Source organism: Chenopodium album, chromosome 11, assembly GCF_948465745.1.
Source record: "Chenopodium album chromosome 11, dcCheAlbu1.1, whole genome shotgun sequence".
Classification (NCBI taxonomy): Eukaryota; Viridiplantae; Streptophyta; class Magnoliopsida; order Caryophyllales; family Amaranthaceae; genus Chenopodium; species Chenopodium album.
The window spans coordinates 11,252,443-11,324,531 of record NC_137844.1 but is presented as its reverse complement, the minus strand read 5'-3'; the positions used below and the strand labels follow the sequence as shown (position 1 = coordinate 11,324,531).

Sequence of the window (72,089 nt, the reverse complement as noted above, 5' to 3'; positions counted from 1 at the left end):
GCTTGACATATCAACCACTCTATTTGAGCTTGACATCCATCCATCCATATTACACAAAACTAGAAATTATATTATGGGAATTGCCGTCATACACTATATCCCAATGCAAATTATATAAATTCTTGTACTAACACCCATATTTTTTTTATAAGTGGTGAACTAATTATGTTGAACAAGACTAATTCTTAGAGAGAAAAATTTGCATGAATTTCCATTATTTTAAGATGGCCCCTCCATCACTTCAGGCACTTGTGCTTCCCAAAACCACCCCCTTTTCACATCTTTTTCCGTGGTCAACCCTTTATATAATTCTTTCTTTGACAATCTGCTCTTTTTATTTATTTAATTTTATTAATTAAAATAATTAATTAATTACTAATTTTTAACTTAGTATTTGTTGCCATTCCTTTCTTTTCCTTGAACGTAAAGGCAGCTTCTTTGTACCCTTTTTGTCATCAACCCTCCCTCGTATTTTTCCTTCCTCTCTTTCACACTATCATCTCATATGCTCTATATGCTTCAAACTTTCCTCGTCCTCTTATTAGTTTGATCGCGACTATTAGAAAAAGGGTCTTTAATATCACAAAATTTCGAAAAATATATATATATTTAAACCCCAAAAATCCGATACTTTAGTATCATCAATCATCCTCATTGAATACAATAAAAAACAACAAAAAATATATACTCCCTAGCTCAATGCTTTCTTTTTCTCTCTCTAAATTTTTTCATATCCATGACATTCAAAAAGTCTCTTCCATTACTAGTCTTATTACTATTACTTTCTCTATTGTTTATACTATATCATAATGATCATAGTAACAATAGTTTTAGCAATAACAAAAATAAAAATTATTATGCCCATAATTTGAGAGTTGATCATAGGAAACTGCTTGAGAGTAATACTAATACACAATTGTTTGATTTTACTCCGTTCAAGAGGCACCACCGCAAGCACGTCCCCGTTCGATCCGAACCCGAGATCGACCCGCTTTTTGGCGCGCAGAAACGGCTCGTACCTACCGGTCCAAACCCTTTGCACCATTGATATATTCATTTTAAGGTTCTTACTTTTTACTTAGCTTTTGTAGAGTTTTTTTTTTTTTTTTTTCTTTCTTTTTGTATTGATACATGATATATGTTGTTAATTACTTTTATTTAGAATCTAAATTTTGTTCTCATCTATAGTTAGTACTTGTCAATTTCTTCCCAATTAATTTTCTTTTGGGTCTTTTAATTCAATAATGTATGATCCTATTCCTTTACATAAGTTAAAAACAATAAGATCTTAATTAGTACTCGTATAGTCTTTACATTTACCTTTTTATTTTTTAATTTTATAGTTGTAAGAATCATATCATCATTGCTAGATTCGATCATTTTATGTTAATTTTATTTTGTTAATACCATTGAACTATTCCAAATTTGTATATTTTCCTATTTTTCTTTGGATCTTATTTAGAATTTTTTTTTATTATTATTTGGGGCCAATCATTCATTAGATTATCAATGCAATTATTGCTTCCTACGCAAGTTGTTTTAATTTTTTTTTTAATTTTTTTTTTTTTTTTTTTTTTTTGGGTTGAAAACGATCACTAAGTTATATGCATATGGGGATTACAAATATGAGCACGCACACCCAACGTTTAATACAATTACAAGTACCAATGCATGAAATTTATACTTATATTCCTTAATTATTCCTTCATTTTTATATCAAGGTATTTATTTACCACTATTTTAATATAATTATATTTAACTTTAACTCAATTAAGAGAAGATAATTTTTTAATTTCACTCTTAAATAATAGTACCAATATATTATTATAAATTATATTCAGCAATATATTACGCAGGCGATACGGCAGGATCGGAGTATATAAACATAGAAGTATAACATCAAAGTGCTAATAATAAGAAAGTAAATAATAATCTAATTAATTAAGTACATTATTATATTTTTGATATGATAAAAATTTACTATATAGTTTGAAAAGAAGCAAAAGAGTGGTTGGGACGGCACGTCAAAATGGGGGAAAATGAGGTTATAGCTGAAATTTGTTATATCTAACATAAAATTAATTTAACATTAAATTAACAATGTGAACCAATAGTTGTCTATTTGGTTAGTGAAAAGGGTTGACTTTTTGTATTGCGCAGATAAAGAAATTAAGATCATGATGTCATGTGACTGAATAGGACCTTTATGGACCTTTTTATTAGTAACGATATCTCTTTTATATAGTGGATTTATGTGTATATATAACATGCACATTCGTTATGGACTTATCCTTATAATTATTATCTTAAATCACATAAAAGAGATTCCGTTACAAAATTGATCTTTGTATAAATTAAAGTCGCTTTTATTATAGTTATATGTGTAGAAGATATTTATAGATACTTGTGTTTTATTACACTTTTGTACAGCTCAGCTTTCCCTTTTCTCTATTTATATATACAGAGGGCTTTGTAATCAGTGGACAACAATATCAGAAATAAAAAGATTTCCCCTCTTACTTTCTTCTCTCTGAATTTTCTCTGTTTTACCTCAGATTCTTCTGGAAATCTTGAAGAGAACTTCAAGATTTTACATGGTATCAGAGCTATAGTGCTCGATTCTTGATTTCCGCTGCTAGATTCTTGTGATACTTCTCTTCTTTGATCGATTTCACGACGAAATTGATTGATATTTTCTTGATTTTCTTTCGAAATTCGATTTTAATCGATTTTTTGTTGATTTTGAGTCTGAAATCTTCATCGATTGCGATTACTATGGCTTCCGAACAATCTGTGACTTCTAATCATAATTCTGGAGTAAATTTCAACGATCCTTACTACCTCTCTAATGGCGATCATCCTGGCATGCAATTAGGTACGCATATTTTGACTGGACCTAATTACATCAATTGGAGTAGAACTGTTAGAATGGCGTTGATTGCGAGGAACAAATTAGGTTTTGTTGATGGAACAATTTCTGCACCTGCAACTGATTCTGATGATTATCAGAAATGGTTGAGGAATGATTACATGATCATGAGTTGGATCCTGAACTCAATGGATAAGATGTTGGCGGAGAGTTTTCTGTTTGTGAATTCTTCAGCTCAATTATGGAAGGAATTGCAGGAACGTTTTGGTCATACGAATTTACCTCAATTGTTTGAGTTACACAGGAGTTTAACTCACATTCAACAGAATGATTCTTCGATTGCTGTGTATTTTGGCAATTTGAAGAAAATTTGGGATCAATTGCAGATTCTTGAAGGTTTTCCAGATTGTTCATGTGGAGCAATTAAGACATGTTCATGTGGTATAATGAAGAAGATATTTGAGAATGATCAAAAGCAGAAGCTGATGCAATTGCTTGGAGGATTGAACAAAAATTATGATGCTGTGAAGACTAATTTGTTGAGTGCGGACTCAATTCCTACTATTAACAAGGTTTATCATACCTTACAGCAGATTGAACAGCAGCAGAAGCTTAATTCTATTGTTACACCTGAAATGAGTGCCTTGAATGCTTCAAGAGCACCTCAGAGGTTTGGTGTGCAGAATCAGCTTTCTCTTCAGAAGAGAGATTTCAAGAGATCTAAGAATGACTTGTTTTGTGAAAATTGCAAGAAGAAAGGTCATACTATTAATCAATGCTTCAAGATTCATGGCTTTCCAGACTGGTGGTTAGCTTTGAAAGGCAAATCTGGTGGTAAAATAGCTGCTACTGCTGATTCTTCTCCTGGTATTCTTGGTTCTGCTCCTGTGCAAGGTGGTTCTGGTGGTGCTGTTGGTGCGGATCCTGTCATGGTTTCCAATGTCTATAATGAAGTGATGAAGATGATGAAAGCTCAGAACAATGGGGAATCAATTGTTCTGGATAATCCTTTATATGGCACAGTCAATTTTGCAGGTACAACACATCTTTCTAATGGATTTTCTTATAATAGCATGAATTGGATAATAGATACTGGAGCTACTGATCATATGGCATGTTGCTTAGCTTTATTTTCTAATTTGAAACCTATTCAAATTCCTCTCAAAGTAGGATTACCTAATGGTAATTTTGTTCTTGTCAATCATGTTGGTGATGTGGCACTAAATTCTCACATTACTTTGCATGATGTCCTATACATTCCCACTTTTAAGCATAATTTGTTGTCTGTAAGCAAATTATTGCATCACAGTCCTCTGGTAGCTCATTTTGAGAAGGACTTTTGTGTTTTTCAGGACCTTACAACTAAAGAAACTTTGGCTTCTGGTAGAAGACAGTCTGGTTTATACACTTTTGAGAATTCTAAGGTTGTAGTTAATCATTTTTCTACAACAAATAATATTGTATCTAGCTGTGAGCTTGTTCATGCTAGATTAGGTCATGCTTCTTTAGGCAAATTGAAGCATTTGAAATTTCTGTTTTCTGATAATAATACAGATACTTTTCATTGTGAGGCATGTGTTTTTGCTAAGAATCATAAATTGCCATTCCAGTTATCCAATTCACATGCTAAAAATCCATTTGATTTGTTGCATATTGACTTGTGGGGTAAATACAGAACACCCTCTTTGAATGGTGCTACATATTTCTTGACCATTCTTGATGATAACACCAGAACAACATGGGCTTATTTGTTGCATAATAAGACTCAAGTTTTTCAAATCATTACTTCTTTTCTTGCTTATGTTGAGACACAATTTGGTACTAAGGTGAAGCAGATTAGAAGTGATAATGGTACTGAAATAATACAAGAATCTTGTTCTGTATTATTTGCTGGAAAAGGAATAGTTCATCAAAAGACTATTCCAGGGAATCCTCAACAAAATGGGAGGGTAGAAAGGAAGCATAGGCATATGCTTGAGACAGCAAGGGCTTTGAGGTTTCATGCTAATTTGCCTTTCAAATTTTGGGGTGAGTGTTTATTGGCAGCTACTCATCTCATAAACCTTTTGCCTAGTGCTGTGCTTGATTGGAAAACACCTTATGAGTTACTATTTGGGAAGTTACCTGCTTATGATCATTTGAAGGTGATTGGGTGTTTGTGTTATCCTGCTCAAAAACTATCTGATAAGTTTGCTCCTAGGGCTAAAAAGTGTGTTTTGATTGGATACCCTTATGCTCAAAAGGGATATAAACTGTTTGATTTGGTTGACAAGAAGGTTATACTCAGCAGAGATGTTCAATTTTTTGAGGATCAATTTCCTTTTAGGAATTCTGGTGACACAAATGTTCTAGTTTCTCCTCCTTCTCATTCTTCCATAATGAATCCTGCTCTTGTTCCTACTTTTACTTCTATTCCTGTTCCTGGTCTTGACTCAGCTTCTGGCTCGAATTTTCATACTCAACATATTCCTTTTTCTAATGATGTTTCTCACTCTCAATCTCCTATCTCCCATGTTCTTGTATCTGATGATGATGATGTTGTTCATCAGAATTCTGAACAGTTTAGTTCAGAATAAATTGAGAATGCTTCTGTTATGGATCATTCTGTTCCCTTTGTTGAGAATGATCACTCTCAAAGACCTTCTAGACCTCATATTTTCCCATCCAAGTTTAAGGATTTTGTTATTCCTAAACTTTTACAACAAAAACAATCTAGCCAATCTGTTTCTTTTAACACTATGACTCAGTTCACTAGTTTGGTGAATATGCTTAAAACTTCTCCTGAACCAGTTTTCTATAATCATGCTAAAAATTTTCCTGAGTGGATGGATGCTATGAAGCTTGAATTAAGTGCTCTTGAAAATAACAACACCTGGGAGGTTACTGAACTTCCTCTAGGGAAACAGGCTATTGGTTCAAAATGAGTCTATAAGACAAAATATAGGCCTGATGGTACAATTGAGAGGTGTAAGGCTAGATTGGTTGCTCGGGGTGATAAACAAATTGAAGGCAAAGATTTCAAGCATACATTCAGTCCTGTGGCAAAATTTACAACTGTCAGGTTGTTGATTGCTCTAGCTGCAGCAAGACAATGGGATATTCAGCAATTGGATATCAATAATGCCTTTCTTCATAGCTATATTGATGAAGATCTCTACATGAAGCCACCTCAAGGATATTCAGTTCCTGCTGGTAAAGTTCTCAAGCTTAACAGATCATTATATGGTCTAAGACAGGCTTCAAGGTGCTGGAATATTGAGTTGAGTAAATTTCTGATTCAACAAGGATATGTGCAGTCAAAGCAGGATTATTCTATGTTTTTTAGAATTATTGAAGGGTCTTTCACTGTTGTCTTGGCTTATGTGGATGATCTCTTAATCACTGGTAATGATTCTGCTGAGATAAGCTCTTTGAAGACCAGGCTGCATGATATTTTTACTATTAAGGATCTTGGTTCTCTTAAGTATTTTCTTGGCATTGAAGTTTCAAGGTCTGATGCTGGTATTTCTCTTAATCAGAGGAAATACATTCTTGATTTGTTAACTGATATGAATCTTCTTGACTGCAAGGAAGCTTCTTTTCCTTTTCCTAAGGGTTTGAAGCTCAGTAAGTTTGATGGTTTGTCTTTGGAAGATCCTGAGGTTTATTACAGGAAGATTGTTGGCAAGCTTTTGTACTTAAACCTTACAAGACCCGATATTTCTTATGTGGTGCAGCAATTGAGTCAATTCTTAAGTGATCCTAAGGATACACATATGAATGCTGCTATGCATGTTTTGAAGTATCTTAAGGGTACTTTGAATACTGGTTTATTTTATCCTGCAACTCCAAGTTCTATGCTCAAGGCTTACAGTGATGCTGACTGGGGTAACTGTTTGGATAGTGGGAGATCTTTGACAGGTTACTGTGTTTTTCTTGGTGATTCTCTCATTTCTTGGAAAACCAAGAAACAGAAAATTGTTTCTAAAAGCTCAACTGAGGCAGAATACAGATCCATGAGCCACACAGCTGATGAGATTATATGGGTTGAAAGATTATTAGCTGAGCTTGATATAGAGGTTCCTACTCCTATTACTCTTTATTGTGATAACATGTCTGCTCAGCACATTGCTGAGAATCCATGTTTTCATGAACGGACCAAGCATTTGCGTTCCAAACATCAGAAATTGGATGTTCATTTCATCAGAGAATGTGTACAGGCTGGTCTAATCAAGTGTGTTCATGTCAAATCTGCTCTTCAGTTTGCAGATATTATGACTAAAGCTCTCGGGGCAGATCAGCACAAGTTTCTTTCTCTCAAGATTGGCTTGGTTTCTCACCCAGCTCAATCTTGAAGGGGGGGGGGGTGTAGAAGATATTTATAGATACTTGTGTTTTATTACACTTTTGTACAACTCAGCTTTCCCTTTTCTCTATTTATATATACAGAGGGCTTTGTAATCAGTGGACAACAATATCAGAAATAAAAAGATTTTCCCTCTTACTTTCTTCTCTCTGAATTTTCTCTGTTTTACCTCAGATTCTTCCAGATTTTTCTGGAAATCTTGAAGAGAACTTCAAGATTTTACAATATGTGACTTGGGCGGCATATATAAAGTTTGAGGATGCTAAATACTCCGTTTATATATGGTATTAAGGGTCTGTTCTGATTTACTGAATTGAGTTCAATTGAACTGATTGATTGGAGCTAAACTGAACTTAAACTGAAGAAAACATGCCCTAAATACATGATTTTTTGTGTTTTTAAGTAAGAAAACTATTTGCTAATATTATTATCATACTTTATTATTAGTACGAAGATCATTATTTTATTTTGATTAGTATAAGTTGGGGCAGTAATTTTCTAATGATTGTATATATAGCTAGATGGCAAATAATATTGCCAGGCTAGAGACAGCCAAGTGGAAAACTTATTTACCCAACATCAGACGACAAACATTAAGAGGGTCAAAATATATACTATTAATCTTGCTTAGCCAAAACATGTGGAGTTCTGTAGAAGAAAAGAAAATTGTTATTTGATTTAGTTTGATACACAAAATTAACGATCCATTGAACTAGGTTATCTTTAGCACTTGATCAAGCTAATTCACGAGTTTAGTCTAACTACTAGTTTATCTCAATGTATTGACTATTGAGTATTTGCTACTTAATTATATGAACTTATTTTATCTCGACATATTTAGAATATGATGTTTATAAACTTAATACTCGTAAGTTTATCTGATTTATGCTATCTAAATTTAATTTATTTTGTCAAAAAGGTCAAAGTTAAGAAAAACACGTCACTAAAGCAAACATGAGTTGTATTTAAAAGTTTAAGGGTGTATTCGGCAAAATATAGCTGTGAAGATAGCTGTAGTTGTGGAGGTAACTGTTAGCTGTGTAGGTAGTTGTTGGCTGTTAACAAGCTGTTAGATGTGAAGATAAATAATTTAGATATGAGTGTTCGGTAAACTAGCGGTTGACTAGCTGTTACATATAAAAATCATTATTTTATTTTTAAAATTATAGATTAAATTTTCAACAGGTACCTGAAAAGTTAACTCTAATTTTAAAAGCTAATCTTTCTAACTTTTCATAAAAGCTACCTCCACCACAAAAGCTACCCTAACCACTACTTTGCCAAACACTCACATTTTTTTGTTAAGTGTGATTTGACTTTGGTCAAACCACTAAAAGTTACCTAAAAGCTACTTAAAAGCTAGCGCCGAACACGCCCTAAGTCCCATGGGATCGATGAACCCCAAACTATTGTGCTTGGTCGTTCCATTTGCATTGGTTCGTAAAATAGTTTTTTTTTTTTCATTACTAAGCTAGTTAAGACGTAAAGTCTTGAGAAGGCTAAAAGTTGAAATGTCATTAGTTAAGAGTTGATAAGCTAATAGATTATATTGCCCCTCAAGAAAAAGCTACTTCAATGTGTACGTATTACAAACTACAACAAAACTTGTGATACTTGTTAAAATCGGTAACGTAGTTATAAGATCTAAATATAATTCAATCAAAATCACTAATTTGAAATAAGTATATTGAAGAACAAAAACAATTTTATTAAGCAACTTGAAGTATACTATTTTAATACAATTTCAACTACCACAAATGTATCATTATTAATTATACCAGTATATCAAATATCATATTCACAGTGGATTCAGTTCCAATAAGCAAATGTTCTTCACATTATCTAAATTTCAACTTATATTATTAACAAATTATACCAATAACTTAAAACAAATTATACCAATTGTTTGTTAAAAAAAAAAAATACAATAAAAAGAACATAGTCGTCTTGGTTTAAAAAAGGTTTTATTAACAACATCTAGACTTCAGTATCTTACAAGTTACATATTGAATATTGCTCAATTTTTTACCATAATTTATTTTAAAAAAAGTTATTGACTAATTACACGTCTTTGAATACACCGTTACAATAATACTTTGTATGTATGATTTTGTTTCTCTTTGAATACACCCTTACAATATTATACACAAATTTACACTTTTTTTTTGACGCAATTTACACATCTTGAATAGAGTATTTTTATAAAAAAAAACTCTGCAACAACTAATTGATTTGACGAATGAAAAAGCTAATTGTTGAGCTAATACCCCTTTGTATAATCAGCTTATACAGTTAGCAAGTTTGTTATGGCTCTAACAGAAAGTTGTTAGAGTTTGTTATGTATTGCTACTTGTTTATATAGCAGTAATTGTAAGATTATTACACAAGTTTTCTCATAATAAAATTTTCCTTAATTTTCTCCCAATTTTCTCTCTGTTCCTTATCTTCTTCCGCAAGTTTTTCCTCAGTTTTTGAGGTTTTTTCCCATGGTATCAGAGCCCAGACGTTATTTTATGAGATTTTCTTCTCTTCTTCTTTCTTAATTCTTATTCGTCTTCTTCGATTATCTTCGTCTCTATGTTTTTTCTCTCGTTTTTTCTCCTAATTTATGTAGTAATGGCGGCTGATTCTTCAAATTCAACTTCGAATGCTATCAATTTCAACGATCCTTATTATCTCAGTAATGGCGATCATCCTAGTATGCAATTAGGCAGCCATATTTTGACTGGTTCGAATTTCTTGAACTAGAGTAGAACTATGAGAATGGCGTTGATTACGCGAAACAAATTGCAGTTTGTTGATGGAACACTTCCTATGCCCGCTGATGATTCTTCTGATCGTCAGAAATGGATCAGGAATGATTACATGGTCATGTCCTGGCTCTTAAATTCAATGGAGAAGGTTTTGGCATAATCTTTCATGTTTGTGAATTCGTCTCATAAACTTTGGCAGGAGTTGAATGAGAGGTTTGGTCGTACTACTGCGCCAAGAATTTTTGAATTGCATAGGAATTTGACTTCGATCCAGCAGAATAATGCTTCTATTGCTGAGTATTTTGGCCAATTGAAGGCTGTTTGGGATCAGCTGCAGATTCTTGAAGGATTTCCATATTGTACATGTGGTGTTCTTAAGCTATGTAGCTGTGGTATACTCAAGAAGATTTTGGAGAATGATCAACGCAATAAGTTGATGCAGTTGCTTTCTGGTTTGAACAGAGATTATGATCAAGTCAAGACTAATCTCTTAGGTTCTGATCCTTTACCACATGTTCATAAGGCTAACTATACTTTGCAGCAAGTTGAACAGCAAAATAAGCTGAACAATGCTGTTGTTGAGTCTGCTGAGGTTAATGCTTTGCATGTTGCTAAGATGTACCCTAAGCCTGCTTATCAGAATTTCAAAAGAGGTTTTAAGAGGCCGAAAACTGATATGATTTGTGAGCATTGCAAGAAGAGAGGTCATGCTATTGATAGCTGCTTCAAGTTACATGGTTTTCTTGATTCTTAGAACAAGGATAAACCTAAGTTTTCACCAAGATTTGCTAATAATGTGTATTCTGATGAGAGTAGTACACAAGCTGCTGGTATTCTTGGCAAATCACCTCAAGACAATGATGTTGGTGATGCTGGGAAAGGTGCAACTGCCTCAAACACAGCAGATCCTATCATGGTTTCAGCCGTAACAAATAAGGTTCTGAAGATGATGCAGCAGAATAATTCAAGTGTTTCTGAAGATAATCCTCTTTCTGCCAATGTCAATTTTGCTGGTACAATTTCTATCTCTAATGTGGATAGTTTACAGCATTGTTTTGGACATGATAGTTGGATAATTGATACTGGTGCTTCTAATCATATGGCATCTAATCTAGCATTGTTTGCTTCATTAAAACAGCTTATAAAATCAATTAGATTGTCTTTGCCTGATGGAACTGTGAAATTGGTGGAATATGTTGGTACTGTTAGGTTGAATTCTGAAGTTCTTTTGGATAATGTGTTTTATATACCAGAATTTAGACATAATTTGTTGTCTGTTGGGAAGTTGTTGGATCATAATCAGCTTGTTGCTGTTTTTTATCATAGTTCTTGTTATTTTCAGGACCTTGCTTCTAAAAGTGTATTGGCTGCTGGTTCAAGAAATTTTGCATTGTATAAGTTTTCTAAGTCTTTAGATTCTGTTGACAGAAATTCCATTGTTAAGAATTATGTTCAGGTTGTAAATAATGCTATTACAGCAAATAATTCTAGTGCTAGCTTAGATGTTGTTCATGCTAGACTAGGTCATCATGCAATAGGTTGTATGAAGCATATTCCAGTTCCATCATTTGGCAAATTGAATAAAACTCTTGATTTAGCCGTGAAGCTTGTGTGTTAGGGAAACATCACAAAATGCCTTTTCCTCTTTCTGATTCTCATGCTCTTGCTGCTTTTGATTTAATTCACATCGACCTTTGGGGGAAGTACAAAAGACCATCATTGACTGGAGCTACTTATTTCCTTACTATTGTTGATGATCATACAAGGATTAAAAACTCAAGTGTTTTCTGTTATAAAGCATTTTTTGCAATATGTGTCTACTCAGTTTGGTACCAAAGCGAAAGTAGTAAGGAGTTATAATGGTACTGAAGTAATCCAAGATGCTTGTTCTAGCTTGTTCCTTGATTGTGGCATTGTTCATTAGAGGAGTATTCCTGGTAATCCTCAGCAAAATGGGAGGGTAGAAAGAAAACATAGACATCTTTTGGAAACTGCAAGGACTCTTAGGTTACATGATGGTTTACCCTTCAAATTTTAGGGTGATTGTTTACTGACTACCACCTATTTGATCAATATGATTCCCAGTTCTGTTTTGAAGTGGAAAACACCATATGAAATGTTGTTTCATAAGGTTCCAGATTACTCACATCTCAAGGTCCTTGGGTGTTTATGTTATCCTGCTGTGAAAACCTCAAATAATTTTGAAGCTAGAGCTTCTAGGTGTGTGTTCATTGGGTATCCTTTTAGTCAAAAGGGATACAAGTTATATGACCTTGACACTCACAAGGTTGTTAAGCAGAGATGTTATGTTTGTATAGTGTGAGTTTCCTTTCAAAGCTTAGATTCAGAATTCTAATTCTTATCCTTCACATATTCCTCCTATTAAACCTATGGTGAATCTTGCTCTAGATTTTTCTCAGAATTCAGACCAAAATTCTTCTATATCATCTCCTCTCATATCTTTTTCTTCTCCTTCTAATTCTCATATCTCTTCACCTGTTCATGATCTTCAAATTCATTCTTCTTGAAATTTTGAATCTAATTCATCTTCATTTTCTATTCCTATTTCTCATTCTGATGATGTTATTCAATCTGATCTTGTTGATAATCTCATTGTGCCAGTCAGAGATTCTAACAGACAGTGAAAAACTCCATCTAATTATAAGAATTTTATTTTGGCTAAACCTTCTCATAGGATTATTTCTCAGTCAGATTCAGATCTTTCTTCTTCATTTAATGTGTTTGCAGAACCATCTCTTGCTTCTCTGCTTCCTGATTCTATACATAGCTTGAATATGGTTATGTCTGCCTATGAACCATCTTCTTACAAGCAAGCTAAAGATCATCCTGAATTCATTGAGGCTATGAACAAAGAAATTCAAGCCTTGGAAGACAATGATACCTGAGATTTGACATTTCTTCTTGAAGGCAAGAGAGCTATAGGCTGTAAATGGGTTTACAAAACCAAATTCAAGCCAAATGGTGATATTGAAAGGTGTAAGGCTCGATTGGTGGCTAGAGGTGATAGATAGGTAGAAGGCAAGGATTACAAGCACACTTTTAGTCCAGTGGCTAAATTGACAACTGTGAGAGTTGTCATGGCTTTGGCTGCTGTGAAAAACTAGGACATTCAGCAGTTAGACATCAATAATGCTTTTTACATGGCTATATTGATGAAGAAGTGTATATGCATCCTCCACAAGGTTATTCTAAGGCAGTTCTAGGGCAAGTATGCAAGTTGAAGAGGTCACTTTATGGTCTCAAGCAGGCATCTAGATGCTGGAATCAAGAATTAAGCAGATTTTTGATTAATTGGGGCTTCACTCAGTCTAAACAGGATTCTTCCTTGTTTTTTTTGAAAACTGATCATTCCTTTACTCTGGTGGTGGCTTATGTTGATGATCTACTGGTGAATGGTAGTGATGGATCTGTTATTACTTTCTTGAAGATAGACTTGCATAGTGCTTTCACTATCAAGGATCTTGGTGCTCTAAAGTACTTCCTTGGCATAGAGGTTACAAGGTTGATTCTGGTATTCTTTTGAATCAGAGAAAGTATATTCTGTATTTGCTCAGAGATCATAATATGGAAAATTGCAATGCTACTACAATTCCTATGCCTAAAGGCTTGAAGTTGAGCAAGGTTGATGGTGAATTGTTATTGGACCCTGAAGTTTATAGAAGATTGGTTGGAAAATTGTTGTACTTAAATCTTTCCAGGCCTAATATTTCCTATTCAGTTCAGCAGCTGAGTCAATGCTTAAGTGAGCCAAGGGATCCACATTGGTCTGCAGCAGTTCATGTTCTTAGATATCTCAAGGGCACTATCAATTTGGGCTTATTCTACCCTGCCAATTCTGATCTTTCTTTGGTAGCCTACAGTGATGCTGATTGGGGCACATGTACAGACTCAGCAAGGTCACTGACTGGTTACTGTGTGTTTCTAGGAAATTCTCTTATTTCCTGGAAAACGAAGAAACAGAAGATAGTGTCTAAAAGTTCTATTGAAGCAAAATATAGGAGCATGAGTCACACAGTTGATGAAATTGTGTGGCTTGAAGGTTTATTGAATGGGATGAAGATTAGTGTACCTACACCAATAACCTTGCACTGTGATAACATTTCAGCTATCTATATAGCTGAAAATCCTTATTTTCATGAGAAGACCAAGCACATGAGGAGTAAGAGTCAGAAGATTGATGTTCATTACATCAGGAAGAAGGTGCAGTCTAGTCTAATCAAGCTCAAGTATGTCAAGTCTGCTTTACAATTAGCAGATATTATGACCAAGCCTCTGGAAACTGATCAACACAGATTTCTGGCGTCTAGAGTTGGTTTGGTTCAGAATGCCAGTTCCCAAGAATGGACTGGCTTACGTTCAGCCTGTACTGTCATTCTTGAGGGGGGGTGTTGAGCTAATACCCCTTTGTATAGTCAGCTTGTACAGTCAGCAAGTTTGTTATGGATCTAACAGAAAGTTGTTAGAGTTTGTTATGTATTCCTACTTGTTCATATAGCTGTAATTGTAAGATTATTACACAAGTTTTCTCATAATAAAATTTTCCTTAATTTTCTCCCAATTTTCTCTCTGTTTCTTATCTTCTTCTGCAAGTTTTCCCTTAGTTTTTGAGGTTTCTTCACACTAATTAAAGCATGAATAAGGTAAATATACAAAACTTTATTTCTATATTATTGTGATTGTACTCGTATGTAGCTAATTTAACACGATAGTGCCCATAAACATAGAAAACATCATATTATAATAAGATGATATTACCATAACGAACATATGAATCTAGAACAAAATTCCAATTAATTAACAATGAGGTAGATGTTGTAAATTAAGTAGAAATAAATCCAATAACAATATGATATTACCATAAAATATACTCGTACGAAATTAGAACAAAATTCCAATTAATTAACGATGATGTATTGATGTGGTAGATGTTGTAAATTAAGTAGAAATAAATCCAAGTATTATATTTATGCGTATAAATCTGGTAATGATGTATTTGGTTTGAAATGTGCCCCTTAAGACCGGATCTATGGGGTCCAATCTACAAAAGGTGTAGACTGAGCAAAAAAATTAGTTAAACAATTAATGAAATAGCATGAAACATGCAAAATATGCCAATGGAAGAGTGTTCCTTCTGTCATTCACATGATCTCCGCGGGTTTTCTGACAACTCTACGCTGTTTCCTTATTCTCATTCAACACTATTGCATGGAATTAGTAAAACCATGCACGTCACGTCTTTGGCGAAATCGCGAGTGGTAAGATTAGAGAAGGATCGCGGATGGGCATGGGTGGTGACACCACGAAGACCAGTTAGGCATGACACAAATTCGGTCTGACCCGTTAGTCTGGAACAAGCCCGATACAACATGAGAGACACGTCGTTGGGTTATGAGCCATTCGGCTGTACATGAACATTATTTTAAAAATTTTACACGAATTTGACATGAATACGACAGGATGGCCCGATGTCAACCCTCTTATTTTTGACCAATTCAACTAATATTTAAAAATTATTAAGAGGCTCGTTGGCATAGTACGACACAACTACTATTTTTGGCCAGTCTAGGCACGATATGTTGAGAGCGAGACACGTTGGCATGACATGTGTACCCAGCTTTAAGTAAGATTGTTTCATGTTATAAGAGTGTGGGATAACTCAAGTTGTTAGAACTTTCTTTTCGATTCCAGAAGATCTTGGAATCGATTCTCATCCCGCCTTTGCAGCTCTCTATACACACACACACAAACAAACAAACAAAAAAAAAAAAATCCTGCTATTGATACTAATTTAACGTGACATTTTAAAACTAAGGTATACAAAGTAATAATATAATTAGTAACCCTATCCCGATTTCATAAAAATTAAAAGTTGTATTAAACCAAGTAAACATTGATTTTCTACAATGCATTTTCTAACAAGTAATAATGTGAAGAGTAATTGATAGAAGGAAGGAAAATTTATCAAAAATAAGCAAACCTTTGCTCGATCTCCCCAAAATAAGCAAATTTTTTGATTAACCCAGAGTAAGTTGACCTTTATGGGGTATTTTCTCAAAATAAGTCATGACCGGTTTCTTTTAAGTGTAACCGGTTGTTTGGGTTGCTTATGCCACATGTCATTGTGTGGTTGGCCAATTTTTAAAAAATTAATTAAAATGTATTATTTAAATTAATTTTGTAAATTTTTTTTAAAAAAAAACACTTTTTCAAGATTTTAAAAAAAAAACCCTTTAATTTTTTAGATACCTCCGGGGGATGTGGTTTGTGCAGTGGCTGGCGGGGATGAGGGTGGAGCGCTGGCATGCGGTGGTTTTTTTTTTTTTTAATACAATTTAATTAATCATCAAAATATAAAATAAGAAAAAAATTAATTAGAATTAGGAAAAAAGTGACCTATTTGGTAGGTTGTAGGTCATCTGACTTATTTTAAAAAAAATACCCAATAAAGGCCAACTTACTCTGGGTTAATCAAAAGATTTGCTTATTTTGGAAAGACCGAGCAAAAATTTGCTTATTTTTAACAAATTTTCCTAAAAGGAATATAAATAAGCAATAGATCCAGTGAGGGGGGGGGGGGGATCAAATACATAATAAAGTATAATTTTTTTCATATTAATCACAGTTATATTCTTAAAATCTTAATTAGATTGATCATATCAAACAACTAGCACAGCTAATGTGCCAGTTTGATTTGTACTACAAGTATTTTCTCATGTGAAAATGTTGTATCTGATGGGAAGTTCGGAAATGGATGATTTAAAATAAATTGTGATTTTGTTTGCTTCACTTAACTTGAAAATCTAGATTTGGCCCAAGTTAGATTTTTATTTAAGAACCCAAATATTGTGATATGGGCCATTCTCCATGACAATTACTCAATGTCAAATTGAAAGAATTGGAAATCCTGCCAAAGCCCTCTTTGTCTCTTTGATATTATACTCTTTTGAACATTTTTATTAACAACCAACAATCAGTTGCTTGTTGGTAATAAACTATGACAATAGTAATGATTTTAATAGCAATTTTGTGAACAAGATTTCATGTCAATATCCACGATAATGTTAGTATAATATTAGTAGCAGTTTAAATCATGGATATTATATCTTTTTTTGAAGGAAGGTGTGTAAAAAACCTTTTAAGTGGTTGATTTTTTTTTTTAAAAAAACCTTTTAAGTAAAAAGTTGTAAAAAAAGGACCTTTTAAGTTGTATTATATTGTGAGGGGGTACTAGGCTGGGTTTTCCGGGTGGTCAACGGCGGAGCTTCGGTGTTGACTCTTACATGGGGGTCATGTGACTTCTTGAAAAAGCCCACACGTTCCCCTTTCTCCCCAAACTTCCCTCCTTTTCGAACTACCCCTTTCCTTTTCCCCCCTTTCATACTTCAAAAAAAAAAATGTGTGAACTTTTTTAAAAAAAGTCACGTGACTCACGTAAGAGTCGCCGGAGCTCCGCCGTTGACCACCTTGAAAACTTAGCCTAATACTCCCCTCACAACATAATACAACTTAAAAGACCCTTTTTCACAACTTTTCACTTAAAAGGTCCCTCTAAACAAAATCGACCACTTAAAATGTCATTTTTTCATAAATTTTCCTCTTTTAATTTAAAAGACAATGGCATAATAATCAATAGCACAACTTTAATAATGGTTTTAATATGCTATATACAAGAAATTTGAACTAAATTCTAGAAGCACATTGGAATCGATCTTAAAATCCTCTAAAACCGGAAGGGAAGCTCTAACCACCTGAGTGACCCCCCCAATGTTAGGCTGGGTCCTAATTTAATATTAAGGGTCTGTTCACTTCACCTTAAAAAAAAATAATATTTAGTAAAAATAATTTTAGTTCAGTAAAAATAAATTCTGCTCAGTAAAAATCAGTAAATTTAAAGAAGAAATATAACAGAAATTCAGCAAAATTAATTTAAGTACAGCAAAAATAATTTCAGTTTAGTAAAAATAATTTCAATTCAGCAAAAATAAGGTGAAGTGAACGGGACATAAGTGAACCAATTTTGTAAATAGTTTGGATCTGGATCAAGGCTTTGGCTCGAGTCAATTTTAGTAGGTTTACAAAACAACCATTATATTCATTCCTTTAATCTTCCCATCTTTCTCTTTCTCTACGGTTTGGATTTTGAGGACATAGTCATGATATTTACTTTTTAATGGTTTGCTCACTTCTCATCATCACTATTCCTCAATTTGCGTAGATTTTTACCAATTCTTATTGATTTTTTTAGATACATTTATTGAAGTTTTTACTTATATTTTTGACCAAAAGAAAAAAAAATATAACTAGGGAAACTAAGGTCCAACTCATCTACTTCTGAATATCAGTTTGTCTTGTCTGTGGCCACTTATTAAAGACCAAAGTAGTTATTATTTGATTATTTCAGACTTATGAAACACTTTTTTTTTTTGAAGAATCCTATAGAGAAAAAATAGAGAGGATACAACTAGGGTTTAGAAAATGAAAATTTAAATCATAATTTATATTAAAAAAAAATAGAAAATATTTATATAAGAATATGGAAATTTGAGATATATTTTTTGTTGGGAATTTTTTTCTTAAGATATTTGCTATATAAATGACGTGAATATATTTTTATTATTTTATGTTAAAAAATATGGTGGTAAAATAGGAAGGTTATATGGTATTATTATGCTAAATAAAATTTTAAAAAGATTTGACAAAAAAAAAGGTTTGGAGGGATGAAACAACACCAGAAAGTGACACATGTCATTAATAGGTCAATTGAGCCTAATAATTTTAAAAAAAGAAACTTATTACAAAAAAAATAGTGATATATTGAACATTGAATTATTTAATATGACTATAATAATATAAAATCTATAATTAATCTATCAATACACATAATTATATGGGTCAACAATCTTTAATATAATATTTATGTAGTTTTACGTAATTTTTTAATTTATAAACTATTTAATATAATTTTTCTTGTTGATTAAACTGATTTATATATATAAAAAAAAAGTTAGATTTGTCACAATTTATCATCTGTTTAAATTTTCTGGTCGAAGTACTCATTAAAATTTCAATTTGAATTCTATCGTGTCCGTGATGTATTAAATGTATAACAAAAATGTTCATTCTATAATTTTTTTAAATTTTGAGATAAATACTATGCATTTTAATTCTTTAAAATTTTAAATTATTAGTGATACAATATATGAATTACAACATTTATATTTAAGGGTGTTTGTTACGTTTATTTATCAGAATTTTTTTAAGTCACCAATAATGCTCGTAGAAAGATTCTACTTTTTTTAATGAATACAAGTTGAATTTTGCATGATAAACTTTTTTTTTTTTTTTGGAAAATTTGTTAAAAACCATCTTATAAAAACCTAATTTTGTTGAAAACCATCTTATAATTTTTTTTTTTTTTTTGTCAAAACACACCTGTTTTAAAAAAAATTTTGTCAAGGCACACCTGTTTAAATTTTTTTTTTGTTAAGTCCCACCATTTCTTCGGGTTCCGACTAATTACTAACATTTCCGGCGTTAACTAACATATGCACCTCACGTGACCCACTTAACTCTACTTTTATTTTATTTTCCCCCCTTTCTCTCCATTCATTCCCCTCTTCGTCAATCCTTTTCATCATACGTTGGTTTTTATAGCCTTTTATATAATTGCATGGAAACGTAAGTAACGAAGGGAGAATGAATGAAGGAAAAAGGGGGGAAAAATAATAGAAAAGTGGGGTTAAATAGGTCACGTGAGGTGCACATGCTAATCAACACCGGAAATGTCAATCGATAGTCAAAATCCGAAAAGTGGTGTGATTAAACAAAAAAAAATTTAAAACAGGTGTGCTTTGTCAAAAAAAATTTTATAAAATGGTTTTCAACAAAATTTGATTTTTATAAGATGGTTTTCAACAAATTTTCCTAGAAATTTGTTTTTATAAGATGGTTTTCAACTTTTTCACCAGAGAATAATTGTATGTTTTTAATACATAGTCTTCATTTGATTTGAATGCTTCTAAATGTAATTTTACCTCTAAATTACCTTTATATACTTTTTTTATAGAACACATGTTTCACTTTGGTTTTAAAAAAATTTGAAGAAAAGGTAATTCAGAACTTTGTTTAAAATCCTCCATAAATGTGAAACCTAATTAAAAAATAGGGATGAGTTAGAGTGTTTCCTTACCAATTGAAAAGCCTAATTCAAAAGCTTCATACATATATATATGATTTTATATACTTTGTTAATTTACGAATAATTTATTTTATATTAATTGATTAAACCCATCATAAAAAATTATTATCAAATTCGCCAATATTAGAAGGTTTGTAAAAGCCTGAACAATTACAGGATGACACAACATATTTAAAATGATTCAATATATAATTAATTGTATTAAAAAAAATTTCAAATTAAAATATACTGATGGGCGTTAGAACGGTCGCACATTCCACACTCAATCAAACACATTTATTAACAAACACCTTACAAACCAAGCATAATGACAAGTAAGAGTTCGGTCCACAAGGAACGGGATATGGTTGCCAAAGATCTTAACACTTAAGCTAATTCGAAGTCAATGGTGAACTGGGGTTCGTCAAGAAGACAAACAAACTATGGTTCTAAATCAATGGATTAAGGACACTAGGGAATGGGATCCACTCGACCAAGGCAAATAGACGTATTAACAAACGCCCGCTCCGAACTCTTCTTCACCCTTCTGTTTTTTTTTTGGAATTTGGTTCACCCTGTGAGGAGCAGGCGTACAAAATTTGGAGCGCCCGCTCCTGGCTTTGGAGCGGGCGTGCAGGTCATTGGAGCGCCCGCTCCAATTCTTTGGAGAACCTTCTGTTTTTTTGTTAATTTGGGACACCCTGTGAGGAGCGGGCGTGCAATTTTTGGAGCGCCTGCTCCTGGGGGTGGAGCGCCCGCTCCTTATTCCGGAGTGCCCGCTCCGAACTTACTGGAACTTCCTGTTTTTCTTCTGTTTTGGCTGAAATTAATTTCCTGTGACGAGCTGGCGCGCAAGGCTGAGGAGCGCCCGCTCCTCACTGCTTAAAGCTTTGATTAAATCCTTCCTTGCTTTTTTTTTTTTGCTTCCTTCTCCTACATTAAAACCACAAGGACATAATTCAACAAAATTAGCCAAAATCAGATATTTTCAACACTCTTATTCTTTTCTTCTCTCACTCATTGTTTTATTTCTCACTGCTTTTATTTTCTTGACTCTCTTTTCTCTTTTTTTTTCCCTTTTTTTTTACTCGGGTTGCCTCCCGGAAGCGCTTCTTTAACATCAATAGCTTGACGACCTCCACACTCAGGAGGTAAGATTACATTGAGTTGATTCTAAAACACCTACATGAGCACCCTCGTAGTAAAGCTTGAGGCGATGCCCATTCACCTTAAAAGATCTCTTGCCGTCCATATCCCAAACTTCCACGACTCCATGAGGAAACACTTCCTTAACAACAAAAGGTCCACTCCACCTTGATAAAAGTTTCCCGGGAAACAATTTCATCCTAGAGTTGTAGAGGAGTACCTTATCGCCTTTTAGAAATGATTTCTTTTCAATGTTCCGGTCGTGGAAAACCTTAGTGCGATTCTTATAGTTGCTAGCACACTCATAGGCTTCCAATCTTAGCTCTTCAAGCTCATGCAAATCAAGCCATCTTTGCTCTCCCGCGCTAGCCAAGTCAAAGTTAATCTTCTTGATTGCCTATTGAGTTCGGTGTTCAAGCTCCACCGGTAGATGACAAGATTTTCCATACACAAGACGATATGGAGTTGTGCCTATTGGGGTTTTGTATGCCGTTCTATATGCCCATAGAGCATCATCAAGCTTTTCCGACCAATCCTTCCTATTACTTGCAACCGTCTTCTCAAGGATTAATTTAATTTGACGGTTGGACACTTCCACTTGCCCACTAGTTTGTGGATGATAGGTAAGGCCGAATCTTTGGTGAACCCCGTGCTTTCTTAGCATCTTTTGAAAAGCACTATGAACGAAATGTGAACCGTTGTCACTTACCACTGCTCTAGGAATTCCGAATCTTGGAAATATGACTTTCTTGAACATCTTCATGACTACCTTGTGGTCATTAGTTGGGGAGGCAATGGCTTCAACCCATTTTGATACGTAATCGACCGCCACAAGGATGTATTGATTTCCATAAGAAGTAGGGAATGGCCCCATGAAATCAACACCCCACACATCAAATACCTCTAGCTCAAGAATCGATTGTTGAGGCATCTCGTTTCGCTTGGATATATTGCCGGTTCGTTGACACCGGTCACAAGTCTTCACAAACCCCCAAGCATCCTTAAAGATGTGAGGCCACCACAACCCGCTATGAAAAACCTTCAATGCTGTTTTGTTTGCTCCCATATGCCCTCCAAAAGGATCGGAATGACACATCTTGAGCACATTTTGCACTTCTTCATCCGGAACACACCTATGGAGCAAACCATCTACTCCTCTCTTGTAGAGAATGGGGTCATCCCACACATAGTGTCTTGCTTCCCTTTTTACCTTCTTCCTTTGATTTTTTGAGAAATTGGGAGGGAATTCTCCACAAGCCAAATAGTTCACCAAGTCAGCGGACCATGGAAGCTCCTTCTCATTCAAGATATAGAGCACATCATCTCTCAATTCATCGCAAATGGGAATTTCATCATCACTAGATTTCACATTCTCTAATCGGGAAAGATGGTCCGCAACCACATTTTCGGCCCCTTTCTTATCCCGGATTTCAACATGAAATTGTTAGAGAGACAAGACCCATCGAAGAAGACGAGGTTTGGACTCTTTCTTTGACACAAGGTACCTAATAGCCGCATGATCGGTATAAACAATAGTTTTGGAACCAATTAGGTAGTTCCAAAACTTCTCAAAAGCATGCACCACGGCAAGAAACTCCTTCTCCGTTGTGGTGTAGTTCCGTTGAGCTTCATTCAAGGTCTTGGACATGTAGCAAATGACGTGAAGTTTCTTCTCAATTCTTTCTCCCAACACCCCTCCAATTGCAACATCACTAGCATCGCACATAAGTTCAAACGGCAAATCCCATCTTGGCCCTTGCACGATTGGAATAGAGATCAAAGCCTCCTTTAATTTGTTGAAAGCTTGAAGACACTTTTCATCAAAAATAAAGATAGCATCCTTTTGAAGAAGAGCATTTAAGGGTCTAGCAATTTGTGAGAAATTCTTGATAAATCTCCTATAGAACCCGGCATGCCCTAAAAAGGATCTTACTCCTCTCACATTAATTGGAGGTGGCAATTTTTCAATCACTTCAACTTTGGCCTTGTCGACCTCAATCCCCTTGCCTGATATCTTGTGACCAAGGACGATTCCCTCTTCAACCATGAAGTGACATTTTTCCCAATTTAGGACCAAGTTGACCTTCTCACATCTTGCTAAGCATTTGCCCAAATTGGACAAACAATCTTCAAATGAAAGGCCCCCAACCGAGAAATCATCCATGAACACTTCCATTTCGGCTTCAAGCATGTCTCCAAATATACTCATCATGCACCTTTGAAAGGTTGCCGGAGCATTGCAAAGTCCAAACGGCATTCTCCTATATGCAAAAGTACCATACGGACAAGTAAAAGTTGTCTTCTCTTGATCATCCGGGTTTATGGGGATTTGAAAGAAACCCGAATAACCATCAAGAAAGCAATAATACTTGTGCTTTGTTAGTCTTTCAAGCATTTGGTCGATAAAAGGAAGAAGAAAATGATCCTTATTAGTGGATGCATTTAGACGCCTATAGTCTATGCACATCCTCCAACCGGTCACTGTTCTAGTTGAAATGAGATCACCATTCTCATTTTCAACTACGGTCATTCCTCCCTTTTTAGGGACCACATGAACGGGGGAAACCCATCTAGAACTCGAAATGGGGAAGATGATGCCGACATCAAGGAGTTTGGTGATTTCTTTCTTCACCACCTCCCCCATTTGAGGATTGAGTTTCCTTTGCCTCTCAATGGAAGGCTTAGCACCCTCCTCAAGTGTTATGTGGTGCATACATAAAGCGGGACTAATACCTTTGAGATTATCAATGGTATAGCCCAAAGCACCTTGTGGTTTCTTAAAATACCACATAACATTTGAGTTTGGCACTCGTTCAAAGAAGAATTCACTATTACCGGAAAAGTTGAATTAGGACCCAAAAACTCATACCTTAGGTGTGATGGTAGAGGTTTTAACTCTACCATTGGAACACCCTTACCTTCTCTTGAGGTGGCTATTTTCAAAGCATCAATGCTTGTGATTCCCATGCATACTTGCTCAATGCTTTCTTCCGTACTTCCTTCAAGCATTTCTTCATACAATGTCACCTCCTTGCCTTGCTCACCTATCTTTTCCTTATTCAAAAGGACATTCTCAAGGGCATCGTTAGTAGTGAGCAAGTGCTCATGCATAGAAGTCACAATAGAATCAATAGTATCAATTATCATACAATTATCAAGACTAGAGCTTGGATATTTCATGCTCTCATTCAAATCAAATTCTATTACCTCATCTCCTACTTTTAGTGAAATTTTAGCACTTTTAACATTTATTAAAGCACCCGAAGTAGCAAGAAAAGGTCTTCTAAGAATTATTGGAATGTTAACATCTTCATCCATCTCTAACACAACAAAATCCACCAGGATTACAAACTTCCCCACCCTTAGAGGAACATCCTCTACCTTACCCTTTGGGAATTTAATAGAGCAATCGGCCAATTGTAGGGTGATGTTGGTGGGTAGAAGTTCCCCTATCCCAAGTCTTTGGTATACCGAGTATGGCATTAGGCTAACACTAGCCCCTAGGTCACACAAAGAATTATAAATAAGCATCTTGTATATTGCACATGGGATAGAAAAGTTACCGGGGTCTTTCAATTTGGGTGGCATCTTGTTCATGATAATTGCACTACAATTCTTGGTGAGACTCACCGTTTCAACCAATTCACACTTTCTCCTTCCACTCAAAGTATCTTTCGAAAACCTAGCATAGTTAGGCATTTGCTTGATAGCATCGGTAAAAGGAATTGAAAGGTGAATTTGTTTCAATGTTTCAAGAAATTTTCCAAATTGCACATCTAATTTGTTTCTAACAAATTTGTGAGGATATGGTAGCTTTTGCAATTGTTTTGTTTCTCTATCTTTTTCTCTTCTCTCTTCACTCTCTTTTTCAAAATCTTTCTCTTTCTCACATTCTTTCTCTTTTTCATTCTCATGGTTTTGCTCTCTCTCTTGTTCAAAATCACTTTTAAGGGGAGGCTCACTCATGTTCATTCTCTCATTGCTTTTTTTAGGAACACTTTCTTCCAACACTTTACCACTCCTTGTTGATATAACATTTACGGGCCTCTTAGGATCTAGTCCTTGGCGTGGTAGTTTAGAAGTGCTAGTCCCTTCCTTCAAAGCATTGGCCAATTGAGAAATTTGTGTCTCTAGCATTTTATTATGGGTCATCACTTCACTAAATTTCTTTTCACTAGAGGCCATGAAAGTATTGAATATTTTAGTTTGATTTTCCATCATTTCCTCCAAGCTAGACCTACTATGTGGTGCTTGTGCATAGTAGTTGTCTTGGGATTACCTCTAACATTCGAATTGGACGCATTTTGATTAGAAGAAGCTCTATTATTATTGTTGTTCCAATTGTTCCGATTATTAGAGTTTCCCCCTTGATGAAATTGCCCTTGATTCCCATAGTTTCCTTGATTATTATGATTATGGTTACCATAACCACCTTGTTGGTTGTAGTTACCTTGGGGATTTTGGTCCCTTTGGTTCCTATTTCCCCATTGATTTTGGTTATGGTAATCGTAATCATTTCCTCTTTGGTTATAGGAATTCCCCCCTTGTTCTCTTCTATTTGGTGGTAAGTATCTTTGATTGTCATTCCTATGTCTATTATCATAAGATAAGGCATTGACTTGTTCATTTTCATTTTCATTACCATCTTCGTATTGGGGTTGGGGTTAGGAATCATAATTACAAGAAGAGGTATCATGGTCATATGACCCACAATTTTCACAAAACAAACATCCATGAGGCATGTTATTAGAAGTAGAGGGAGAAGAGTTAGAATTCATACCTCTCCCCTTAGATTGGGAGGGATGCTCTTGTGTTGAACTAGAGGTCTCTAGTTTTGCCTTAATGGACGTCATCTCCTTTCCAAGGTTGGCGATTTGGGAAGTCAAATTGTTGATGGCATTAAGGTGATCGACGGAGTAAACCGCATTTCCTCCCTTGTTTAGAGAATCTCTCTCTCCTTCTTGCCAATCCATGTGGTGCCTCACCATATCCTCAATTATCTCTATGACTTGCTCCTCCGTCTTGTTCATAACCGGGCCACCCGCTCCCGCATCCAAGCTAGTCTTTCCTTGTGGGCTCAAGCCCCCATAGAAAATTTGAAGCACTTGATATGACGGAATTCCATGATGAGGGCACTCCCTTTGATATTCCTTGTATCGTTCCCATGCTTCATATATGGTTTCACTAGCTTTTTGACGGAAACCTTGGATCAAAGCCCTTGCCTCGGCCGTCTTCTTTTGAGAATAGAATCTTCCTAACAAAGTCGTGGTGACCTCGTCCCAAGTTCTCAAGGAGTTAGGCCTCACCTCCTTCTCAAGCCATTCAAGAGCCCTTCCTATCAAAGAAAAAGGAAATAGCTTTAGTCTCACAAACTCTTGAGTTACCCCATTTACCTTGATCGTGTTGCAATATTTTTCGAACTCGTTCAAGTGTGCAAGAGGGCTCTCATGTTTTGCTCCACTATATTGCCTCATTTCAATCAAATTAATCATTGCGGGCCGAATCTCGAAGTCATTGGCTTGAGTAACGGGTGGAGCAATGCCGCTTGAAGCTCTATAAGCTCCCGGAGTTCCCAACTCCTTTAAAGGTCTTTGAGGTGGTGGTTCCGCGTCACCCATTTGATCTCGATCCTCCTCGAAATTGGTCTCTCTAGTTGGGGGAGTAGTAAACGGCCTAGAACCGGCTCTCTTTCTCCTTCTATAAGTTTGCTCAATCTCGGGATCGTAAGGTACCAAGATCCTATTATGAGTTCTACGCATACACTCTCAACAAACGCAATTAGTAACAAGGCTACAAGTGTAGCCAAAAAGAAACAATCTTTTTGAATTTTTTTTTTTGTTTTTTTTTTGTTTTAGGGTGAACTAGACTCAAGTAATCAATTAGCAATCAACAACACCGTTCCCCGGCAATGGCGCCATTTTGATGGGCGTTAGAATGATCGCAAATTCCACACTCAATCAAACACATTTATTAACAAACACCTTACAAACCAAGCATAATGACAAGTAAGAGTTCGGTCTAAAAGGAACGGGATATGGTTGCCAAAGATCTTAACACTTAAGCTAATTCGAAGTCAATGGTGAATTGGGGTTCGTCAAGAAGACAAACAAACTATGGTTCTAAATCAATGGATTAAGGACACTAGGGAATGGGATCCACTCGACTAAGGCAAATAGACAAACGGGGAGTGAAATTGATAAGATATAGCAAGGACTATATGTAAGATCAACCTCATGCAATCAGGAAACAACTCACACTACTAAACTTAGATTCCTCATTAGTTTAGAAATAGAAGATACATAATCAAATTGCAATAAGTAATGCCATGCTTCATTCACATTTCCATGTCAAACTAAGCATATCATGCTATCAAGCTCCTAAATCAAGGGTAGCTAATCCTATCATTGAAGAACTAACAAGCAATCTCATATAATCAATTTAATTGCAATACAAGCATCAATGATTCTCCCACATTTGCATAATTAACCCAAAAGGTTGAGCTTCACCCAACCCCTAGCAAGTAGACTACTCACAACTCATATTTATCAACATGCAAGAAAGTATTAGGGTTCTAACTTCTTCAATAATCGGGGAAAAATGATTAGCAATTGAAATAACTATCATCCAATAACAAATTATCAAGAACTAAGAAGATTTAAATATCATGCAACAACAAATAAAATCGGAAATTAAATGAAGAAAAGTAGAAGGAAGTTACTAATTGAGGCTTGAAATTGTTGAATACAAAGTGCCAATCTTGAGAAACAAACTTGAAACCAACAATTACAATGATTGAATTGATGAAAATTAAGCTAAATTAATTAAAAGGAATGTTTCAAACTAAGAGGAGTCTCTAAAAACTAGGCTATATATGTCTAGGTTACAAATGAATAAAGGAGGAAGTATTTATACTCCCCGTAACACATAGGGAAATCCGTCAAAGAAAACGGATTTCCCAGCGAGGAGTGCCCGCTCCACATCCAGGAGCGCCCGCTCCTCAAGGCTGCACGCCCGCTCCTCACAGGGTGTGCAATTCTTGAAGCTTTGGCAGAAAGTTGGCAGAAAGATCGGAGCGCCCGCTCCTGAGGGGTGCACGCCCGCTCCTGCTGGAGCGCCCTCTCCATTCTTTAATTCTCTTGCCTTAAACACAAACCATGCACCGAAAGCTTGCCAAATTGAGTCCATAGACCTGCAAAATATAGACAAACACAAACCAAGAGGGGGAAAGCCGAGACAAAACATTTTCATTCAAAATTGGGTTAGAAAGAGGGGAAATGATCGCAAAACCGGGTTTAAATTAACACAATAAGTGGTCAAATAAACCACTTATCATATACCCATCAAATATAGAGCGTGAACAAACTTGAAATTGTTGTAATGTTGCAATATAACATTGGATTTTTTTTTTTAACTAACGTTGTGTTTTTTTTTTACTAACGTTGTATTATTGTTATTATTAAAATAAGTATATCATGAATATTGGAAAAAAATCATTTAAAAATTAAATTAAAAAACTAACAAAAGGAGAAAGAATAATATTGAATTGCATATGTGTTCTTATTTTCTTTGCTTTTTTTTCTTTCTTTTCTCTTAGTTGTTGTAAAAACCTGAACAATTATTGTTTAATTGAAGAAGATATCAATTGAATGAGAGGGTCCTTCTACATATGATCATTGCATACAAGGGTAAGGATTAGTATTTTATATATAAAATTACATAATAAAAAATTTATAGATTGTACCATTGAGATATATATTAAAAAAATATTTACGTGAATTTATGTGAAAATTATATAGTGTGTGTAATAAAATAAAGAAAAAATATATTAAGTTAAGGAAACAAATTCTCATACAATATATGTAGAATATACATAGAATAAATGATTGATATAGAGATTTTTACATTATTATTTGTGTAAATATTTAATTTTCTTAAATTATATTTAGGAATGATTTTTATACTAATTTTGCATAGCATGATAATTTACCTAATTGGGGCATGCTTACATATTAGTGCATATGATGATTATGATACTTATTTAAGAGAATATATATCAAATTATGATTATGTAACATAGTATATAATTAAGTACTAATTACCCTTCATTTAGATTTTCGAAGGATCATGTTGTGCATGACTTTCTCACATTACAATGGGAGATTGACTATATTATTGTATAATAATTTATTCATATTTAAGTTGACTTTAAAAAACATATACAGAAATAAACAAATTAAACTATAAAGTTATAAATTACCTCATTATGCAAATTTTTAGCTTGGTACACCTCCTTTTTAAGTTACACAATTTTACCATAAATTTTAGGTATCAACTTCTTTTCTATGGAGATAGTGTGAACGATGATGCGCCGGATTTCATTGGAGAATTAGATTATGAGGGGAACAAAGGGAAGGGGAAATTAAAGGAAAAGAGAAAAGGGTAACAAAGGATTTTTCATAGTAAAATAAAATTTATAGTTTAGTCAATGGATGAACAATGTAGAATTAACACTAAAAAATCGATGATTATGATCAAAGGGTTATAATTGTGGTCATTGCAAAATTGTCCATAATATCATTTCTCAATATGAAGGTTTAACCATTATTTTCAAAAGTTAGTACTAATGTAATAAATCAATAAATCTACAAAACAGGCGCAATAGAGTTAGGTTGCCACGTCTTTCACCATCTCCTACCCACTTCCTGATTCACCACAAGCACCCTTTTGCATATTCTGAATGCATGTTTCATTTTAAAACCTAAAAATACAAATCTATGGCTATTGATAAAACTATAACATGATAATGCTAGGAAGTTGCAAAAAATAGTGATTAAAAAGAGGCTTTGGGCCAACCCACGCATAATATAACACAACACAACACGAAAAAAAAAAGGAAAAATTGAAATCAATAATCCCACCTTTGTCTCATCTTCTCAAAACAATCCCGCCTTTGAATAATGTGGAAATAATCCCACCCAGGGGCGAAGCCAGGATTCTTAAGTCCTGGGTGCCGGACTTGTTAAACGACATTTCGGTTCAAAAATTTTAAATGTACTAAGCGTGTATTTTATTCACCTAATTTTTACCTATTTGAACTTATTTAAACCTATCTAAACCTATTTGAACTTTTCAAAATTTATTTTAGTTGTAAATATACTTGGGTAGTTGGTGACCCTTATCAAAACCTATTTTAGTTATAATTTATACGTAAATTGGGTGATCCTTAACAAAACTTATTTTTTTATGAACTTAACTTATCTAAATTTATTAGACCTTACAAAAGTGAAAATAAGGTGAACAAAAATTAGTTTAATCTTATTTTACGAATTGAAGTAGTAGATTTTTTTGCCCCATCAAAATTTGTGTTTTGCTCATTATCATCATTCAAATTACTTTTCGGAACCAAATTTTTCTAACTATAGAAGATTATATAATAAAATAGACAAGTAAAACTACAAATCATAATAATCATATAAATCCCATTAAAGAATCTATAAATTTAATGAAATTACAAATTTTTTTTTTAAAAAAAAAAAAAAGCTGGACGAAGAACTCTGTACTTTTTTTTTTTTTTTTTTTGAAGGAAAGAGCTCTGTACTTTGTTGAACTTGAACTCCCACTTTTATTTAAAAAAATAGTTGTTTTTAGGTTTATTTGGGCCATACCATCAGGCTAAGAACGACCCACATTAATAATCATGCGGTTGTAAATTGTAAGAATACATGTTAAGGATTTGTCAAAAAAAAAAAAAAAGAATACATGTTAAGGAAGGATTTGATCTTGGGTCTCTTGGGTAAGAGGTTTTAGTTTTAACCAATGTGACAGAAATTGGAACATCAAATTTATTCTATTTTAATGTTATATACTTCCTCCGTTCTTTTATTATTGCACCACTTGCCTGTTTAGGAAGTTTCACAAATGTTGCACCATTTCCTCTTTAGAAAAAAAATTATTTGTGTTCACACTACAAATACCCAACATACCCTTGTTTTTTCACACTTACTTTATAGTTTATCAATATGTCACATGGGCAATTTTGTATTTTTACCTTTCTCTCTCTTACTTTTTTCCACTACCAAAATATTTGTACCCAACCCCTATGGTGCAATAATAAAAAAACGGAGAAAGTATAATATTTTTATGGGGGCCAGTCTATAAAAATTATAAGTCGCAGATTTGGGCTGTGGAGGCCGGGCCTCCACCACCCCCCCCCCCCCCCCGCGTCCCTTCGCCCCTGATCCCACCTTTAAGCTCTATCTTCTCAAAACGATCATTTTTACCTTCAACATGTTTTACAGGTTTAAATTTTTATTTATTTTATTTTTTCTTTGATTCCTCTTCTCCCATCTCAACCCATTCTTCCATGTTAACCACAATAACCACCAACCACCCATCCATCACCACCACCACATCACCAGGGCCGTCTTAAACATTTTCGGGGCCCTGTTCTAGTCTTAAAAATAAGGCCCTTAAATTGTATAAAAAAAAGTACAATTATAATAATGAAAAAATAAACTCAATTTTTTTTTCAGCTTTTTATTTTTTAATTACTCTGTCAAGGAACATATTAATCTGGCAATCCAATCATTCAATTACAAATTGTTGAAAATGAAAACATTTTACATTTGTGCTTGAGAATTAAGATTAAAAAAAAAAACACAAATCTTCATAACAATTAAACATTTAACTTAGGGTTCGTTTGGCATCACTGTGGTTTTTGGATTTTTGTATTTTAAAATCGATATATATCATATAATGAATCAAAAATTAGTCAAACTTTTTAAAATCATGATAATTTGAAAACTGAAAACAGAAAAGTAGAAACACCTTTTTTTTGTTTCCCGTTTTTGGTATTTTTTGTTTTCAAAAAAACTGAAAATTGAAAACAAAAAACAATGCCAAACAAGTCCTTAACTTTTAAAAAAATCTAAAATCAACTACTAAAAGTCTAAAATTCTATAAAAAAGAAAAATCAGAACAAAAAAAATATAATTACACATAGAATTACTAGATAGTTTGAATTTAGCATACCTCATGAGCAATCCACAAAGCAATGCAAGAGGTTAATTAATCATAATCTTTTACCTTTCTAGATCAAATTTTTGAATGATATTATTGGTTTTGCAGAATTATAATGATTTGATTGGAAAATGTTAGGTACTAATAATTTTACCAGTGATTAATTTGGGGAGAAAATTAATTATTAAACATTTCTCAAATCGTTTGATAGACTGATTAAATGGCAGAGAAGGGTAAGAGTCTTAAAAGGTTTTATGGAGTTTCTGGGTATAAGATGATAATCAACGAAAAGTTAGCAATAAATGAAATGTTGAAGTTTTGACAACTTTATGGGAATTGCAATGTATTGATGGGGGTAATTAAGTTCTAGGAATCTGGTATAATTGTGTTTATTTAGCTCTAATGCGTGTGAATACAAGAAGTTAGAAGAAATGGATTTTTTTTTTAACAATTGGGCTTCGAAAATGTTGGGCCCTCAATATTACGGGGCCTCGTGCTAAGGGTCTGTTTGCACAGGCCCTTAGCCGGCCCTACACATCACCACCGAACAGAGCCCCACCTTGAAACCCAAAAGGGCTTCAATTCCATGTTCAAAGGTCACAACCCGAAACTCCCACCTAACCCTAAACCCGAAGCCCCATTTGAATTGGAAGGGGATGGAAGCCGACCGACGTCTGGGATTGGCAACGAAAAAATTAACTCCCTCCAGAAGGCCCCCGATTTAGGCAGATTTGTGAGCTGAGTTGCGAATTCTCGGCGTTATTTTTGTTCGAATTGGTGGGTGTCGTGATTGTTGTTTGGCTGATTGGTGGAGCGGGGTAGCTAGTGCGTTGTCGATTTTTGTGATTGCATGTTGGCGTGTGGTTGAGTTGGGTGTTATATGGCGGTGAGGTATGGGGTTTGTGGGTTGTTTGCGAGTTGGTGGGATCGAAGGTGAATGGTGGCGTGTGGTTGAGTTGGGTGTTATCTGACAGGTGAGAGGCGAATGGTGATTGGTGGCGTGTGATTGAGCCGGTGTTATCTGACGGGTGATAGAGTTCGGCTACTCAGGCTGGTGACTGGGTCCGGCCGGCGGTCGGGTTGCTAGTCCGACAGGGAAGAGGATCAGGCAGCGGAGGAAAGGGGAAGCTAAGGGTTGTCCTTTTTTATTTTTATTATTATTATTTCCTTTTTTTTTTTAATTTTAGCCAATTAGGAGGTTACACGTGGAAAATGACCTATTACAATAGGTTATCTATTTCATAAATCAGTTAAAGGCTTATTTTGAGGAGATGGGGGTTAAAGGTGAGATTATTTCTAGATTATTCAAAGGTAGGATTATTTTGAAAAGATTAGACAAAGGTGAGATTATTAATTTCAACTTTTACCAAAAAAAAAAAAAAAAAAAAAAAAAATACAAGTAGTCAAGAGCACAAAATAGGCACGACACAACCACATTGTTGTACTTGAAAGGTCTTGGGTCATTCTTAGGCCACATATTTTTGTAAGGCACAAAAAGGCACAACACAATATAGCGGTACGATGGGTGATTAATATGTGCTCCATAATTCATTTAATCTTTTACCTACGCCGATAATTGCTAACATTGTGATCATACAACTGTTTAATTACTTTAATTTTTCCGCTCACCAACAATATCATAACAAATATATTAAAACCAATATATATAACAAGTCACAAATCACATTTAAAATTATTGATAGGCGTGTCGCGTGCCTAACAAAAATAAACCAAACTAGACCACTACTATGTAGACGGGCAAGCAAGGGTCGGATCCCAAGAGACTATGGTGTAACTAATCAAATAGACTCAAGCAATTACTTAGCAAGTAACCAAATAAAATAAGTGAGAATCAATAACTAAGAACTCATTAAAACGATTAAATCTAAACAATATGACAATTCAATGCTAAAAACATCCAAGATCAAGCATCACCACGAATACAATTAATGCAATAGTCGTTCTACCCCTAACACATAATTCAAATTGATTAAAGAGGAAAAGTAATCCCTGAATAATACCAATGGTCTCTCCCGAGTTATCAATGGCTTCTCTAATCACAATCAAGCCTACTTCCGTGGAATCATGTAAATTAAAGACTTTAAGCACATTACTCTAACTTCCTAATCATCCATTCAACTACTCCCGTGATGAACTTCAAACCCTTAATTGATTTATTCAAATCCGTTAAAACCCAACTCCCGTTGCGATTAAAACAAAGGATTAATAACAATACCAATTATCCCTAATCTAGTATTGGCATAAGCATAATCAATTAAGCATATCAGTTACAATTATTATTAGAGAATTTAAAGAAGTAAATCATGCATCAATTATATTCAGGTTCCGCTAGATCTTGGAATGAGAAAACTACTCAAACATATTAATCGAAGCAAAAACAATATTAAATGAAGAAAACATGATTAATAAGTAATTAAAAGTAAAAGAAGAAATAAAGATGAATACCAATTGCTTGAATGAAGAAAAGTACCAATTGTTGATGAACAAAGATCAAAACTTGAAAGTGCAAATTAATCTAGATCTAGAGAGAATATTAGGGTTCTCATAATGTTTAAAAGTGCAAAAAAATAACTGAGTGTTTTCTTCGGGTTTTACCAAGGGTATTTATATCCCTTAATTAAGAAATCCCGAAAAATAGGAAAATGGGCTTCGCGAAACCGTGCCCGGTCAGACTGGGCAAAGCCGCCCGGTCGGGCGCGACAGACAAACTCACCCAATGCTTCTTAACGTAGCCTCCTCGCACAATACTCTGTCCGCCTCGTCTGCCAGGGCAATGCTGCCCGGTCCGGGCGGATGGAAGTTGAATATTCACACTCTCCGCACAATGCTCTTCTCTTCCTTCCTTCGCCCTGGCTGCCAGGGCAATGTTGCCCTCCAGGGCGGACACGGGAAAATTCTCTACCATCTTCGTAAGCTCTCATGGCTATCTAAAACAAGTCCAAATCATCCGAAAATCTTCATGTGCCTACAAAATCAATTAAATAGACCAAGCCACACTAGAGAAGAGCATATTAGCGAGAAATAGCTCCGTAGAGCTCTAAAACCATACAAAAATAGCTATAAATGAGGGTAAAACATGGTATAGAACGTGTACATCAAATTTCCCCAAGCTAATTTCTTGCTTGCCCTCAAGCAAGACAATCAATGACTATCAACAACCAGATAAACATACTTCACCCCATAATACATTTGAAAATACCATACTCAAAATTGAAATTGGACACACAAGCATCTTAGCAAACCAATCACCTCATTCAGACTATCAATCAACCTAAATGGCCATCAAACAGAGTCAACCATGTACACATAAGGAATCGATGACTAGAATATCTCACTTAGTGGTCACTCCGCACAATTTTATGTGGTGAGCTAAAAATGAGCCCGATCTCTCTCCATCCCCACTAATAATGATAACCCCCCCTTCTCACAACACTCGCGTGTTTAAAGGGTGATAATGCCGCTCAACCTAGTCAAAAGTCGACTCGAAATGTGACACATACTCCAGCATTTTGACAAAAGACTCGTTTCACATGAACACAATACTATGCACGAAGGTCAGAAGGTCTTTTTTCAAGCTTGTAATGTAGGTCGGGTGAGAATGGGTAGGAAAAATTTGGAAAATGTAGGTAAATATAGTCCCTCAGGGAAGCCATCAAAAATGAACAATACACACCAAAATCCCATCGAACTAATTCACAAGAATACACACTCCAAACATAACTTGAATTAAGAGCAACTACCACCTTATTCACCCTACATAACAATTCATCGCACTATTCTTTTTTTTTTTGAAGCTATTTTATTTATCCATCAAGAAGCTGAAATTTTTTCTTTTTTTTTCTTAAATTTTTTTTTTTTGATTTTTTTTTAATAACAAAGTATAAGAGCTTCAAAAATAGATCATATAGCAAAAATTCAAAAACCTTCAAGCTTCAGATTAATTTTCTCCAAAGCATCATCACAAACCATAAGAGAACACCAAGATAGATGGCACCCCCAAGCTAGACTTGGGATAAGTTACTAATTGGGGCCGATAGGTTACTTTTGTGACTTAGATGAAGAACATGGACAAGGCTACAACATGGGTAAGCAAGAAGGGAACAGACGTTTCTAAATTCATCTGGAGGCTACCTAACAAATATGGCCTTCATCCTCCTCATCGTGCATGTGCAACATAGCATGACACACTACTAAAAGTCTCAAGACAAAACTAAGATCAATGTCACACCAGGAACTAACACACATGAATAAGTAATAAAGGCTCAAGCCTCACAGTTAACATAGTCAAGCTCCAGATTCAGACATAGTTGAGCAAAGTTAACTTCCATTAGGCCAAGACAATCCAAAATCAGGTCATGATCATTTAATCCGCATTGCAAGTCTTTCAATTAAAATCAAGCGAAAAACCTTTTAATCATCAAAGATAGGGGCACAGGGAAGTATACTAGTTATTCATCGCCATGATTCACACGTATTTTTTTTTAAAGCAATAAACTAAACTACCCAAAGCAATTAAATCTATCTAGCAAGACATAAGAGAAAAAAGAGAACATACCAAAGCAGAAGCTATATACATCCTCCCCCAAGCTACACTCGGCAATGACCTCATTGCAACGAGGGGTAGGTAGTGCACTACTCAAGAACCTCAGTGAAGGTCATCATCGCTAACATCATCATCAGCTGCTCCATTTCCACCCGCAGAGTTCCCGTCATCGGGGAGGACATACCAAGACGGGTGCTGATCGTCCCTGGGAATGTGACCTTGCTTGTAGAAAAAGTCATAAATAAGATACATTCATAGGCGAAGATCAGTCTCCACGGTCTGAAGACGAGAGGATAGGCCCTACTGGGATAACTCAAGACCACGGATACCGGCCATGATGGCGTCATGATCGGAGGGGGCAGAAGAAGAAGAAGCTCCCGCATCCGATCACCTAGAGTAAGTCAAGTTGGTCATGACTGGGGCAATAGGAGGTATTGGCTGTCTCGGGGTCTCCAAGAGATAGGAAGGTTGGTTAGGGTGAATCCTAGTGAGCTCGGGTGCAGGTAAAAAGATAGAACGAGAGGTTTTACCTATGAGCCATTGAATACTATTCGATTCTATGGAAATCCAACCCGCGGAGATGAAATATTGTTGATCTAAAAGGGTAGGACCTACTACGGGTTGCTTGCTAGCCTCAACAAAACCCTCCTTGACCGCTAAGTGTGTCACAAGGTGTAGACACCCATTTGTGTCTCCCCAAAACCAAACCCAGTGATGAATACCTTTCGCGTCGAACCATAATCGAATGAGGTGAAAGTGTGGAAAAGTCAAGTGTTGCGGTTAGTTTTTATTAAAATCCTTCTTTCTGTTTTCGAAAACCCACTCTATTTTATAAAAACGTCCAATCCAGTTTAGTTTGGTCCATGATAAGGGTCCAATAATGGTGTAGTTGGATGGGGCTTGAAAAGATCTTTCCAACGATATATTATAAGCCCAATTCCGATGAATAATGAGGAAGTTATGGCCAAAATACTAAACTGGGCCCAAACCGGATTTTACCTACGACCCAATGATCATGAGGAGGGTCCAAAGGTTTAATCCTATTCCTAAACTAATTAGGATTGATTAGAATCTTCTATAAGTTTCTAAAATATCTTAATTATCCTTTTTTGAAAAGATAAGATTATGGAATTTGATTTGAATATAAACTTTCCTTTTTTAAAACTTTCCTAATTCTATTCGGATTTAAAGATGTTCAAAGATAGTCAGATATTATTTTCGTGCCTCATATTTTTTATCCAAATTTTATATGGTTGGATAGATCTTGAAATTATCTTTCCAATGATATATTATAATAAAAATCCGAGCTATAACGAAAAAGATATGAAAGATATACGAAACTCTATCCAAAACTGACACCCTTTCACTATTTCATCCATATCTTTTTATCTACAAAATATTTTAATCTGATTCTAATTGCATTAGAAAGTAGACTTCAAGAGCTTTCCAACGACATATTATATGACTTATTTGGACTTCTAGATCAAAAGATATGATAAAAACAAAATCCGCAAAAACTGTCTCTGTCGCCTGGCGACAGGATAAATTTCTGGCGACAAGGTCGGTTTTATTAGCGACAGAGTGGAGTTTTATTCCTTATCAAATTCTATGATTTTCCGGACTGTTTTCTTATAAATAGGGTCCGAACCTCTGTTTTTATTCATCAACTTTCATCATCAATTCTCTCAATCAACTCTCATCAATTCTCATTAACTCTTCCTTAATTCTCTCTTTTCTCTCTTGAGCAATATATGCTTTCTTTCTCTCTCTCTTTCTAAACCAACCAACCTTTTACAAAATAAAATATTCCGCATTCACAAGATCTTGAATCTCTTAGCCAAGTTCGAAGTTGCCTTCGCCCTAGACGTGAAAGGTTGATAATTTCTGAGGGTTTGGTCCAAAACTAGTCAAAACTTTATTTAACTTGATTTTAATTTAATTCTTTAATTGTTCTTTATTGATTTTCATTGAAGTTTACTAACTTGTGTATTTTGTTATTAGAAAGAGGTACGAGGCTTCAAAGTAAGTAGATTAGCTTACTTCCTATTTCTTTCACAATGTAGAAAGCATGTTTATTATTGTTTATGATTCCTAGTATCATGTTAGGATGTTTAATTCCTAGTATAATGTTAGGATGTTATTTTATGCTTTCTAGTATCATGTTTAGGATGCCTTTACTCTTTCTAATATCATGTTAGTACCATGTTAGGTTTAAAGCTTTGATCTTTATCGTTTAGTGACATGCTAGGAGTTGTTATTAATCTTGTTAGTATCATGCCTACACTACTACAAAAAGCGTGTTTTTTGGACGCTTTTAAGGCCTTTTTACGACGCTAAAAAGCGTCGAAAAATTATTTCTCGACGCTGCTAAAAAGCGTCGAAAATACGTGAGTCGAAAAAATTTTTTGGACACAAAAAAGCGTCGAGAATATCGACGCTTTTTTGTGTCCTAACTAATATACGAAGCGTCGAAAATAACGTATTTCGCGCAGTATCCCAAATGTGTAGTTTTTTAGCGACGCTTTTACCTGTCCACATACTCAAATTCAACGACGCTTTTTGTTGTCTTGCGTTTATTCGTGTCAGCCTATGATATGGCAGGAAACTCTTTGAAATATGAAAATGTGCAATTATGTAGACATTAAAAAGCGTCTAGAAATTTTTTTAAGCTTTTTTTTTCCTTTTATTAAATTATTACCATCATACATACATTATAGTTAATTAAATTTATCATAATTTAATTTAAGTTAATAAATTTTAAAAAAATAAACAAATATTCTATATAACTAGATTTAAAAAAAAACAATAATTAATTACAATAATAAGAGTACGTAGTTAATTACCAAATTTATAAAAGAAAACATCAACAAAATTATTAAAAAAAAAATGTCGCATATTATAGTAGCTTGTCCCTAAATAAATACATCACTAATATAAGACTAAAACCAAAATAGATAGATGATGGCCTTATAGACGATATAGTCGCTTGTTGATGCTCAAGTGACCCGGTCTTGTGCACCTACATTGCCTTTTCCAATCTTCAAAAAAAAAAATACAAAGTATAAATTAGTACATTAGTCATTACACAATATAGGCTCAAGACTCAACATGTATACTATTTAAATATAGAATTGTAAGTTAAACATAGAAATATAAATGAACAAAAAAGCCAACAGGTCTTTCATCATGAGTTCTTGACTAGATCAGTATTGCGGACAAATCCAAAGCCTAACTGAACAAAGCATGGATCAAGTAATACAAAATCTGGCATGGAATTCTGTTGGTATGTGTATGTTGGGGTTGGGGATGGGTGCGTTGGGGTTCTGGTCAGGCAAGCATTAATTTTTATGTATGTATGACCAGGATCCAACTGACATGAGAAGCATGGGGAACATCTTCTTTAAAAGATACGGAATGCTGCATTAGTAATCTGATGTTTGAGGACAGAATTTTCTAGTCTTGAGTAGTTATGTTTTATGTCTCATAATCTGCAGTTGATTGTGAGCTATGTTACTCATAGTCTCAGACTCTTCATTTCACCATATGTAGTACCCATGTCGGATCCACAACACAAGGATGTCAGTATTGGCACTTCACACTTCATTTTAAGCTATAACTTCTGATCTGTTCCTGTGAGCCTAATTCTTATTTGTGCCCTTTATAAGTGAAACTTGCATGTATTAGAGACTGTAACTAATAAGGACAACACAATACCCTAGATAGAGCATCAGCTATAACATTCTCACTCTCACTTTTGTGTAGAATTTCATGGTCAAAATCCATGATTTTGGGATATTGGCAACCAGAATTTTAGAATGGCGTTATATTTCTTCTGTTTTATAAAACGATTTTAACTTTTTCCATGTCTGGTGCAAACCCTAGAAGGCTAAAGGATCTGTCTCAGTAGTGAAAGGCTTGGAGAAACAAAGCAAATCCAGTACTAATGCTTCAAAAGATTAACTAGACCAATTGAATTCCCCTTCCTTAAAAATCTGATTACTAGGTTTAATAATCCCAGCATAAAATTTGATTAATTTTCTATAATAGCCTATAACATTGGCTATTTACTGTACCTTTTCCTGAACATCAATATATGGTTTGTGAGATCCAATGGCAACATGGAATACAATAACACATAATTTAAGAAAATTCTCAAAGATATAGTTTATGAGATCAAATAACATTACCAAAAATTCATAATGTCCATTTTTGTTTATTTTTCAAGTATAGAAAGTGCTACTCTTGCTAAAACAATTCATACGAATTGATCAATTATAACTCAAAACTACTCTGGAAATTCTTGATTCTTTATACAGTAGCCAAGTCAGAAAAATGGACGTACTCGTGTTTGACACAATTACCCTGAGTCCCCGATTACGAGTATCGTAGGTTGTAGGATGTGAGTCATGATTCTACTGGTATTGCTGCTAAAATAAAAGAACTCAAATTGCTTTTAAGATTGAACCATTTTTGAAGAACTTTCATCTTTCATTTAGCATTATTAAGGTCAAAAGGTTGTAACTTTATTCTACTTAAAAGGTTGCATCCAAAGCCCCAGCAGGGCAGACAAGCAGCTTAGGCAGGGGAGCAGGACAGCAAGCAAGCAGCAGGGGAGCAGGACAGACAAGCAGTATAAACGGGAGTATTCTAGAGTAGAGAACCTTAGGCAGATTATTATTACACACACACACAAGCTCCGACTTTCACACACGCACACACAAGCTTTGACTTTCACACACACTCACACACAAGCTCTGAATTTCACACACACACACACACACACACACACAAGCATTTTGAATTTCAGTTCTGATTTCAAAATCTGATTTTCATTGAGAATTCTTCCTAGAGATCATACTACCTGTATTCTAACTACTCTGAATCATTACAGGAACCTTAATAAGACAAGGGTACGTGAAAGATGTTGATAATTTGTTCGAGATAATCCAAACTTCTGTGGGTCAATTTTTTTTTCCACGAAACATAGACAAATGATTTGTTGTCCACACCTATATAGATATTTGCATCAAGATCATATTGGGCCATAAAATCCTCAACTTTGTGATGCCATATGATGCTTGTTGAAAACAGGTTTTGATTGATTATGGTAAACAAGAGGTTGTTCAGATTAGATATCTTATTCTACTTTAATTTATACCAAAACCTTAACAACTAGCTTAGAAACTACCTATTCCTATAAACAAATCTGTAATTCAAAAGTTTAAATTTTTACCATCATACTTTTTAAATTATTGTACCAAAATGGATGTTTTAGACAAATATTAATGTTCGTATATATACATATTAATAGTTCAATTCTCTTGCTCAACTAATTTTCTATAACCTTGATACAAAGCTAGCAACCTGACAATTCACTTCCTGCTAAGAATATAAGCCTCATAACTCATCAAAAATCATAAAACTAATTCAGAAGGATATCATGAAATTGGGAGGTTTGGGTCTAAGGAAGGCCAAAAAGGTGGGATCGTCAGGAAAATGCTACCATTTAAACTCTTATGATTCAGGTTCAGAATCTGTTTGTAAAATCCTTACCAAAAAAAAATAAATCCACATTAAATATGGCTTCCAATTTAAGTTATGAATCAAACAAACAAGCACCAACAAAATGAAATAAACAAATAATCATACACAAACATACATTAATAAAACATTACCAAATTAGTCCTCGACCAAAGATGATAAGTAGCAGGATTAGCGGGATCCAACCCCAAAACCTTATCAACACACTTCAGCTAAGTCTTCTGTTAAGCGTACCCGAAAAAGAAATTGTGGTACCAGTATGAACAAGGCGGGTCATCAACCATAACTTGTAGATCCGCAGAGCAAGAACCATCAGTGATCTCAAGGAAGGCGAAGGTATTGTGGCCGGCGAACCCAGCCACTGATAATGAAGATATGGCCGGTGAGGGAGGCACCGCCGCCGGGGCGGCTAAGGATGTTGACGATTGGGAGAGATAAATATACCCTTAATCAAGAATTTTGTTTCCTAAATTTGTGTGGATCCGGGAGTTCATGCCAAAAAAAAGGTATTAAGGCCGAAATCAAAGAAAATTAATATCACAGTAAGGAAATTAGAGAAACAATTGATTCAACAGAGGAATGCGAATGATATATTAGCAAAAAAACAACAAACAAATTTCACAAGAAGATTACTTGAAATTGACAAAAAAAGTAAGGAAATTTACACAATTTGAAGCCCAATTCGCTGAATTAAGAAAATTACATCCGAAAAATATCAAAATAAAAAATAAGTGTCAAAACAAAAAAAAAAAACTTAGATTCAAAATCTATTGAGAAAGGAGAGAATACTGAAAAACAATTAGAATTTATACCTAATTAAATATGATGAAATCAAAGAGGATCTTTCAGTTTAATTTGTTGTTGGGTTTGCAATTTTGGAGAGCAAATTGAATAGAGAATTTAAGAGGAAGGCTAGGGTTTAGTTATTGGAGAGTAAAGAGGACGGTTTTGATGTTTTCCGGTTTTCCCCCAATTATGTTGAAGTTAGCAAGCTAGAGAACATGTGCTTATCACATGATTAATATTCTGGACGCTTATTTGGGTCAACAATAAGTAAGGACGCCGAAAAGTGTCGAGAAAACACGGGAATCAAATTTTCTACTGACACCTTAATGATAGCGTCGAAAAACAATGGGTTTTGTAGTAGTGCTAGGATCTTGCTATTCTTTTAAGCTTTATTATGCCTTATCATGCTATTATCATCATTATTTATTTATTGTTTATTATCATGTTGCTTGATATTATATTGTATTATTGTTATTGCTTGATCACACCTTTTATGATTGTTAAAGGGAATTTGTCCTTGAAATCACGCTTAATAAGATAATTAATAATTTGGTTTAGGCTAATGTGATTTTAACTCAAGTGATCGCCAATAATAGATTTATTTGTGCATTAATATTCAACCAACATAGATAAACAGGGTAGGATTAACATAATGTTTGTATGTTATTCGAAAAGCGCACATAAATACGAGCAGAACAAAGTAGAGGCCTATTTTATAGGGCGGGTCCTTTCTTTTGTAGATTGGATTCGTACCCTCATCCCCGGACCCTGTTTGGTTCAAGACCTTATGGAGTAGTTGATGGTCCTTTTGGATTGTCTTTTGGGTTTACAAGTTCCTAAAACTTGTTGGCGACTCTTTTTGCTCTTTGTCTTTCCCTTTGGAACGCCACTGTACTTTAGTGTATGATCACAGTGGGGTTCAAGTTTGGGGTTATCGTAATGCTTGAAATATTCCCTACACAAGGCCACCAAGAACTATAGGAATTTGAGTGCGTTCGCCATTGGCCTTGAGGGTGGTGAAAGTACAACTTTGTTTCTTAAGGTGAAGGGCGAAAAGGTGGGCTATGTTCATGGTATAAGCATGTTCGGCGGGTTGTGTTCTCAAGTGACTACCCAAAATTGCCGCCTCATCAACTCTTACATTATGGGGCTCTATCCTCCCAAAAATGGTCCACCCCGTAGTACTCTGACTCGGCGGGTTGGTGAATTTTGCTAGCGGAAGCATGTTGCCAAGAATCTATTTGTTCTCCTGTCAAGGCTAGCCAAAGATCCCCCGAGATTAAATGGTCCGGTTGAGATTGTAAACCATGTGATGGAAACCCAAATTTTCTAGCAAACCCATCCAAAGTAAGCCTATGACACTTGTTTAACAACCTATAGGAAACATAAGTTACCAACCCATTCCTCCCCTTTTCAATTCCAAAAGGGCTTACATTCATCATTAATTCCTAACTTAGCAAGAAAAGCATGATCAATAAAGCGGGTAGGAATTACCTTCCGATGCATAAGCTCCAAAAATCTAACCTTTTGGTTTGGAAATTGCCGCACGAACTTGATATGTGGGAATTTCGGCACACTCTCAAGGTCCAAGGCCGGTTCTTGAGTTGCAATCCTACTCCTCTTCCTTGTAGCCATTGTTGAATGCTCAAGCTTTCTCTCTCTAGAAAAATATGGGTATGGTGGGAAATTGATGGAGAAAGATGCAAAGAATGATGAAAAGGAAGTAGATTATGGGTAAAGATGTGAAATTTGGGAAGAATTTGGTAGTAATTGATGTGTGGAATTGGGGTTAGGGTTTGGAAATTGGGGATTTTTTTTTTTAGAGAGAAAGAGAGTAAAAGAGGAGTGTGAGAAAAGAAGTAAAAGGGGAAAAAGAAGGAGGGAGGTTTGAATTTTTTTTTTTTTCGATTTTTTCTCTTTTTTTTTCGATGGATGGCTGTGCTCGCGCCCGGTAGGGCTGGTTTGCCCGGGTTGACCGGGCGGAGGGGGTTCGGCCTTCTTCGTATTTTTTTTTCTTTTCTTCGTTGGTTCTCGCGCCCGGTAGGGCAACCTTGCCCGGGCGGAGGGAAGTCGAATTTTCTCTCCTCCTTTTCTCTCTCTCTTTTTTGTTTTCTTTTTACGCTTCTCGCGCCCGGTAGGGCACCATTGCCCGGGCTGACAGGGCGATGAAAGCTCCCTCGTTTTCGCCCAAATTCCTTAACTCCTTACCTACACAACAATTATTAACGATGAGTATTGCACGATAAATCTCTTGACATTCTCTTAGAGAAGGAAAACTAAAGAAAGAAAAAAAAAGAAATAAATAAAACAAAGACGGGTTGCCTCTCGTAAGAGCTTGTTTATATGGTCATAAGCTCGACCACCTTTTTGCTCAACTTTCTTTTGTCGGATTAGAGAGCATGATATCTACTCTCTCATCAATTGGGTCACCAACTCGGTAGTGTTTTAATCTTTGGCCATTCACCTTAAAAGTACCACCATTTTTGTTCCATAATTCAATAGTGCCATAGGGGTAGACTTTACAAATCTTGAATGGACCCGACCACCTAGAACGAAGCTTACTGGAGAATAGCTTCAATCTTGAGTTGAATAAAAGGACTTGATCTCCTTCCTTGAATTCTCTTCTCACGAGACCTTTGTCATGCCACCTTTTTGTTCTTTCCTTGTACAACCTTGAACTCTCATAAGCTTCAAGGCGAAGCTCATCTAGCTCATTTAACTGTAATAATCTCTTTTCACCCGCTGCTTGAGCATCGAAATTTAAACTCTTGATGGCCCAAAATGCTCGGTGTTCTAGCTCGACGGGTAAGTGACATGCCTTTCCATACACCAATCTATATGGAGTGGTACCAATTGGCGTTTTGAATGCCGTTCGGTAGGCCCATAACGCATCGTTGATCTTAACCGACCAATCCTTCCTTGTTCTAGCAACTGTTTTCTCCAAAATAGATTTTATTTCTCGGTTGGATACCTCAACTTGACCGCTAGTTTGTGGATGATAGCCAATTCCAACCCTGTGTTGCACTCCATACTTTTTCAACATTTCTTTAAACCGATTCTCCAAGAAATGTGTTCCCCTGTCACTGATTAACACACGTGGTAAACCAAATCGAGGAAAAATAACTTTCTTAAAGGACTTACTTACCACACGAGCATCATTGGTTGGTTTAGCAATTGCTTCAACCCACTTTGAGACATAGTCAACGGCTACTAGAATATATCGATTACCATAGGAAGAAGGGAATGGTCCCATGAAATCTATCCCTCACACATCAAACAACTCGACCTCGAGTATGTTATTGAGTGGCATTTCGTGCTTCCTTGAAATAGTACCAGTCCGTTAACAACGGTCACATGCCTTAACATATGCATAGGCATCCTTGAACAAGGTTGGCCAATAGAAACAACATTGTAAAATCTTCGCAGCCGTTTTTGTAGGACCTGCATGTCCACCGCACGGTAAGTCATGGCAATGAGAAATAATATGGTTTACCTCACCTTCCGGGACACATCTTCTAATCATTGCATCCGCACATAATTTGTATAAGAATGGATCCTCCCAAAAATGTCTCCTTGCCTCGTAAAAGAATTTCTTCTTTTGGTGAGATGAGTAGCCATGAGACAATGTACCTGTAGACAAAAAATTAGCTAAATCAGCATACCAAGGTGATTCCATTTGAGAAAGTGCTAATAAATGTTCATCAGGGAAAGAATCATCAATGGGGAGGTCATCTCCATCCCCCTTATCGAGAAGGAGGCGAGAAAGGTGGTCTGCAACGACATTCTCAGTCCCTTTCGTGTCCTTTATCTCGATGTCATAATCTTGCAACAGAAGGACCCATCGAATCAACCGCGTCTTGGCGTGACTCTTAGTCATCAAATATTTCAATGCAGCGTGATCTGTGTGAATTATCACCTTCGAACCAACAAGGTATGAGTGAAACTTCTCTATTGCATAAATTACTGCTAGCATCTCTTTTTCAGTTGTGGCATAATTCATTTGAGCAGAATCAAGAGTTTTACTAGAGTAATAAATAGCGTGAAGTTTTCTATCCTTCCGTTGCCCCAAGATGGCCCCTATCGCATAGTCACTAGCATCACACATAATCTCAAATGGTAGGGTCCAATCCGGGGGTTGCATAACAGGAGTGGAGATCAATGCTTCCTTCAACCTGTTAAAAGCCTCAAGACAAGCATCAGTAAATACAAATGGGGCATCCTTGGTCAAAAGCTCAGTTAGAGGTCTAGCGATTTTCGAAAAATCCTTAATAAATCGCCTATAAAATCCTGCATGACCAAGAAAGCTCCGAATTCCTTTTACAGAATTAGGAGGGGGTAGTCGCTCAATGACCTCTATCTTTGCTTTATCAACCTCAATACCCTTATTTGACACCACATGGCCTAGAACAACTCCTTGTTGTACCATAAAATGACATTTTTCCCACTTCAAAATTAGATTGACTTCTTTACATCTATGGAGCACCTTTTCCAAATTTTCAATACATACATCAAAAGATGTTCCATAGATAGAGAAGTCATCCATAAAAACTTCCATTGAATTTTCAATAAGACCTGAGAAAATTGCCATCATACAACTTTGAAACGTGGCTAGAGCATTACATAATCCAAATGGCATTCTTCGATAGGCGAAGGTGCCATAGGGACATGTGAAAGTAGTCTTTTCCTGATCGCATGGACGGATGAGAATTTGAAAGAAACCAGAGTATCCGTCTAAGTAGCAGAAAAAGGAATGCTTAGCCAAACGTTCAAGCATCTGATCAATAAATGGAAGGGGAAAATGATCCTTCCGGGTGGCCTTATTCAACCTCCTATAATCAATACACATTCGCCAACCTATAACAGTTCTAGTGGCGATTGGCTCACCCTTGTCATTCTTGACAACAGTCATACCTCCTTTCTTTGGAACTACTTGTACAGGACTAACCCACTAACTATTTGAGATACGGTAAATAATTCCCGCAGCAAGCAATTTAAGAGCCTCTTTTTTAACTACCTCCATCATATTTGGATTAAGTCGTCTTTGAGGTTCTATGGAGGAGGTATGATCGTCCTCAAGAATTATCTTATGCATACAGAATGAGGGATTAATACCCTTAATATCATCAATGGTGTACCCAATAACACTTTTTTATTTTCTCAAAACAGTGAGCAGTCGCTCTAATTTCGTGCCATTTAGCTCAACATTAACAATAACATGATATGTATTATTAGGACCAAGATATGCATATTTAAGAGTAGAGGGAAGGGGTTTCAACTCTACCTCGGGAGGCGTAGTACTCTCCCCAACACTTGATACACTAAGGACTTCCTTCACTAGAGCGGTGGTTGGATTTGCTTTTCCTTCCTCAAGTATCCGCGTGTACTCCCTTGTTTCCCAATCTTCCTCATTGGCACTTCCCACCAACACCATTTCAAGTGCATCATCTGTCTTGATCAAGGGAAGTTTCTCACGTTCTAAGTCATCAAGGACATCCACTTGGCAAATAGTCTCTCCCATGGAAGGAGTTCCCATAGCATTCAAGAGTGAATACTCCATTTTCTCGTTTCCCACCTCAAAAGTGATTTTTCCATTCTTCATATCAATGATTGCACCTGTAGTGGCTAAGAATGGTCTACCAAGTATAATAGGGACATGTGCATCCTCCTCCATTTCCATCACAACAAAATCGCATGGGATAAAGAATTTTCCCACACGAAGAGGAACATCTTCAAGTATACCCAAAGGAAACTTCACCGACCTATCCGCAAGTTGTAGAGATATGTGCGTAGGCTTTAATTCACCCATTTGAAGTTTCTTGCAAATAGAGAGCGGCATGAGACTCACACTTGCACCAAGATCACATAATGCCTTGTTGATATCTATATCCCCAAGCTTCACTGGAATTGAGTAGCTACCCGGATCACCTAATTTCTTAGGAAGTGTATTTTTCAAAATAGCACTACACTCTGCATTCAACGCAACAATAGCATTCTCCTCTAGCTTCTTCTTGTTAGAGAGCATATCCTTCAAAATTTTTGCATAAGATGGCATCTCGGATATTGCATCTAAGAATGGAATGTTGATGTGAAGCTTCTTCAAAATATCAAGAAATTTTCCATACTTCTTCTCTAACTTAGCTTGAGCCAACCTTTGTGGGAAAGGAACTTGTGGCACATATGGAATAAGTGGTGGTGGAGTTGATGCCTTTGGCTCTTCCTCAATCGCGGTACCATCGACCACCTTTTCTTTTGTGACTACCTCTTCAATAACCTCCTTTGATGGCTCCCTCGTGGGAGGATCTTCCAACTTCTTTCCACTCCTCAAAGTCACAGCATTCATATGCCCCTTCGGTGGTTGCTCTGTTTGACCCGAAAAAGCGCCCGGAGTCTTCAAAGATGGCCAACTTGATGAGCAAGTTGACTTATTTGATTTTCCATGAGCTTGTTCTGAGCTTGTAGTTGTTGGATGTTGTTGTTCGTTGTGGTAACGAAGTTCTCTATCATTAACTCAAGGTTGGATTTTTGTGGAGGTGGTTGCATAGGTTGTTGGACTAGAGGTGGTCTTGCTTGGAAACCAGGTGGTGCATTATAATTGTTGTTTTGAGGTGGTGGTGAAGGTGGATTTTGTTGAGCTTGGGTATTCTTGTAAGAGAAATTTGGATGATGTTTCCAACCTTCATTATATGTGTTTGAATGAGGATCATATGGCCTTTTGGGATTTGAAGTGTAGAATGCATTGGCTTCCTCGATTGACATATCATGTGAATTTTGTGGACAATCAGGTGCAATGTGACCTTGTACATTACACATTTGACAAGTTTCAGCAGATGAGCCAGAAGATGCCACTTGGAACTTGTCAAACTTGCTTGTCAATGCCTGCATAGAACTAGTTAAAAGGGTTAGAGCATCAACATCATGCATACCTCCCTGTTTAACATTATGTCGTCCTCCTGGATGGTAATTATCATTTGCCGCCATCTTCTCAATTAGCTCCTTTGCCTCAGTTGGGTTCTTAGTCAGAAGAGAACCCCCAGATGCAACATCAATATAGATTCGGAACTCATGAGTTAAACCATTGTAAAAGGTTTGGATCAACATCCATTCAGGAATACCATGGTGAGGGCATTGTCTCTGCAATCGCTTGAACCTCCTCCATGCTTCATATAAGGACTCATCATCTGACTGCCCGAAATTAGATAGCTCATTTCTCAACCTTGCAGTCTTTTCCTGTCCCAAGAACTTGACTAGAAAAGCTTTCACCAGTTTGTCCCATGTGTCAAAAGAGCCAGTACCTTCATCTCTTAACCATTCTTTCGCTCTATCCCGTAATGAGAAAGGGAAAAGGCGAAGTCTAATAGCATCATCTGTAACACCATTTAGTTTCATAGTACGCAAATCTCCAAGAAACTATCAATGTGACTGACAGGGCACTCATGAGGTGTGCCTGCAAACGAATCATTAATGATGAATTGAATGAACTGTGGTTTCAATTCAAAGTTCTGAGCAGTAACGGGTGGTCTGACAATGCTGGAGAGGAGTCCTGTTGTGGTATCAGGAATACCATACTCCAAAAGAGACTTTGTTCCTAGATCGACCATGTTTCTAAGGTTTTGATTTCTCCTTCTTCTTCTACCTCCTCGTCTCCTTGCAGTTGCTTCAATTTCAGAATCAAGTGGAATTAAATCGTCTGACCCTAAACGTCAAGTTTGCATGCAACAAAGAACTAAAAGCAAAGAAATCAAGAACACAAGAGACAATAGCCGAAGCAACAGATAAAGCTTAGTAAAAACGAATCACAAATAACTAGTATAAAACCGTTAGTCCCCGGCAACGGCGCCAAAATTTGATAGGCGTGTCGCGTGCCTAACAAAAATAAACCAAACTAGACCACTACTATGTAGACGGGCAAGCAAGGGTCGGATCCCAAGAGACTATGGTGTAACTAATCAAATAGACTCAAGCAATTACTTAGCAAGTAACCAAATAAAATAAGTGAGAATCAATAACTAAGAACTCATTAAAACGATTAAATCTAAACAATATGACAATTCAATGCTAAAAACATCCAAGATCAAGCATCACCACGAATACAATTAATGCAATAGTCGTTCTACCCCTAACACATAATTCAAATTGATTAAAGAGGAAAAGTAATCCCTAAATATTACGAATGGTCTCTCCCGAGTTATCAATGGCTTCTCTAATCACAATCAAGCCTACTTCCATGGAATCATGTAAATTAAAGACTTTAAGCACATTACTCTAAATTCCTAATCATCCATTCAACTACTCCCGTGATGAACTTCAAACCCTTAATTGATTTATTCAAATCCGTCAAAACCCAACTCCCGTTGCGATTAAAACAAAGAATTAATAACAATACCAATTATCCCTAATCTAGTATCGGCATAAGCATAATCAATTAAGCATATCAATTACAATTATTATTAGAGAATTTAAAGAAGTAAATCATGCATCAATTATATTCGAGTTCCGCTAGATCTTGGAATGAGAAAACTACTCAAACATATTAACCGAAGCAAAAACATTATTAAATGAAGAAAACATGATTAATAAGTAATTAAAAGTAAAAGAAGAAATAAAGATGAATACCAATTGCTTGAATGAAGAAAAGTACCAATTGTTGATGAACAAAGATCAAAACTTGAAAGTGCAAATTAATCTAGATGTAGAGAGAATATTAGGGTTCTAATAATGTTTAAAAGCTGCAAAAATAATAACTGAGTGTTTTCTTCGGGTTTTACCAAGGGTATTTATATCCCTTAATTAAGAAATCCCGAAAAATAGGAAAATGGGCTTCGCGAAACCGTGCCCGGTCAGACCGGGCAAAGCCGCCCGGTCGGGCGCGACAGACAAACTCACCCAATGCTTCTTCACGTAGCCTCCTCGCACAATACTCTGTCCGCCCCGTCTGCCAGGGGCAATGCTGCCCGGTCCGGGCGGATGGAAGTTGAATCTTCACACTCTCCGCACAATGCTCTTCTCTTCCTCCCTTCGCCCTGGCTGCCAGGGCAATGTTGCCCTCCAGGGCGGACACGGGAAAATTCTCTACCATCTTCGTAAGCTCTCATGGCTATCTAAAACAAGTCCAAATCATCCGAAAATCTTCATGTGCCTACAAAATCAATTAAATAGACCAAGCCACACTAGAGAAGAGCATATTAGCGAGAAATAGCTCCGTAGAGCTCCAAAACCATACGAAAATAGCTGTAAATGAGGGTAAAACATAGTATAGAACGTGTACATCAATTATTGAGCATTACACGAGATTAAAAACTAAATATATTTCCAAACTTACACATATATGTGTACACCAAGGACCAAGCTATGGAATAATGTTGACGTCCATGACAAGTACTGATGAAGAAGCACTTAAAATGATGGCAAATTGGCAATACATATGGCATCATCATACTCCGCCACCAAATGAAAACACACAGCATGTTTTAAACCAAGTGGATTTAACAGTCATTTTCCAACCTTATTAATTATCAAATGATAATGTGATTATGTGACAATTTAATCTTTAATTAGTCTAGCCTTACACAAAATCAAAGGGAGTATCGACCTTAATCACATTTTCGTTGACTAATTAGGAGCAAAATAAGATGATCCATCCTTTAGTACACATGAAAGAGTTAGTCAACGTTATACTAGTTTTATTTGGTTGTCTAAATCTAAGTGGATTTATATATGGCTTCTATGTGGAGCCAAAGTTAAAAACAATATGCAACTTTATGTGCAAAACTTAGATGACGTTTCTCAAGATCAAGTTGTTTCTTCTACATACACATGATTGTTACTTCGTATTAAGCCTACCCCTAAAAAGAAAGTAAATTCTGCCTTGAGACAAGTATGTAAATCTATTAAGGAGTCATGATACATGCTCTATTACTCATCAGCTATATGTAGAATATATGTATAAAATCTAAGATAACATAAGATTGGAGACTATCTTTGGAAAAGATATACAATTATAATAAATTATATCAATATTATTTAACAAATCATACATAACATAAATACAAGTTCAGTTCAATTCCATTCATTTCAGGTCGTTTCAGTTTAGTTTATTTAAGTTATTTTATCATAGCGTGTTTTCTGTGTGGTTGACCATACTGTGTGGTCGACTGACACACACCAAAATACTGACCGAGTAAGCCTTGACTGAACGAGTAACTCCAGACCGATCGAGTAATCCATGTTCGAGTAACCCCAAACTGCTGATCGAGTAATCCCTAACTGATCGAGTAACCCTGATCGCCCCGAGTAACCCTTGACCGAGTAACCCCTAACCGAATAATAACCTCGCCTACACAATGTGGCAATCCACGTATGAAACTTTCTGTCAAAATTATTATTATTATTATTATTATTATTATTATTATTATTTGAATGATTTGACGAGCATTATTATTATATTAATTATTAATTACATTACTATATATGTATAATAAATTTGTACATTATTGTATGAGTACAACCTAAAATAAACTATTTAGAAAATTGGTAGAATGTTCACCTTTATAGTATACTACTGCTTTTAAAGAGTACAAAATTGTAGACATACAAATTATTGTAAATTTTTATAAAATTTGGTAGAATCGTGTATTACAAAAGACTCCTATTTATTTATTTTGACAAGAAGAAAAAGGATTTCATTAATGAAAGATAGTCAAATGACACTTACAAACAATTCTTATGAAATCTAAAATTCCAACACAAGTACAAATTACTTTAGAACTAGTTACATCGCAAATTCGATTAATTATTGCCTTAATAAAAAAAACTTCATCCGAAACAATACAATCTGTAAGTTAGCACTATTCGGCTTGAGATCCGCGGATAAATTGTTGGTTGGGTGAAAAAACTCATATGGCCTTCTAGATACTTTCAGAGATTATGAAACCCTAAATCTTTAATCTTTGGCAGACGAACAAACAAAGAAATTAAGCCTAATAGAAAAAAGGTATTGTGTCAGTCCGAACTGACGAAATGTTTCGTCAGTCCAATCAACAGATTTTTGATATTCTATTTTGGCCGGATGATATCCTTTATTGGTTGGATGATATCCTCTACTGGCTGGATGATATCCTTCATTGACTGGATGATATCCTCTATTGGCTAGATGATATCCTCTATTGACTGGATGATATCCTCTATTGACTATATGATATCATGGCTGAATAATATCATATAGCCAACCAATAGAGGATATCATCCAGCCATGATATCATATAACCAATAGAGGATATCATCCAACCAATAAATGATATCATAGACACAATCATAAATGATATCATATAGGCGATATAGCTAATAGAGGATATCATCCAGCCATGATATCGTATAGCCAATAGAAAATATCATCTAGCCAATAGAGGATATCATCCAACCAATAGAGAATATCATTCAGCCAATAAAGGATATCATAGACACAATCATAAATGGTATCGTATAGCTAGCCAATAGAGGATATCATCTAGCCATAATATCATATATATATATAGGCAATAGAGGATATTATCCAGCCACTAGATGATATGTATTTGTAGGATATAAATTATTTGATGGAGGATATGTATAACTTGTTTGAGGATATGTATAATTTGTTTGATGATATGTTTAACAATGGCGGAACCTCCATTAAAGAGCTCGTTACTAAAGGTCATGAGTATAACATAACTTGCTCATTTCTCAACCAAAATACATGCATTTGTCATCAAAATGATCACAATTCAATATTCAATCATATGGGGCAAACAATTTCAACAATTATACATTACATAAGAAAACCCCAATTCGATTTTTGGGCATTTTTGAAAAATCCGAGAATTAAACTTTCTCTCTCTTCCGTCATGAATGACCTCGTTTCTCTCCTTCGCCATTGATGTCGTCATCGTCGCCTACAAGAAGAGAAGGAGATCCACCATTGCTGTCATCATCATCGTCTTTATCGTCATCGTCATCTCCTCCGCCACACAACTATTTATTAAGTACCGACCCAATAGTTTGTGATAGAATAAAAACCATCATAAAGTTGGAATCCATATATTAAAAGCAATTTAAAAGTTTTTTAAGGCTTACCACCGGGAAAAACACTAATGGAAGCCACTACAAAAATTTATAATTTAGATCAGAAGAAAAGAGATGAAAGAGAAAGAGAGAAAAAGGTGAAGAGTGAGCCTTCAAAAAAACAAAACAAATTTAGCAATTGAGGCTAGAAAAACCCTTCCAAGAGAGAAAACCTAGAGAGAATCAAAAAACCCTCCTAAGTAAAAAACCTAGAGAAAACTGTATTGCACAAGATTTAAGCTAGTACAACTAATGAGTGAATTTCAAGTAGCTTATTTAATTAATAAATTTATAAGGGTGATATTTTAGATAGTGAATATTAATTTCTCCATCTCATACACCATATAACTGATTGTACTAAATAAGGCACAATTAGGTGACAGTTTCATAAGTATATAGATCCAGTAAGGTATGATATCATACCTTACTAAGATACTTCAAGGCTAACAGATAGAAGTAAAACAATTATACATATTTTGATGTAGCTAAGCTTGGTCTAGTGGTAAGTTTGTCACCTTACAACAAAAAGGTTGTGGGATCAAACTCCACTAGAGGCAATTTGGGGTGGGGATTCCCTTACCCTTTCCCCCCACTCCCAAATTGTCTCGCCCGCTAATCCAGATTGGGTTGAATCTGTGAGAGGTTTCGGACCGATAGGGCCCTTTCCTTACTTTAAAATAATAAAAAATAAAAGTTCTCATTTTAACAAGCTATGCTAATGATTTGATTGCGAATGTGACAAGGTACACTAAAACTTAATTTTTTATATTAAGGTCATGATTATAATTATGGTATTTTAATTTGGTGGTGCACCCAAGCTTGAGTATAGTGAATTGGAATCCAACTTATGGCCGCCCATAATTGAAGTGGAGAGGCTTAGAATTATTCTTGCCATTTTTGGCTTCAATTTGACACCACACATATAAAGGTCACACAGAAAAAACCTAAAATATACTTTGGATTAAGTTCATGACTTACTATACATCTTGATGTTTTCATAGGTGGATGCAACAAATAGCATTGTCGTACTACGTGATATAAATGATATATATAGCAAAAATCTCTCACTTTCCCCTCGATAAATATAATGAACTAGTGAGTAGTCTGGACATTATATTACGTTGTTACTGTTTTAGACGTGCAATTGATAAATTTTATTAAAGCTTTTTAAAACTGAAATTGCCGTTCTCAAACCAAAATTGAGTTATTCTTTGAGTATCTTTATTTATTTTTTTTAATTAAAACTTGTGTTAATTTCATACTAATAACATAGTTGATAATTGGGGGAGGTCAACTGTGTCATTATTCTTCAAAAAAAAAAAAAAGGCATCATAACATACATACGTGGCATGTTATGGTTGGTGAATTTTTTCTTTATTTTTAAAAGGCTAAAATGTATGTATAATTGTAAATACATGTATTTTTATAAAGAGTACATTATTATAGTTTTATAAAAATTATTTACAAAAAATATACTATAATTAAAACTTTGATAATCAAATATTTATTGTTCATCATCGTTTATGGGTAATTTTTATTTTTTATTTTTTATTTTTTTAATTTTTTTTTAATGATCTCTCTCCTATGGGACTTTGAACTTCTGGGCTATTAGGGTGCAGGTTCCGACGAACGTAGTTCGACAAAGGGTTCATGGCGACAACTCAAGGTTCTGGCGAATTTTTAGGCGTATTTTGGACGCGTTTTTGGTGCAATTTTTAGGGGTCTTTTGGTGGGTTTCTTTATTATTTTTGGGTTGTGTTTTTGGGGAGGTTTCAAGCGAATTTACAGGGTTTAGGTGGCTTTTTTAGGCGACAATATGGGCATTCCAGCGTGGCATTCCTTGGACTATTTGGCAATGATTTTAGGTTCAAATTTGGTCAATTTCGAGAATGTTTAAGGCGACTTTCTTGGGAAGATTTTTGGGCGGTTTTTCAGGCAATGATTTTGACAATCGTTCTTCTTCTCCGACAACAAATCCGTGATCCATCATTCTGGTTGTTTGTTGGCTAATCTATGGACATTGATGAACAATCATGAAAATTTAATTTTGTGATTTGTTTTAAAATAATTGTGATTTTAAATTATAAGTATATTTTCAAAAATTTATAATGTTATAAAAATAATTTTCATAATTTTTAATTACGTATTTTTTAAAAATAAAACATGTATTAAAAAGAAGGAAAATTTGTTCAAAAGAATCAAAAAATAAAACATGTATTAAACAAATTTTCCTAAAAAGAATACATAACATTAATATATTTTTAATACATTATGGACATTAAAAGTAATTCAAAATGGAAAAAATGGAAACTAATAATCCTACCTTTGCTGTTTCTTCTCAAAACAATCCTACCTTTTCGAAGTCTCAAAATAATCCCACCTTTGACCCCCATCTTCCCAAAATAAGCTCGTTTACCTACAACTTGTTAACCAGGTTAAAAAAAATATGTCTCTCTCTTCCTACATCCCCACCATGACCACCTCTTTCATGGAAGAACACCCAAATCACCACCGCTCCATAACCACTACCTCATCAAGACCACCACACCATCACCTAACCTCGCCTGCAAACCCTAACCCACTCCATTTGGTCCGGCAGACCCCCCCACCCTACTCCCTCACTTGGACCCCATCCTTCATTTTCCACAAAACAAAAAAAGGTATAAACTTTCAATTTGCTAAGTTTATCATGAACAACAACAATAAGATTCATACGCATTAATCAATTTGCACAAATTAGCAATAAATAAATAAATAAATAAGTTGTATTGATGAAAGTTGACGGGAAAGGGGTTTGGGGTAGGAGTTATGTTGTTGTTTTTCATAGGGAAGGGGTTACCAGTGGGGGTTGTTCGTCTTCGGGAAACGGAGAAAGAGGTTAAAGGTTGGGGATTAAGTTCGTCGACGAGAAGAGGTTAGATATTAGTGGTGGGGGTTGTTGTTCGTCGACGGGGAAAAGGGTGGGACTTCGCCAGTAGGGAAGGGAGTGGGGCTGGCAAGGCTGGGGAAGGGCGGCGCTGGGCTTGGAAAGTGGAGGGGGGAGCTCTAGTAGGGTGGCTGGGTCCAGCAGGGGGAGGGGGAGCTCTAGCTGGGAGGTACTTGGGGAAAAGGGAAGAAGACATGTTTTTTCTTTTTTAATTAATCTTAATTTAAATTTTTTAATTAAAAAAACCAATCGGAAGGTGATACGTGGCAAATCACCTTCTAAAATAGGTTACTAATTTTACAAACCGATAAAAGGCTTGTTTTGAGCAGATGGGGGTCAAAGGTGGGATTATTTTGAGATTTCGAAAAGGTGAGATTATTTTGAGCAGAAATAGCAAATGTGGAATTATTAGTTTCCAATTTCCCTTCAAAATGAAAATCAAAATACTTAATACGGGCCAATAAGATTTTTCCATGTCAATATATTGTGGTGCCTTTTTTGAAGAATGACATTATAGAATTTTCATAATAATTGGCTTAGATGGCTAAGTAGTTATCTTTATGTTATAATTGTTATAATAATTATTATAAAAGGTTGAGGGTTCAAATCTACTTATCTTTACGTTTTTATACAAAACAATATTGGTTTCTTGGGTGACGTGGCGTAATGGTTAAAATTGTTTGAGTGATGAATCCTGATGATATAGTGTCATGAGATGTTGAAAAGGTGACGTGACGCAATAAAAAGGAAAAATGAAAATTAAAAATCCAGCCTTTGCACTTTCTTCTCTAAAAAATCCAATCTTTACCCATTATCTTCATCTAAAGATCCATAACCTACTTATGAACGGTTTTTGTAAGTTATATGCCATGTGTCAGCTATTAATAGGTCAATTATTTTTTAATTATTAAAAAATAAAAATAATTAAAAGAAAAAAAAAATTTAAAAAAATTCAGAAACCCAGTCCCGCCCTCCTTCCCTTACCATTCCATCCCCACCGGCCATCGGCCACCGGAACCCAGCAACCCCATTCCCCTCTCCACAGGAAAACCCACACCATTCCTCTCGCCGGCCAGTCGTCCCTACACTACAGCGACATACGCTACCTGCAATCTCCTCCAACAACCGAATACTTCATCGCTTCACCTCAATCGCAAGCCACCTGCCTACCACTAGTCGCCGCCCAACAATCCACACCAACCCACACGCATCTCTTCCCCTTGCAAAACCCACACCAAAACCATTCACCAATCAATAACTCTAGTTCGCACCACCGCCCAATCTCCGTTTCCACCCTCCATTTCAACAGCCCCGCAAACCACAACCATCGACTTCAAACCACCATTTACCTCATGCAACAATTCACCAACCCAAAGGCAACCTCCACAACAATTCACAACCTTGCTGCGGTTTCAGACTCGTCGCCAGAGATGTCACGGAGGAAGGAGAGGAGATGGAGAAGACGCCGAGTCTAGGTAGGAGTGAGGTTGGTGGTTTCGGCTAGGTATGGCTTCTGGTTTCGAGCCTAGGTAGGAGTGAAAGAATGGTTTCGGCTAGGTAGGGCTTGTGGTTTTGAGCCTAGGTAGGAGTGGGAGAATGGTTTCGGTTCTGGGTTTGGGTAGGGTAGGGTAAGTGGTGGCAGCGGAGGTGCGTGCTGCTGCTGTGTTGTTTTAGTTTTTGAGGAGAGAGGAGAGAGAAAGAGGAGGAGTAAGAAGGGAAAGTGAGATAATTAAAAAAAAAAAAAATCATTTAAACCTATTTAACATGTTAAAGGTCAAATGGATCTGTTGGTGAAGATGGGGTATAAAGGTTAGATTTTTGTAGAATAAACTTAAGGTTGAATTTTTTAGAGAAGAAAGTGCAAAGGTTAGATTTTTAATTTCCGTTTTTCCCAATAAAAAAAGTGACTATGTGGCACATCAACGCTTTTGTAATGATCACCCAAGGGAACCCTAATATAAACCCTACGATACTCCCAAGTAAAAAGTAGAGATTTAAGACTAGAAAATTATTATATAAACACGTCGCAAACTCGCAAAATAGTAATAAAATACGTGAAAAGGCTATGCGTACAACTTAACAACATACTTCCTCCGTTTTTATTAGTTGACACGTTTTGGCTTTAGCACTATTCACACACCTTCCTTTGACCATGTTTTGTGATTTATATGTAAAGAATAATATAGTTAAGTGAGATTTTGTTAGATTCGTCACAATGTATATTTTCAAAATATCAAATTTTTATGATTTTTGGTTATCAATAATTAAAGATATTAATAATTGAATTTGTGCATTGACAAACGTAACTAAAGAAACCTGTCAACTAAAAAGAAACGGATGGAAATAAGATATTGGTGGTTATTACACCTATCTACCACCAATTAGTTTTTACACTTTCATTAATTAGCCTATTATTGCTAATGAATCTCTCTCTCTCTCTCTTTCTTTTTTTTTCGCATATATTGGGCCGTAAAAGGCTATAATTATAAGTGAGTGAAATGTTGGATGTTCAGGTGGGTGATTAAGGAAGATTGTGAAAAGAATCTACAATAATTATAAGATCTAGTTTGAAACTCACAAGGGAGAGAGGTGTTAGCCGTTAGGTAAATAATCTACATGTGCATTATTGGCACTATATATAACTATATAATGGTCTATTCTGATTGACTAAACTGAAAATAAAGTGAAGAGAACAAGCAAATGAGTAATAATTCAAAGATAATTAAAATGAAAAGGTGGTCACATGTGAGGGAATTAGGAAATTGCCCCTAATAGTGAGATTGTTTGTGAAAAGAATAAGGGTGGCTCACATGTTAGAGATGAATTGTACTATTATTAGGTAACTAAATAACCAATATGTGAGTTGATACTCGTAGCCCACCTAAAAATAAAAATTAAAATTGGAAAAATGATATACTTTCTCCATTTTTATTTTATTGCATCATTAGGACTTTTACACTATTCACTAAATCTTCTTTGACTATCATTTATGATTTATATATTAGGAAAAATATAGTCATGTGGGATCTAATTAGATTTGTATCGAACTCTACTTTTCAAGTATCAAATTTTATTAATTTTTACAAAAGTATAATTGAAGATATTGATAGCTAAAGTAATGAATTGACAAGCGTGAAATCCCTTATAATGCAATAAAAAAAGAATGGGAGAAGTATATAAAATCAGCAACTATTTTACCTATCACAAGTGATTTTAGAATAAAATCTATTTATAGGTGGTTAGACTCTTATCTCAATTTGATTTCAGAGGAATAATACATTTTCCGAAAGAGGCCGGGAAACTAATTAAAAAGTGGTCAACCAAACTAAATCTAACTCGCAATACCGGTCACCCATCACCCATCAGGCCATCACCCCGCACATCATCCCCTCAACATCCACTCTCATGTCTTTCTCTAATCCTCTATATATATGTACACTCACAATCCTCCAACAAAACGCCATTATTTCTTAAATCAATTTCAAACCCTTCATCTTTTATTGTTTCATCAAAAAAACACAAAGAATAAGAATATGGGTCATTCAAATAAACCAAAGCAAATCCTAGATTCATCAAAGCTAATAGCTCTAAACTTACTAGAATCAATAGCGGCTCTAGCCTATTTGTGTGCCAAGTATACGAGCCGAGCTTCGAAAAAGCTCGTCGGAAAAGTATTGAAGCCGAGTAATAAGCGTGTACTCGGCCGTGGTGGCGTGAAGAAAGATTTTGGTGAGGAAAGCTTCGGTGATGGTGGTTTATGGCGACGGTCTATTTTGATGGGTGATAAGTGTGACCCCTTGGCTTTTTCAGGTGTTATATATTATGATTGTAATGGTAATAAATTGTCTGAGCCTCCTATGAAGTCGCCACGTGCTAGTCCGTTTATTGGTTACCGATATCCGACGGCGGAGAATTATTAGGTGTTATAATCACCATCATCATGTTTCAATTATTGATGGTAATTATTGTATTCCCTTTGATCCTTTTTATTTTTGTAAAATTATTTATTATCCTACTGTTTAAGGATTCTAAATGAGAAGAACAAAAAGGATCGTAAAGAATTTGAATTTTATTTTTGGTTGTTTGTGTGAGAATGAGGAAATTGATAGACGATGATGCATACGTATCATTCTCGTAAACTTTATACTTAGATTTAATAAGTATACGTTGATTAGAGGCTATGATATCACTATGTCTATAAGAATGATACGCATATATCTAGTCTGGGCTATATATGAAAAATTAAAGCCTATGTATTAGAAGTGTATCGGAGAATTATAGTATTTAATCAGTTGTAGAGACTAGTATATACTCTTTCCGTCCAGCTGAAATTGCCTCATTTGATTTAGAAAGCTATTATAATAAATAGACAATTAGGACAATTCTAGCTAAACGGAGGAAGTAGATAGTAAGAAGTAATAACGTTTTTGGTGGATAGAACTTTGAATTTGAAGTTGGGTGGTTGTGCCCCTTTTTTTGTTCTCTTTGTCATTCCTCGTGTTTGTTCCGTCTCTTGAGCGTGACGAGGATCTTGTTAGCTAGTTGGTTTAATTTTGTAATTTTCGTAAGACGCAATATATTAAACTACCTTACAATTACTCCAGTGCCTTTTTTTTTTCTTTTTCCTGGCGAGTCGAGTTCTATTTCTTGTTACTTGATTATTATATATAGTACAATTAATCCTGTTTGGCAAATATTTCAGTCTACAATTACAGTTTGCTTAGAATACACTATATATCAACTTATTGTAAATGTTTATTATCGGTCTTAGAAGAGTTTAGTGAGGGTATTGTTAGGATCAAATTGGGTAATACAAGAAAATAATGTTCAAATTAGTTCACTCTATTATTTGAGCTTTCTCAAATTATCTCCCCACTTTGCTTGTGTATGTTCGATGAAAATATTAAGCTCTTCATATAGTGTAAATTAGAGTTATTATGGGATATATTAATAGTTTTAAAATATACTGCCTAACATAATAGTTCCGTTCAAAAATATTATATTGTATCAGACACAGTTTAAAAAATGAGAATATGAGATTTATTACTTCAGCGTACTATTGTAATAAAATATAACTCAACTATCAAGCCGTCTCAATTAGTATTTCTCCATAAATTAAATCATTATTATATTATGGGTTGAGCTAGCATGAACCACAATTTATCAATAATATTCTTGTCATAATAGACTATTTTAATTGGCCTAATAGTTGCGTCTAATTAGAACTAAGCCACTTGTTTCCTTGTTCTAATTTCCCCAAACAACCGTCATACTCTCTTAAGACTTTTTCAATAAAATTAATCATAAAGTAATACTTGTATAAAACAATTGTCAACAACAAATTAAATATTTGTTAATCAGAAGAATCAATGTTATGAAAATATATATAAATTGATGAAGTCAGATTTGGCAATTGGCATTCATGGAACGTTATTAAAGCAAGTAGGTACAAACTACAAAGTTCAATTCTCACATATTCATCACCGCGATTTTTGTTGCCTTACATTTGAATCTCTCATCGACCGTACCGCTGTACGTGATCATCATGCAACACAATAGTCAACTACACAAATGATTGCTAACATTATTACACTCTTTCAATTCTTTTTGTTTTTTCCACTTTGAATTTTATTTTATCTCATTAAATGATTCAAACCAGAAATATTACAAATAATAATCAGAATGTGTAACAAAAGTTTTTAATACTGTATCAATCTTCAATAATGTGTATATGTCAAATAAGTGAACAAATTCAATGATATGTAATTGACACTGTTCTTTAGTTACACATATTAATGCGTACTATTAATCATCACTAATATCTTTAATTATATATCAAAAATTAAATATTATAAAAACTTAATATTTATTTTGAAGTTTTGTATTAAGACTAATAGGACATGATCTCTCTTGACTAGATTATAGGATTTTCCTTATAAATAATTATAAAAGATGATTAGAGAAAAATGTATACATAATGCAAAGTGAAACCATGACAACATAATAAAAGAAACTAGATAGAGAAATATATACTCCTTTTGTTTCAATTTCCGGAATGTACCTTTACAATTGCTTTATTTCAAAATAATTTAACTACTTTGGCTGGCACACATGCGGGCAGGCCAATACACAACTTTGAGAAAGTGCTCATTTATTCACCTATTCTTAAACCAATTGGATTGCAAATTTTGAATATCCTACGAATTCATACTATTTTTTTGGATGGGGAATCAACTATATATGGAGTGCTCACTGTTCTACTCTACACGTTGGCCTGGTTGCCCCCGCCTGGGTTTTATGTATGTAGCTCATCATTTGGAGAAATCTCATGTATACATGCAGGTCGGAGTAGGTGCGACTACAGATCGATGATTCGTGGTTCAAAGACAGAAGAAGAGCACGAATGGGTTGGTGCCTCGATAATGTAGATCTTTTGGGTAAAAGGATTATTGGGGGCGTAATTATGGGTTATGGACAACATCACTACACTTGAAAGCTTTTGCTTGTCTTTATGGTTTCCAGTGGGTTTTTATTTCTTACATCCTATCACATATATATTGCGTTTACTAATTCTTATAGTCTTGTTACTCTTCTAAGGGTCAACAAGCAAGGGGACATCAATTATCTATGGCTAGTAAAACAGATCGATAAAAAACATAAAACGAAGTAGGGTCGACTTTTCAATATTGTAGTATATACAAGGCTGATAGGCAACGTGTTCACAGGACTTACCAAATTGCAGGAGAATCTGCAGTGCATTTAATTTGCTTTAATAGTAATGTGTAGTAGTGTTATTTCACCTTTGTAAAAAAATATTGAGTTGAATTTTGAAAAACCTCCATAATTAATTTTATAAATAAAAAATAAAAAAAAATTAAAAAAAAATTAAAAAAAATAAAAAACCATTTTTCATTTTTCACAATATAAGCTAGGCTTTTTCGTAATTATTTCCACCCAAAAAAGTTAGATTTTAAAATGATTGAAGTATTATTTTATGATTATTAGGGGTAAAAATTACAAAAATAAAATAAAATTCCCCTATATTGTACAAGAATGGTACAATGACCTTATTAAAGAATTTCGTTCGATCAAGATTGCAATTACCAAATATAAATAAGGTAATTATTTCGGTTTTTTCACCATATACCCCCGAATTTTTTGTTTATTCACCATATACCCTTGAACTTTTTTAAATTCATCATATACCCCTAAGTTTCACAAAAATACACCATATATACCCTTTGGTGACTAATGATTGTTAACTTCGTCATTTATTAGGGTTAATTATGACCCGAAACCACCCTAAATATATTCCCCTACCCCATATACAATCCACATTCCTTTTTACCACCTACAAAACCACCTCCAATTTCCTTTTCTCATCCTCTAAATCAATCATACAGATATGGTTATGGAGATTTAGAGTGGTTTCAGGGGTTAAAGAAAGGAGAAGAGTGGTTTTGGAGATGGGGAGAGCTCTAAAGGTGGTTTCGATGCATCATGAATCAAACTTCACTCATATTGCTAACATTAGGAGCATATGGTGAATTTTTGTAACAACTCAGGGGTATATAGTGAATTTGAGAAATTTTAGGGGTATATAGTGAATAAACAAAAAACTCAAAGGTATATGGTGAAAAAACCGTTTTATTTATTGCCTAAATCATTTTAAGTACGAAAATTTGTCATTAATAATACAACTTTTGGGCTATTCTTTTTAAAAAATACAACTTTTGGATTATACATGAATATTACAACCTTTATGGGGTCTCAATTTTAAACAAGACAAAATCGCCTGTAACCTATAAACAAGTTAACAATGCCACGTGTTGCCATATGATTGGCTTAAATGATTTTTTTCCCCTTTTCTCTCTCCTTTTCCCAAACACCACCACTGCACCACTCCGGTCCCCATCCCCACCACCAAAATTGTCGTCTCCCCTTCCCAACCACCACTGCCAACCCTCGCCACTGCGCCTAAACTTCCCACCCCACCACCACACTAAAACTCCCCACCCCACCACCACGCCGAAAATCCCTATCCCGACCACCGCTGCTAACCCCCACCACCAAAAACTCCCACACACGCCGATTCTTCACCTTCTCGACCATCGATTCCACAATTGCAGCTCCGATTGACCACAGCAACCTCGATTACTCCCCTTCTCGACCACAATTTCCACCCCCTCCTTCCATTATCGAAACCCCTTCAAACGGGGATAGGAAGGATTGGGGAAAGTTAGGGTCGGAATTAGGGTGGGGATAACAGTCCGCCGGTTGGGTGGTCAGAGATCAGGGCGTCGGGGATGTACGTGTACGTAGGATTGGGGGTAGGGGGTGGGATAACCACCATGGCTGACAGGGGAAGGGGAAGGGCTTGGGAGGGATTTAAAAAAAATAATAATAAATTGTTTATTTTAAGAAAACCAAAATTTAATATTTAAACCAATTACATGATGACGCGTGTCATGGGTAACCGGTTTAACAAGTTACAAGTTTTTTATCTTGTTTAAAATTGAGACCCCCTAAAAGTTGTAATATTCATGTATAAAACAAAGGTTGTCTTGTTTAAAAACAACCGGTCAAAAGTTATATTATTAATGACAATTTTTCTTTTAAGTATTTCTCTTTTAAAAAATAAAAATAAAGTGATTAAGGGGCATTTTGGGCATTTCATAATTTGGACACCAATTACTCACCCCTCCCTCTTCTTTCAATTATGTAGTGGAGATGCACATAAATTATTGATCCATATCTCAATGTATAAAGAATCAATACAAGAAAAGAAAGAAACATAATTCATCCATATCTCACTCTATGAAGAATCAATACATGAAAAGAAAGAATCATGATTCTTTGATATAGTTCCCTCTTTAGTTCATAGAAATGAAAGCTAATTAATATGCCATTTATAGTAGAAAACTAAATGTGTTAGTATAAAAGGGTATCCCCTCCAACCATCCAACACACTACACTCATTTTCAAATCGCAAAGATCATTAAAGAATTGAATTGAGAAAATATTAACAAGCCATATATATAGTAAGAAAAAGTAGTAGTGGAATATAATGGAGATGAAGAAGGTAATTAGTTTTCTAATGTTGATGGCCATTTTGTTGGTTGTAACTAAAACTCAACCCACCTCGGCTGTCCGCCAGTATCCCATTAGTCCTTTACCCTCAAACAACCTCTTTCAAGCGGTAACTCCAAATCTTGTTGGCCTCGAATGCGTAGATGTTGGTCTACCATGCGATATATTCAGCAAATGTTGTGAAGCTTATTTTTGTCAAGTAGGTACAGGAGATGACGATGGTATATGTGCTCCGCGTCCCCCAATATCTAAATAAGTTAAGTAAGAGATGCTACGTAGAAGAAGGTTACTAGAATTAAAAAAAAAAAAAAAAAAAAAAAAAAAAAAAAAAAAAAAAAAAAAAAAAAAAAAAAAAATCTCATTTAATGGTTGATTAATTAGTACTCCGTATTATTGTTATTCTTAGCTTGTTACTACAAATTATTCTTATTATTATTGAGATCTAATTAAATGAGGTCTAATTAATTATACCATATTCCCTCCGTCCCTTAATTAGATTCCTATTTCTAGCATTTATTCCTCACATAATAGAGAGAAGTAAGAATCTAATTAAGAGACGGAGGGAATACTACTTAAAATATTGTAATTTATTTTCTTTTTATATTACTTCTCAATTTAAAAAATATCTATTTTGAAATTTCCAATGATATATAGCTCCATCACTCCATGTGTTTTGCGATCCAAGACCATTCAATCCCCCGGCTCCTCCTTCATACCGGGCAGGAGGATTTCATTTCAATAGAGGTTAATAAAGTAAGATCCCTTTGGTACAACTAATCCTCAATTTGCATTGTATCTTCCAAAACCAAATTGAAATATATATATATATATATATATATATATATATATATATATATATATATATAATTAAAAAAAAAACACTTAAATTATAAACGCCCACAACACCAACAATTTTAAATGGCCACTTAAAGATTCTAGTTTTGGACTTTCTAGTCACGAACAACTAGTTCAACCACACAATCTAACCTTGGTTCTGATATCAAGTGATCGAAAAGGATAATGAATGTGCTACCAAGTTTGCAATAATCAACAACAACGAAGAACGGAAAATAAGCAAACAACGAAATAAGAAAGAGCTTACCGCGTGGGCGCGTGATCTGAGAACCCGAGCTAAGTACTGAGCTTGGAGATAACCCCAATAATCTAATATGGAGTAAACCTTGATGATGATGATTGCAAGTTCTCAAACAATCATGAAGTTCACACCTCTCTTGAACCCTAAGAGTATGAATATAAATGCAAGTTTTTTATTTATTTATTTTTTAATTTTTATTTATCTATCTTTCTTGCATCTAACATCTAATTAATTACAATACATGAATATATATGGAGCGCATGCCAAGCCTTAAAAAACAAAGAAAAATACATTTAATGATCCCAACTATTGTCGATTTATCTCTAATAATCCCAACTAAGGTTTATTTTTTAATAATCCTAACTATGCCTTGAGTTAGCCTCCAATAGACCCATCCGGTCAAAACCAAGTCAATAACTTGTTGTAATAGGTCACCAATACACGTGTCAACACGTGATTGGTTTATAATTAAAAAATTATAAAAAAGGAAAAAATAACTAAAAACCCTAACAGCCACCTCCCCTCCCTTCCCGCCATCGCAAAACCCCACGATCAACACCCATCTCGTCGGAAAACGGCCGGTCGTCTCCCCTATCCCCTGAAAATGGTCGACCAGCCACTCTTAACCCCAAAAACCACCCCTAATCGGCCCACTCTAACCCCAAAACCACCCACTCTCCCTCGAAAATAACCTCCCACCGTCGCAAAACGACCCTCCTCTCTTCCTCAAGCCCCAAGTTCGACACCTTGGGCGATTTCGAGGGTGTGAGAGGGCTTTTTCCGGCGGTTTTGAGGGTGTAAGAGTGGCACTAAGTTTTTTTTTTTTTTTTTTGGTTTTCCGGCGAAGGGAGATGGAAGGGAGGAGAATGGTCTAGGGGTTGGGGCTAATTGGTTGTGTGTGTTTGGGGGTTGGGAGGACCAGCCGACCATTTTTGGGGGGTTAGGGAGGTGGCCGACCAGTTTTCACAGGGGGGGGTTGCTGGAATTTGACGGTGGAGGTGGGTGGGAAGTTTTCAGTTTTTTTTTTAATATTATGTCAATCATGTGCTGACATGTGGCATTTAAAAACCAAAAAAAAAAATTACCTTTTTAGTAGGTAATCGGTTTTTGGGTCTATTGGAGACAAACTTAGGGCATAGTTAGGATTATTAAAAAATAAATATTAGTTGGGATTATTAGAAGTAAATCGGCAATAGTTAAAATTATTAAAGTGTATTTTTCCAAAAAAACAATCCAACAAACATGAATTAATCCATGTCAGTTAATCGTAAAAACAAAGCCCGAGCTTCGCACCCAGTCTATGACTAGAGCCTCAACCCACGCAAGCCACTATCCCTAGCTACATACGCAATTTGACCTTTGTGTGTGTTTGTGCAGGGGCCTACTTGGTAGCTTGCTGCATGCGCGCAGCACCTCTTCTAACTTTCATACCCTTTGCTTTTACTCTGGAATCGTTCTCCGCACGCAACCAAACCCAACATATACTCGGTATTATGTTGGTGGTGTGCCCAATTTTGATATTGTTGATTTAATCCAATTTATGATCATCTACAATAAAAGTGGGGAAAGATAAAATTCTTGTCTAAAAATTTGGCACCTCACATTAATGACACAAATTAGAATCAAATTAGAAATTAAACGTACCATATCTTGATTTCACAAAGGTGGAGGCAACAGAAAAATAATGTCATTTAAAGTCAAATTTTATCACTTACAGGTTCCCACTATAATCATTATGCGCCAATAACATATCAATATTGTTTTGCTACTAAAAACAACATATCAATACAAATGAGCTACTCCGGCTATTGTTTTGCTTGTCTCATCTAACTTTTTACTGAAATTTTTTTTATGGAGGCAGATGCACAATGTTCCGTACATTTGTTTTTTTTTAAAAAGGCGGAATGAATATTTAGTTGTTCAATAAAGAACATACATTTATTTTATAAAGAACATCTAGCTATTTTATAAAGAACATCACATATAAATGTATACAATGAACATATAGTTATTTTGTCAAAAACATATAACTATTTTGTGTTAAAAAATCAAACTTTATGTTTTTTATATATATCTAAATAACATACGTAATATTAATAAAGAACACGATAATTAGAGGTGGTCAATTTCAGCCCGCCCCGAAAATAAGGCGGGTTTGGACAAGCCTAAAAATGCATGCATTTTTAGTTAAAAATCCAAACCTGACCCGGAAAAAGCCCGAAAAGTCCGCTATATTTTCCGGCTTTAGGCACGAGATATTATGTTAAGGCTCGGCCCGACCCGAATTTTTGATCACCTATAATGATAATTTAATGTAATGAACATTATTTTTATTCAACCACCATAATCTAAAGACAAAATTCAAAGAACATTTCAAAATAAACAATTAATATTATGTCACAAATAAAAGTACATTATACTGACAATCAAAGAACATGAAAGATAAAGAAACATTATTTAACATTTTATAACATGTTCTTTTCACTTTAACTGAATGTTCTTTACATTTCTATACAATATTCTTTACAATTCTATATCATGTTCTTTTCACTTTAACTAAATGTTCTTTACATTTCTATACAATGTTCTTTCCGTTTTTTTTTTTTCGAAGGGATGCACCATGTGTATTGTGCATCCGCTTGCAGGAACCACGCATTGACTTTTTACGGCCTTCAACACAAGTATTAAAAACATAGTTATATATGTAATATATATATATATATATATATATATATATATATATATATATATATATATATATATATATATATATATATATATATATATATATATATATATATATATATATATATATATATAAGTGGACATTAAAACAAAAAATTTCATATGACAGTATTATTTCTTAAAGATCCATGATTTTAATTTGTGGTCAAACTTGTTATAAATTGACTCCAAACGTGAAATGTGAGTCGTAAAAATCATATTCCAGTAAGATCATTATATGAGTATAGTTGAAGATATTGATCCTCAAGTATGTACATTGAGAATGAAAAAAGGGAATTGAGATAAATTATAAAACCGAATTGAGTATATATATTATATATCTTAATTAATCTTTGTTGTCAATTATAAATAATTCCTCTTTTCACCTAGCAACCTATCGTTCACATTTTTATTGATAAAATCTCTCTCTTTGCAAGACATTTAACTCATAAAATTACCCCAAATGTATACTTTCTTCATTTTTTTTTTATTTAATATATTTTGACTTTAGCATTATTTATATTACTTCCCCCCTTGAGTGTGCTTTGTAACTTATACTTGTATGCAGTAATTGAAAAAAGTCATTTGGAGTCATTTTACATTTATCTCGTTATATGTGTTTATAAAATAACTTATGTATTATTATTGTTATTTTTTTTACTAGACACTAAAGTATTAATGGTTGATTTATGCATTATTAGCAATTGTATCTAAAAAAATATGCCTTGCTAAAAGAGTAGTAATTAAAAACTCATCCTTTGTCAAACTTATACCTTAAGATCATCACTGCTTAACATACAAGATTATGTGGATTAAATCACGTTTGTTAGAGTTTGGAAAATAAAGAATACTAGCTAACTATAGACCAAATTTAAGAAGAAAAGCAACCATTAGAAATCAATTTGATTCACTCAAACTAGGGCTTGTTCTCTTCAG

At 35.0% G+C, this 72,089-nt stretch overlaps 2 protein-coding genes, 1 long non-coding RNA gene and 2 other non-coding genes across 6 annotated transcripts; 3 read left to right on the top strand and 2 right to left on the bottom strand.

Moving 5' to 3' along the window:
- Window positions 1-9,977: 9,977 nt before the first annotated feature.
- LOC145566288 (uncharacterized) lies at window positions 9,978-10,721 on the top strand. Its single transcript, XM_081625751.1, has 2 exons — window positions 9,978-10,115; window positions 10,167-10,721. The coding sequence occupies exons 1-2, from the start codon at window positions 9,978-9,980 to the stop codon at window positions 10,719-10,721; spliced, it is 693 nt and encodes a 230-aa protein (XP_081481877.1).
- A 15,708-nt stretch (window positions 10,722-26,429) lies between these two features.
- Window positions 26,430-26,535, top strand: LOC145569528 (small nucleolar RNA R71). Its single transcript, XR_014096125.1, has one exon. It is a non-coding gene; the product is annotated as a small nucleolar RNA R71 (small nucleolar RNA).
- Window positions 26,536-39,649: 13,114 nt separating this feature from the next.
- Window positions 39,650-43,411, bottom strand: LOC145568564 (uncharacterized). Of its 2 annotated transcripts, XR_014095844.1 has the most exons (4): window positions 43,248-43,411; window positions 43,069-43,120; window positions 42,570-42,901; window positions 39,650-39,932 (listed from the first exon to the last, which is right to left on the bottom strand). It is a non-coding gene; the product is annotated as an uncharacterized LOC145568564 (long non-coding RNA). The 2 variants fall into 2 exon arrangements; XR_014095843.1 differs by lacking the exon at window positions 43,069-43,120 and having other exon boundaries at window positions 43,248-43,405.
- Window positions 43,412-48,370: 4,959 nt separating this feature from the next.
- Window positions 48,371-49,561, bottom strand: LOC145566286 (uncharacterized). The gene has a single exon (XM_081625750.1). The coding sequence runs from the start codon at window positions 49,559-49,561 to the stop codon at window positions 48,371-48,373; it is 1,191 nt and encodes a 396-aa protein (XP_081481876.1).
- Window positions 49,562-50,329: 768 nt separating this feature from the next.
- LOC145569815 (small nucleolar RNA R71) lies at window positions 50,330-50,436 on the top strand. Its single transcript, XR_014096344.1, has one exon. It is a non-coding gene; the product is annotated as a small nucleolar RNA R71 (small nucleolar RNA).
- Window positions 50,437-72,089: the final 21,653 nt, after the last annotated feature.

Coding starts and splice junctions, on each gene's coding strand:
- LOC145566288 (XM_081625751.1), top strand. CDS start 9,978: ATGGCGTTGATTACGCGAAACAAATTGCAGTTTGTTGATGGAACACTT. Junction 10,116..10,166: donor TCTTAAATTCAATGGAGAAG/GTTTTGGCATAA, acceptor AAACTTTGGCAG/GAGTTGAATGAGAGGTTTGG.
- LOC145566286 (XM_081625750.1), bottom strand. CDS start 49,561: ATGAATGCTGTGACTTTGAGGAGTGGAAAGAAGTTGGAAGATCCTCCC.